Source organism: Mytilus galloprovincialis, chromosome 3, assembly GCF_965363235.1.
Source record: "Mytilus galloprovincialis chromosome 3, xbMytGall1.hap1.1, whole genome shotgun sequence".
NCBI lineage: Eukaryota > Metazoa > Mollusca > Bivalvia > Mytilida > Mytilidae > Mytilus > Mytilus galloprovincialis.
This window is the reverse complement of record NC_134840.1, coordinates 19,139,872-19,205,198: the sequence shown is the minus strand read 5'-3', so window position 1 is coordinate 19,205,198 and position 65,327 is coordinate 19,139,872. Positions and strand designations below refer to the sequence as shown.

The 65,327-nt window shown below is 33.1% G+C and overlaps 4 protein-coding genes across 10 annotated transcripts; all 4 read right to left on the bottom strand.

The window, feature by feature from the left end:
* Nucleotides 1-10,915: 10,915 nt before the first annotated feature.
* LOC143067344 (uncharacterized) lies at nucleotides 10,916-21,691 on the bottom strand. 7 transcript variants are annotated; one of them, XM_076240518.1, is made up of 6 exons: nucleotides 21,001-21,663; nucleotides 18,900-19,013; nucleotides 17,631-17,753; nucleotides 13,883-13,978; nucleotides 13,250-13,345; nucleotides 10,916-12,412 (listed from the first exon to the last, which is right to left on the bottom strand). In XM_076240518.1, the coding sequence occupies exons 3-6, from the start codon at nucleotides 17,742-17,744 to the stop codon at nucleotides 11,852-11,854; spliced, it is 867 nt and encodes a 288-aa protein (XP_076096633.1). In that variant the 5' UTR covers nucleotides 17,745-17,753; nucleotides 18,900-19,013; nucleotides 21,001-21,663; the 3' UTR covers nucleotides 10,916-11,851. The 7 variants fall into 7 exon arrangements, with proteins under 7 accessions (XP_076096633.1, XP_076096632.1, XP_076096635.1 ...); XM_076240517.1 differs by having other exon boundaries at nucleotides 21,007-21,663; XM_076240520.1 differs by lacking the exon at nucleotides 21,001-21,663 and adding an exon at nucleotides 16,663-16,792 and having other exon boundaries at nucleotides 18,900-19,229.
* Nucleotides 21,692-35,850: 14,159 nt separating this feature from the next.
* On the bottom strand, nucleotides 35,851-63,782 carry LOC143067343 (coiled-coil domain-containing protein 39-like). Its single transcript, XM_076240514.1, has 21 exons — nucleotides 63,601-63,782; nucleotides 62,053-62,172; nucleotides 61,178-61,324; nucleotides 55,548-55,706; nucleotides 49,921-50,142; nucleotides 49,038-49,229; nucleotides 47,758-47,861; nucleotides 47,220-47,457; nucleotides 46,648-46,902; nucleotides 46,186-46,323; nucleotides 45,348-45,464; nucleotides 44,247-44,386; nucleotides 42,273-42,348; nucleotides 41,652-41,811; nucleotides 41,117-41,223; nucleotides 40,617-40,688; nucleotides 39,708-39,776; nucleotides 39,266-39,328; nucleotides 38,557-38,673; nucleotides 37,752-37,902; nucleotides 35,851-36,643 (listed from the first exon to the last, which is right to left on the bottom strand). Exons 1-21 carry the CDS (start codon nucleotides 63,697-63,699, stop codon nucleotides 36,561-36,563), a joined length of 2,829 nt encoding a protein of 942 aa, XP_076096629.1. The 5' UTR covers nucleotides 63,700-63,782; the 3' UTR covers nucleotides 35,851-36,560.
* On the bottom strand, nucleotides 51,014-52,349 carry LOC143067342 (integrase/recombinase xerD homolog). Its single transcript, XM_076240513.1, has one exon. The coding sequence runs from the start codon at nucleotides 52,147-52,149 to the stop codon at nucleotides 51,328-51,330; it is 822 nt and encodes a 273-aa protein (XP_076096628.1). The 5' UTR covers nucleotides 52,150-52,349; the 3' UTR covers nucleotides 51,014-51,327.
* Nucleotides 52,349-55,194, bottom strand: LOC143069809 (uncharacterized). The gene has a single exon (XM_076244615.1). It carries the CDS (start codon nucleotides 55,192-55,194, stop codon nucleotides 52,363-52,365), a length of 2,832 nt encoding a protein of 943 aa, XP_076100730.1. The 3' UTR covers nucleotides 52,349-52,362.
* Nucleotides 63,783-65,327: the final 1,545 nt, after the last annotated feature.

The following is a 65,327-nucleotide window of genomic DNA, read 5'->3' as shown; positions in this document are numbered from 1 at the left end:
CTGAGGACGGATTGTACCGGAACCGTTATAATTCAACAGAAAAATACTCATAACCATGATACCAGTGATCGTGACAATGAACGTCACTTGCTGCGGGTACGATCAAAAAGAAAAGCGGATGATGATATTGCTCAACGTCCTTCAAAAATTATCCGTACAGAGTTACAGAACATGGATGAAGCAAATCTAAAGTCTGAAGACATTGGCAGCGTTTCAAAGGCTGTATATAGAAAGAGGCGTAAAGATGTTTTAATCTTTTTGTTGGTAAACTCCTGTTTTATGACTGTGCTTTGTTTTTAGTGCTTTGTTTTTTACAATTAAAATATGTTTTAATCTTTTTGTTGGTAAACTCCTCATTTAATGAACTATATTCGTAAGAAAATGTGGTATGATTGCCAATAAGACAATTCTCTATCCAAGACTTGTTTTCGCTCAAATGTCCTACGCTTATTCTTATTTTCGCTCAAATGTCCTAAAATTTAGGCGCTCAAATGTCCTATACTTTGGCGCTCAAACGTCCTTTTTTTTTCGCTCAAATGTCCTGTCAATGCGCTCAAATGTCCATTGCCGATTTGGGGGAAATTTTACCTTTTCTTACCAGATTTATAAAAAGTGGGAATAGAGGGAATGAACCTTAATATCCTATATTTTCAAATTAATAAAAAAAAAAAGTCTTTCACTTGACAACAATATGAAATAATAAAATGTGATATGATTGCCGATGAGGGAACTATACACCAGAGACCGAATGAAGTAGATGTTAGATATGTAACTGGTTTTAACATCAAATAAATTGAATTCAGTGATATGCCACCATAGAAAAGGCATCAGCAATACTAATCTCGGTAATACGAATTAAATGTAAATTAATATTATAATTAATTTAATTGAACAGAGGATTTTTAAGGAGAAAAATTGGGATTTTATTAAATTTCTGTTTTTCGCAGGTAATTTTCTTCAAAGTACATAATATTTTTTGGATGTTCAAATATTAAGTCAAACCGTTTAAAGTTTTTACTTTGTTTGAAAAGTTGGAACCTTTCTTATCAAATCACAACAAATGAAAATCTATCAAAATCGTTCAAATCAGAATTGAAAGCAAACGATATTTTAAATAAAATTGAGAAAGGAAATGGGGAATGTGTCAAAGCGACAACAACCCGATCATAGAGCAGACAACAGCCGAAGTCCACCAATGGGTCTTCAATGTAGCGAGAAACTCCCGCACCCGGAGGCGTCCTTTAAAGTCCTTATCCGATTTTTAAAAAAATGCTCTTATCTGCAGATACCAAAACAATTCTACAAAAGAACAAAATTCTATCCTTTCTTTTCCCCAATATATTGATTATAATACTGATAATTGAGTTTTGATTAATTTCACTACTTTTTTTTCAAATGTTAATTTTCACTTTTTTTTATAATACTATACAGAATTACAGTAAGTGACTTTTAAGCTGGAAGAGGAGTTAAGCTGACGGTATACATACGGGTATTCAAGTTATTTCATTAAGTGTGTATAAAAAATAAATCACAAAAGTACTGAACTCCGAGGAAAATTCAAAATGGAAAGTCCCTAATCAAATGGCAAAATCAAATGATAAAACACATCAAACGAACGGACAACAGTCATATTCCTGACTTGGTACAGGCATTTTCAAATGTAGAAAATGGTGGATTGAACCTGGTTTCATAGCGCTAAACCTCTCACTTGTAAGACAGTCGCATCAAAGTTCCATTATATTTACAACGATGCGTGAACAAAACAGACATAATAGGTAAAATAGTCCAAATATGGGTACAGCAGTCATCACTGAGTCACAATCTCAAAACAAACAAATATTATAGGGTTATTGCATGAATATTGGGGAATATTGTCCCGAGTAGAATTTTATATTGCACGAGCTTGCGAGTGCAATATATGTTCTACAAGGGACAATATTCCCAAATATTCATGCAATAACCCTTTTATTGTATAGCAATATAATATTTGAGAGTAAAAATTGGTTTAAACTAAGATTTTGTCGTTGATGACGTCATGAATTTTGAAGATTTATTGCACTAGTGCAATATTAGAATTTATTGCACGCTAACTTTTGGTTACGTTCTGTGGGAAATATTATATTGCTATGCAATAATAAACAATATTGTATCAGTATTGGCATGGAGAAAAAATATACAGAGTTTCGTCAGAAAATTATATTATTTATATAATATATTGCTTACATTTTCACGCTCTTTCTTTGATACTGGCAGTCAATACGAATATTGAAATTAATAAAGTAAAATATTTCTGATGGATGGCTGCTTAAGGGGAGTTAATTCATTTTAATAAGTTGTAGTGGCATTTTTGTGATTTTCATGAATGTTTTGGACAAGGTCACAACTTAAATAAAATCATAAAATACAACATATGTTACCATGGTTGTTTCTGTGATAAAAAAAAAATCAACCTTCAAATTGGATATATTTGCTATTCCATTTAATCTTTCAAATCAGCAGCTTTAACATTTTCTAAACATGATTGCGAACATTATAGAGAAAAATGTTCATGCCCAAAACATACTACTAAACTCTATGACTTTACTCCTTAATGTCGCTTGCTTTGCGGAGGAACAGCAAAATTGATGTCAAAGTCTTTGGCTTTTATCCTTGTGGGAATCGATCTGATTCTCTTAGAAGCATCAGAGGCCGCGAGCACTATACAATGAATCGGTAAAAACATAATCGATCGACAAGTATGTTGATGAATTTATCGAAACAAATTGAATAGCAATAACCGACCGTGAGATACCCTTATAGAAAGTCGTTAAAACCCCTCCTCATCGTCACAATGTAAGTACCAGTATTATTACAAGCAATATAATTCCAGTACTTTTCATTTCAAAACTTCGACAGTTTCGGCTATTACAGTAGCCCTTTTCATTTTCTGGAAAATAAACATTAACGGTTTCGAAATGCCTGTTTAGTCATTTTGCATTTCAAGCAAAGATAACCTTATACAGTTTAGACTTCCCTGTTTATATCCTTTTCGTTTCAGGCAAAGATAACCTTAGACAGTTTAGACTTCCCTGTTTATATCCTTTTCGTTTCAGGCAAAGTTAACCTTAGACAGTTTAGACTTCCCTGTTTATATCCTTTTCGTTTCAGGCAAAGTTAACCTTAGACAGTTTAGACTTCCCTGTTTATATCCTTTTCGTTTCAGGCAAAGTTAACCTTAGACAGTTTCAACTATTCTGATTAGACCTTATCATTTTAGACAAAGTTAATTTAACTTGAGACGGTTTCGAATATTCTGTTTAGGCATTTTCATTTCAGGCAAGGATCACCTAAGATGTTTTCAACTATTCTGCTTAGAACCTTATCGTTTCAGACAAAGTTAACCTTCGACGTTTTCGGCTATTAAGCTTTTATTTCAGAAAAAGTTAAACTTAGTGACAATTTAAACTATTCTGTTTATGTCCTTTCCATTTCTGGCAATGAATACCTAGCTTAGAAAGTTTCGGCTATTCTGTTTATGCCATTTTCATTCAAACTCAAGTTCTTTTAAAAGCGTACTTCTCCGTAAATTAAATAATTTGTACTGAATTATTAATAAGACCAACAGTAGTTATTTTTAAAAAGTGAGGATGTAATATGTTGTGTCCATGAACGGTCTATGTACGCTAAATCATGACATCCATCGTCCTACTGATTAATTTACGATCACGTTGAAGATCCATTTAAAGAAGATGGCATATAAAACAATAGGGAAAGTAAAACCCCTTTCATCTGTAAAACGTGATCTGTATATTTGATTTGACATGAACAAAAGTCATCATTTATGCAATCAAGGAAACATAATCTTAATAATAGTTCGGGTTAATCTTTTCATTTGTTACAACCATAATGGGATAAATTGAGAATGATAATTTAAACAAAGTGTCTGTTTTTGTTTGAAAAATTTGTATTTTGTGTGATAAATTGGTCTCTTCCTGTTCATGAAAGAAAATACGAATATTGGACCGATATATTTTTAGAAAGGAAGTACTTAAGTTGATTTCCTAATACGCACGTGCATACCGAGTCATCGGTAAACTTTTTTCGATAAAATGACTCGTCATAGTAATTACAATAAATACCATACAATCTTCTTATGGTAAATGATACCATCAATCTTTAATGGAACAGTTGTCCAGCCTCATCATAGACCATTATAATTCGACATCTTAAGCTTTTGACTGAGAATCCTGACTAAGCATCCTTTTCGTTTTCGTTATGTGTAATGAAAGACAATGACGGTACATTTACACGCTTCACAAACGGAACAAAGGGAGAGCATTTTATGTTCTTATTGCTGATGTACCATTCGAAATTTAAAGTTATTAATGTTTTAAATTGTTGTACTGTTTTTGGATGGTCGAGGTGGCTTGGTGGTTTTCGACGGTGCTGTATTAACATTAAAGATATAGACAATAACTGTTTAGTGTCTTTAAATATCAGCTGTATTTGTACGAGGCTAGGAAACAAGGTGTATGCGAGCTTTTAGCGAGCTACTACACCTGTTTCGAGCCGAGTACAAATACAGCTGATATTAAAGACACTAAACAGTTATTGTCTTTATCCTGCAATTAATTCTGTATATTGTTTGTGTTTTGAAAGACACAAAAACTAACATATTTAGCATTTATTTTCGATTTGTAATCCCCTGAGGCCCGCGTAGTAATATCAAAATCACACATTACGCTGAAGACGGGTTCGCAAAAAAGAATCTCGAATGGTCAACAATAATACATCGCTCAAGGTGAATAATTATATATTTTAACATAACAACTAATTTCAACAGTAAAAACAAATAACAAAACATTGTCAAATTTGAAACAGAAGTGTTCAAGTTGTCCTACGCTTCAGACTTGACATTCACTAAACATGCATGCTGAAATTGACATGGTTGAAGTTCAGTTTTGAAATCGACAATTCAAATTCAAATTCAAATTCAAATATTTTATTGGACAAAGCACATATGATACAATGCGTATTCCAAGATATAAACACATTAAACATGACAATTTATGCAAATACAACATAAAGAAAACATTTGAAGTACCAATTATATATATAATATCACAGTATTACATAGTATTATACTTATGGTAGACCAACTGACATTAGATTATTATTACGAGCTTCAAAAGCTTGACTTAAATAACTACATATTTGTCTGGTGTTAACTAGATTTACTGGGTTAAGTAAATAGATCGTTGATTTAATATCATCATCATTATTAAGGTTTTTGAAAATATCAAACTTCTCTCGAAGGTCTTTATATAGAGGACAATGTAAAAGAAAATGAACTTCATCTTCCACTTTATCTTTACAAAGTTTGCAGTATCTTTCACTTGCTAAAATTTTTGGTTTGCTATACCTCCCAGTTTCAATTGCAAGTGAATGTGCACTTATTCTAATTTTTGTAAGCAGTGATCTATCATATTTTTTAATATCAAATCTTAAGTAAGCTTTCAAATCAAATGATGAGCACATTTTACTATAAAATCTTAGTTTACCTGTGTTATTAGATTTAATATTCTCAAGTTGACCCAAAATCTTGCATTTATAAAAGTTTTTCAGTGAGTCCTCAAACATATTATGTGATATTTGAAGTGAATCAAAGTTGATTAACTTTTTTAGTTTATGTAAGGACTGTACCCAGCAAGCGCTCTTTTGTGTATACAATTTTTTATCTTCAATGAATGCAGATTTTAATAGAACAAATTTTGGGTTGTTTCCAACTTCAATGTCAGTTAATCTAGCATAGTATTTAAACATTAGTTTATATGATATAAAACACACTGGATATAGCTCAAGTTCTGTACGTAAAGCTAAATTGGAAGCCTTACCATGAACACCAAGAACATTTTTCATAATCATATTCTGAACCTTTTCAAATGGTAGTTTATCAGCAGTGTCAAGATTTATATTAAAATCTGAGATCCAAATTTCAGATCCATAAGTCATAATTGGTGAAATTAATGAGTTGAAAAGTCTTACCCATTTTTCCACTGCAATACAATTAGAATATGGTAATTTTGATTTCAAGGCGAAATATGCCTTACGTGCTTTATCAGCAAGATTTTCAGCTGCTATATTAAGTTTACCTCTATTGTTGAAGACTATACCTAAGTATTTATATTCCGTAGCAGATTCTAATGGTTGGGGACCAAAATAAAAATAATGTTTATCTAATAAAGATCTATTTTTACTATTTGATAAAATCATAGTTTGTGTTTTCTTGGTGTTCACATTTAGGCCCCAATCAATACAAAAGGATTGTAAGGCATCCACACAGTGTTGCAAGCCATTAGGTGTTTCTGAAATTAAGATTAAATCATCTGCATAAAGAAGATGACTAAAGTTATTCTGATTTAAATTAACTGGATCAGACAAAACAGGGTTGAAATAGGAATCTATGTCATCGACAAAAATATTAAAAAGGGTGGGGCTAAGACTGTCCCCCTGTTTTACCCCTAAATTAGCATGGAATGATTCACTAATAAATCCATCTGTTTTACAACAATATAATGTATTACTATACATATGTTTTAACAAGTCATAAAATTTCCCACCTATTCCCTTTTTGAGCAATTTATGTAGTAATGCCTTTCTTACAACACTGTCGAACGCCTTTTTAAAGTCCACAAAACAAATGTAAAGATTTTTCTTACACTTATTTAGATATTTATTAATTAAAGTTTTCATTATGAATATATGGTCACTTGTTCTATATCCTTCACGAAAGCCACCCTGATTGGCACTCAACAAGTCTTTAGACTCTATGAACACGGTTAATCTGTTTTGCAGTAATGAAGTAAATAATTTACCTAAACAGCTAGAGACACATATACCTCTATAGTTATTGCAATCACTAGGATCACCTGATTTAAAAATTGAAGAAATATATGACAGATTCCATGATTTTGGAAATTTTCCACATTGAAGTATTTTATTAAGAAGTTTTACTATAACTAGTACCATGGATGATGCACTACATTTAATAAACTCATTCAATATCAAATCAGGACCACCAGACTTACCAGATTTAAGTCTAGTGATACCCTTTTTAACTTCATTACAAGTAAATGGGTAATCCAGAGAGCAATGATTGTCCTTTGATGTCTCAAGATCATCAGGAAAATTAAGTTCTGAATCAGAGTTTAATAAGGATTTGTAATGTTCTACCCATTCCTGCTTTGATAATGGACTGGGTGCCTGTTGGTGGTTATTTTTTAGATCGTTAATAGATTTCCAAAAGGACTTAGAATCTTTGTGTTCTAGGCTATTCAATTTACTAATAAATGTCCTATAAAACTCTGCTTTTAAGCTCTTTTTTTGTTTATTATAATGTTTTACACAATTAGAATATGTTTGGCGAAGGTTAGCATTATTTTTATCCTTTTGGAGTCTTTTACCAAGAGACCTTACTTCTTTCCTCAACAAAAGACAATCATTGGACATCCATGCTTTTTTTGGTTTAGCTCTTTTTCTCTTATTAGATGGACGAGAACTTTTCTTTTTTAATACTAAAGTTTGTGATTGTCATCGTCATTGGAATGCAACTGGAATACACATTCTGAGGTCACACAGGTTCAAACAATACTCAGTCCGGCAGTGGGCGGAGCTTTAAAGCGATATCTGTATAGTATACAGATACAGCATAGCGATATCTGTAGGGTTGTATCTGTATAGTAGGACACCCAATTGCAGGATAAATACTATATACTAGCTGGTATGTTTACGCTTGTATAAAAATAAGGCACAAATATGTCTAACTTAAATCGCCCTTTCATGAAACACTATCAAAGATAGAAAATGATATACATCATCACAAACATGTCTAGATAAAATCGCCGTATACGAAAATACTGTCAAGAGATGAAAATCGCTAAGATAAATCGCATCGACAAGAAAGGCTATAACGTTAAAAACAAAGCGTATCCACAGATATATGTAGGTTTACACTATATATAGTTTCTAGTGTGTAAGGCTGATGGGTTTGGTCTACTGAGTCGAACCAACACAAGAGAAATGTTTAATCATGTTTAAGGCTGCTGTGCTCGTCTATTGCGTCAAACCAACCCGAGAGAAATGTTCTATTGTGTTTAAGGATGATGTGTTCGTCTATTGTGTCAATCCAACCCGAGAGAAATGTTTTTATTTTGTGCATTGCTGACGTGTTCGTCCACTGAATCAAACCAACATTAGCGACATCTTTAAATTCCGATTTTAATCGATTAGTGGATGCTTTTAAAAGATAATCAAGTACTAAATATTTCATACAAAATATATGCAATTATATAAAAAAGAAGATGTGGTATGATTGCCAATGAGACAACTATCCACAAAAGACCAAAATGACACAGACATTAACAACTATAGGTCACCGTACGGCCTTCAACAATGAGCAAAGCCCATACCGCATAGTGAGCTATAAAAGGCCCCGATAAGACAATGTAAAACAATTCAAACGAGAAAACTAAGTTAACAGCCTTATTTATGTAAAAAAATGAACGAAAAACAACTATGTAACACATAAACAAACGACAACCACTGAATTACAGGCTCCTGACTTGGGACAGGCACATACATAAATAATGTGGCAGGGTTAAACATGTTACATTTCAATTAATTTTATATAAATCGTATCAGTTTGGCAGTATAGTTTTAGCGTGCTTTCAAGCTTAGTCAGTAACTCTAAACTAGCACGTTATAATCGTACCAACGTGGCGGTTCTTCCAGATTTTGTTTCTTAGAAATAAGAAGATGTGGTATGAATGTCAATAGGGAATAAACTCTCAATCCAAGTACTTAAAGTTAAATAAAACGCATTTCGAACTACCTATTGTAACTATCCTCATTTTATCATTCTTTTTGACAAAACTGCTTTTTATGAAATTTGTGTTGCTCATGTTAATTAAGTCAGCCGCAATTGATTATGTGTAAATCGGTTTTCGTGTTTTTGGCAGTCGGAACATTATCATTGCTTCTCTTAAAACAGAATTAGAATAGCAAATGTGTATCCAAATAAGAAGTTTAATGATGGGCGGATCCAAGCAAAATACATTATTTTTACGATTAAAGTAACATGCTCTCTTCGCCAACATGTTAATCCGCCACAGATAGTTTTAATTTCTGACCGTGCGTTCCTTGAAATTCTTAAAATGAATAATTTGATGATGTGATAAATTTTAAAATTATTGATATATTATAAATTTATTCATTAACAAATAAAGAAATGAAATAAGCACAAACCTTTTACGTTCATGGTCAACCAGAATTTAATACTTCTAAGCCATGAACAGATTAATCTCTATAAAAGCCAATCATCATTATATATAATCTCTTGTGGTGACATGGGTTTGTTAGCTCTTTCGTATTTTACCGAGAAAATTCCTTGCCATATAGTACAATTAAGATAAACAAATGATAAGTAAAGTGGAAATCAACACACGGATGGATCATAAAAATATGTAAATGCGTTGAGTACGACTTTATGTCAATAAGTCACGAACTATAGTTGAATACTTTAATATATTTGACCTTTATTAAATAATAAGAAATCATCTCTCGTGGAAAAAATAGCTGTATGCATTTGTTTTTCTTTTGAGCTGCTTTCTGAAACATTTTTTTTTCACAATAGAATCAAACAATTTATGTAAGTAATCTCATCATTATCTCATGGACTTTTTAATTATTAATCAAGTCAGTGTATCGTATGGGATATCTACAATAAGTACAAAATAGAAGAGCGTATGGCGCAAACCCAAAGAGTGCCTAGTACATATACATTAGCTGTAAAGGGGCACTAGCTACGAGATGTATAAAACATGTAAAATATGTTTTTTTTTTTTTTTGTTCAATTATTAATGAAAGTGAAACAGTGAAATAATGTATCGCTTTTAGCATCCAGTATGGTTCGATTTTGTCAAAATGAGCTAAGAAACCTTGATGATGATGTATTCACTTGCAAGCAAATAATTCGACCTCGTTCTATCCGTATTCATGTATACTTCAATTTAACCCCTTGGCTAGAGATGGATACCACATGCATTGTGCGTGTTCAATTATTTATAGGAAAAGAATGTTAACATTTAAGAGGCTGTCCAAGGAAAACTCAGGCAATGGTTGGCACATCATGGGACTCAGATTTCAATGAAACTTTACATGAAGTCTATTAAAGACATGAAATGAAAAAAAAAAATGTCGGGGAAAAAAATTGTGCACGGTTGCCATGGCAACACGAGCATCATCATTTTGGCCTTTGAAACAGCCAAGAAAAACTGATTTTTACTACATTTTCAATTCAACATTTCTTCTTAATCACAATTTGAAGAGCTTAACTATATTGATACAAGATAATATCCACCTTAGTGTCTTTATTCCATAAATTACTTGTTATAATCAATATATTGACAAAGGAAAAAAAAACACCTAATAAGGACATCCAAAACGCCAATTGTTCATTTTGCCAAAATCAGCCATTTTTGAAGTCTTCTGGAATTCCATCCATGGTAAATATTGGAAATGTACCATATAGAGCTAACAGATTATCATATTCTTTAATAAAAAGAACAAAAAATTTGGTGGGATCACATTCCTGTAAGGCTAAAAAAAACCGGAACAGCATACCCCTCTCAGCTCAAAAAACAGCTTCAAACTGTATTATTGCCAGATCAAACTTTTACACATTCATGCATATTTTTCTTTTAATAAAGTCAAATCTCATTATTCTTAATGAAAGGGGTATCAGTAACTTCAAAATTAATAACTGCTTTTCATGTTTAATATATTTTAACATGGGTGCAGCCTCAATTTCTACATGGATAAGATCACGATACAAGATGATCATGTATTTAAATTACACACAAACTCACAAATAAGCAAATAGTGATGGCAAAGATTTATTTTTATTCCATAGATCAATCTTATATTTAAACAAGGTTCAAGATAAGTTGAAAAAAACACAATATTGCAAAAATTACAGAATAAAATAGGCAAGGAAAGTATCGGTGAACTTCACATGCATACCCATTTCTAAGACCAATCGCAACAAATTCTATTTTCTTTAGCAATGATTATTGTATGTACATGCACTACAAATCTATAAACTAAGAATTTAACAATGACCTCCTTAAACTTGCAGTCAGGTGCAAGTATTTATTCCATGTTTCTTGTCTCTCAATTTACAGCAATAAAAGTCTAAATGGTACCATAGTGCACAAGCAAACTTCCATTCAAAAACTAATTTCTGAAATATTTTTATCATGTTTAGTAATTGAAACCTTGACCTTTAACAAGCAAAGTAAGTGTAAATTATAACAATTCTTACATACTAGACATTTTAACCATATCATCAAGTTTCTTTTGATAAAATGTAAAGTTTTTGAGATTTATTGTCTGAAACCCACGTGTAATTTCATTTTTTGTGCCTGTGACCTTTTGACGAAATTTACCCTAACTAGCATTGCTTGCTTACTTCATAAGAAACAGAATTTCTTAGGGTTTGACAGGGATATAAACTTTTTGAGTTATTTTCTTGAAAACAATTTTTAACACCTTTAACCCTATCCGCCATCCCCAATAGTCTGGTAGCACCTCAGCTAAAACCCTGATGCATTGCTATGATTCATGCAAATACATAAATATATATATTAGAATTTTGTGTCATGAATATTTACACTTCATCCCTACTTTTTAATCTTGTACTATGATGGCTAGATAAAAATTATGAAGCAGATACAAAATATAAATCTAAAGGAATATCACAATAGGTTGGTCAAAACATTGCAATACATATTTTAGTTCCAGCATAAAAGAAAAATCATTGACAAATGGAATGAATTAGTTCAAGTTCATTTTCCTGACGAGTAATTTCTATAATAGCATCATTTAATTCATCATCAGATTCCTCTTTAGGAATTTTTCCAGATTGATTGACAAATCTGGAAAATAAACCCTGTACTTGTTGTGAGCTCAGCCATTCTTCTGGTGAAAAAAGCCTATTCCCATTTTCATCCCTGACTGCTCTTATTTTTTTGGAAGCCTCTGTTGGAGTATATTTTCGGCCAGTTTGTTCACCTTCCATAAATAAATTAAGTAAATAGTCTTTTACAGCTATGCTAAATCTCTTATTCATTCTTCTTCCTTTCAATGACCATCCTGAATGTAGTGAACATTGTGTTTTAGTCTGTGGTGTCTGATCATCAGTTGCTTTTGAAAAAACACTTGTCATTGACTCTTTTATATTAGTGCATTTACTACTCCAAAAAGTTTTTACTCGATCAGCGTGCCTGATATTATGATTTCCAATGTCCTGGTGAATGTTATATTCATGTAGACTAACAAATGTTAGACCACATTCACCACAAGTATAGTCATCAGTCTGCAAAAGAAAAATTACATTTGTATAAAAGAAGTGAAAAACAGCAGAATTGAATCACTATATCATGCATACATGTATACTGTGAACGAATTTGTGGGTATTAAAACTTAAGTAATTTCAATCATCTCCCTTGAAAAAAATCAGACCAGAAATATCCTCCTTCGTGCATATCTACAGGTTGTGTACAACAACTGGGTAAAGTTTCATCAGTATTAACCTTTTTAGGAGTAGTTACGCTAACAAGACTTGTTGCCATTTATTGCTAGATGTATATTTAACTAAGTACATGTAAATTCAATTATCTCCCTTGAAATAGTTCCATCCAGAAATATTTTCCTTTTTCCACATCCTTTGGTTGTGTACTACAACTGTTTGAAGTTTCATCAATATTAAGGAAGAGTTGCACTTATGAGACATGATGGACAGACGGATGGAGGGACGACAGGGTGATTCCTATATATATACCTAAAAACTTGTTTTTTTTGGGGTATAAAGACACTAACAACACAGGACATTAACAAAACCTAAACAAACATTAGACCTTTGGTTTTCCCGTTTGAATGGTTTTACACTAGTAATTTTGGGGCCCTTTATAACTTGTTGTTCGATGTGAGCCAAGGCTTCATGTTGAAGGCCGTACATTGACCTATAATGGTTTACTTTTTAAATTGTTATTTGGATGGAGAGTTGTCTCATTGGCACTCACATCACATCTTCTTATATCTATGAACAATATTGTCAAAGTCTAGAAAGATTGGTCCATCCTTAATTTCTTTTGCAAGATGAAAGGATAGTGATTTTAACAATAAAAGAATATACATTGTATGTATCTGTTACCTCATTCATCTGGTCATGACTAGCAGCATTTTCCTCTGTGTTCTGCTCATTTATTTCCTCTATATTGTCTTCAGCATCTTCTGTTTCATTTCTTTCCTGTAAAAATATACTAATCATAAACACATATTTCCAATGTTGTTATCTAAAATTAATATAGGTGATAACAGATAAGAAAGTCAATTTTACATAACTCAGTTTTAAACATGTAAAATTTAACTTAGTAAGTTTAAGGATCTTTGAGCAAGCTTTGGACTTTTAAAGCTTATATATTATTACTTAGTTCAACATTCATGTAAAATGTACATTTGAGGAGTCCAAAAGGGAGATGAACTTAAAACATACAAATTTGCTGCATTTTATATAAACCTTTTCTAATTCAGTCTGTTGTTTTCGTGTGTTGGTGTAGTTTTCATTTATATTTTGTATACGTTATAATAAGGTTGTTGTTTTTCTGGCTTGAAAAGTTTTTTACTGGCCATTTTGGGGCCCTTTACAGCTGATTTGGTAAAACTCCTAGCTTACTTCACCTACATTGTGTATTAAATGGAGAGTTGTCTCATTGGCATTCATACCACATCTTCTTATTCATTTATTCATATTGTACATCATAAAATTAAGAAAAAAAATGAAAACCTTTTCATTATTCATTTCACTGTGCTTCCTCTTAAGGCTCTTTCTTGGTCTTATTTTACTCTTTCCTTTTCTAGTAACTTTTGGCATTTCCAGTATCTACAATATAGTCAAGTAAAAAAATATTAATAATACAAACTTAAGTTGTAGTAATTTTAAAGTTATAACATTGTACACTTCTTATCCAATATGAATTCATTAGTGTGTTCTTCGACAAAAAGAAAAAGTTTCTGTGCTTCCTTTTACATCCATTCAAAAATTAGGGTCAGGTTTTTTTTTCTTTAAAATTTTTTTTTTTTTTTGTGAATTTATTTCAAGGGTAAAAAATAACAGGCATGACAGTGTAATACCATGTTAAACTTGAGAATGTTTCTAGAAAAGGAGAAGACAGTGCACCTAGGGCAAAAAATTTGCCTCAAAGTTGTCATAACTATATTTTGTTTTTATACAATTTTTTACTTGGGCCTTTCAATTTACCATCAGCCTTGCCAATTGTATATTTGATATTTTTAAAAAAAACAGTTATTTACATTTGTACTTGGTTTTTATACGACCGCAAAAATTAAAAATTTTTTGGTGGTATATTGGTATCACGTTGGTGTCGTCGTCTGCGTCGTCGTCCGAATACTTTTAGTTTTCGCACTCTAACTTTGGTAAAAGTGAATAGAAATCTATGAAATTTTAACACAAGGTTTATGACTACAAAAGGAAGGTTGGGATTGATTTTGGGAGTTTTGGTCCCAATATTTTAGGAATTAGGGGCCAAAAAAGGGCCCAAATGAGCATTATTCTTGGTTTTCGCACAATAACTTTAGTATAAGTAAATAGAAATCAATGAAATCTAAACACAAGGTTTATGACCACAAAAGGAAGATTGGGATTTTTTTTTTTGGAGCTGAGGTCCCAACAGTTTAGGAATTAGGGGCCAAAAAGGGGCCCAAATAAGCATTATTCTTGGTTTTTGCACCATAACTTTAGTATAAGTAAATAGAAATCTATGAAATTTAAACACAAGGTTTATGACCATAAAAGGAAGGTTGGGTTTGATTTTGGGAGTTTTGGTCCCAACAGTTTAGGAATAAGGGGCTCAAAGGGTCCAAAATTGAACTTTGTTTGATTTCATAAAAAATTGAATAATTGGGGTTCTTTGATATGCCGAATCTAACTGTGTATGTAGATTCTTAAGTTTTGGTCCCATTTTCAAATTCACTCATGTCATGTTTTGTTTCAATCGATAAAGTGGTTTTCTAAAAGAAGACATTTGTATGTATTTCCTATAGGGTCCTAAGTTAAATTAAGTCCCCTGCTGGCAGCCATCTTGGATGATGAATCAAGTTACAAAGTAACAACACTTGGTCATCATCTCATAAGGATCAATCATACCATGTTTGGTTTCATTCCATTTAGTGGTTTTCTAAAAGAAGAAATTTGCATGTATTTCCTATAGGGTCCTATATGTTAAACTAAGTCCCCTGCTGGCAGCCATATTGGATGATGGATCGGATAAAAATAAACAATACTTAGTCAGCACCCCATAAGGAACATTCATGCCATGTTTTGTTTCAATCCATTCAGTGGTTCTCTAAAAGGAGACATTTGTATGTAATTCCTATAGGGTCCTAAGTTAAAATAAGCAGCCATCTTGGATGATGAACTAAGCTACAAAGTTTAAAAATTTGTTTTTAAACATCATTCTTCTGTTATTTTCAAGCATACATGTATAATATTGACAAAAACTGCAGGAACAGTTAACATTGTCAGGTCAGGGGCCATAAATCTAAATAGGGTTGCTATATTAATCTTTTGCATTTTAAATTAATTAATGCCCATTGAAATTGGTAAAAAGATTTGTACCGTTTTATTTTCAATTGAAGATTTCTTGCTGTTGTGCAATACTGTGCTGATGCGAATACTGAGTTTTGTTTTCAGACAATTTTTGACACCTTATTTATACACAGTTGGGACAATAACCCACAAAATCAATCTCAAGCCTAATTTTGTGGTACTGAACCTCTTGGTAAAATTTCATAGAGATTCATTTATAAATACTAAAGTTATTGTCTAGAAACCAAATGTCTACTGACAATGACACTAACATGATAGACTGATAGCAATATAAAATTACAAATACATTTTTGTGCAGTCATGTAAAACCAGATGCTCCGCAGGGCGCAGCTTTATACGACTGCAGAGGGAGAACCCTGAACAGTTGGGGCAAGTATGGACACAACATTTAAGCTTGATACAGCTCTGAATTTGGATTGCGATTAAATAGTTGACCCTTTTGACTCCTAATTCATTGGGACCAAAACTCCCAAAATCAATCCAAACCTTCCTTTTGTGGTCATAAACCTTGTGTTAAAATTTGATAGATTTCTATATACTTACACTAAATTTATTGTGCAAAAAACAAGAAAAATGCTTCTTTGGGAAATGTTTTTGGCCCCTAATTCCTAAACTGTTGGGACTAAAACTCCCAAAATCAATCCCAACCTTCCTTTTGTAGTCATAGACCTTGTATTAAAATTCTATAGATTTCTGTTTACTTATACTAAAGTTATTGTGCGAAAACAAAGAAAACTGCTTATTTGGGCCCTTTTTGGCCCCTAATTTCTAAACTGTTGGGACCAAAACACCCAAAATCAATCCCAACCTTTCTTTTCATAGATTTTTATTTTCTTTTACTCAAGTTAGAATGCGAAAACCAAATGTCTTCAGAAGACAACGACTATGACGACGTGATACCAATGTACGACCAAAAAATTTTCAAAAAATAACATTACCTCAATAGTGGAAAAGAGCCATCAGAAACAAGTTTGATGACAGCATTGACTTTCTCTAAGCAAGACATTTCAGGTTCCCATTCTTCATGGCTGCTCAACGTGGCAGTACTTTGAGTTGGAAAAAAATAAGCTGAAAAATAAATACATGTATATGAATATTAGTTATTTCTGCAATAAATATTAATCAGGGGCGGATCCAGTCATCTTAAAAAGGGGGGTTCCCAACCAAGGACAAAAGGGGGGGGGGGGCAACTATATGTCCCCATTTAAATGCATTGATCGCCCCCAAATAAGGGGGGGGGGGGTTCCAACCCCCAGAACCCTCCCCCTGGATCCACCAATATTAATAGAGGCTCTATAATGCCTGAATTGCGTACCTGGAAAAATTAGAAATCTCATTAACATTTTTTTACCCAAGAGTGAAACAAAAAGTTTTTAATTATCTATTATGATTTACACTGCAAATTATATAATTAGCTAAACATCCAGAGAAAATGTCATTTTTTACTTTTTTAAGGACTCTTATAGCTCTTATATATAGATTAATACATGGTCTTTTCTATATCGGCCATGGTATCATCCAGTGACCCCCATATCACCCTGAGACTTTAGTTGAGTGCCAATATGGGTCAAGGGATGATACCCAGGCTGATATGGAAAAGGTCATGCATTAATCTCTTTATCATATACTTCCGACAAATTGTTTCAATAGTGCTTTTGTTAGTAATTCAGTGAAGAGAGGTAACAATTTAAAATCAGAGAGATATTTAAAAAAAAAAATGCTGACTCAAAATAACAATATCAGTCTTTTTTTTTTAAACAATTTGGTAGCCCTTGAAAGGTTGGAATTTTCATCTCCGGTAAATGTATCATACTGTGCTATTTGGACCATAATCATTTATTCATAGTGTCCCCAAACTTTCTCATAAACAAACTTTTTGGTTTTCTGTATTACTTAATTTACTTACATGCACAATCAGAAGTCTGACTGGCACTTGTGAAATTTTCCTCTTTTTCTGCGGCATATTCATAATCTTTAGTACTTGTATGGTTATTGCATGAATCATCCTTATCATCTTCATGATAAATATCTGTTAAAAAAAATATATATATATTTAGTTTAAATTTAAAATTAAAAATCAAGAAAAAGACTGGCATTAAAATTATTCATGAAGAAAGTGAATTATAAAAAAGTTTCTTAAAAAACACCAAAACAATTCATAAAATAAAAGTATCATGCTGCAGAAATAAAAAAAAATAAGTGAAAGCTGCATTAGCAAAGCGTGGCCAAAATTTAATCTAAATGTTCAAATTTATTGTAGAGTTAATACATATAACTTCTAGTCCGAACTTTAAATTTTGATTAACAAGTGAAACTGCGAGCTACTGCTCACTGATGATACCCCCGCCGCAAGTGGATAATATTAATAGTGTAAAAATATGCAAGTGTTCGGTAAACAGGAAGTTGTCGAGTGATGAATCTGAAAACGCATCACACGGTATAGCTGACTTATATAAATCCTAAAACCAAATTTCAGAAATCCTTGTATTGTAGTTCCTGAGAAAAATGTGACAAAAATTTTCAACTTGGCTATCATGTGTAAAATCAGACAAGTGTTCGGTAAACAGGAAGTTGTCAAGTGATGAATCTGAAAACGCATCACACGGTATGGCTGACATATATAAATGTTGATACCAAAGTACAGAAAGGGTGGATGTGTAGTTCCTGAGAAAAATGTGACGAAAGTTTCATGGGACGGACTGACTGACGGACGGACTGACGGACGGACTGACGGAAGGACGGACAGACAGAGGTAAAACAGTATACCCCCCCTTTTTTAAAGCGGGGGTATAAAAATCTTATCATTAGCTAAACATGCTATAGGGACGTGTGTACTAGCATGACTAGGTTTCAAGTTAGTGTGACTTTTACTTCATAATAAACTTCCTTGACTAAATAATTCAAACTGATCCGGGACAGACGGATGCAAGAACCAGAAAAGATAGATGATAACGCAGCTTTGCTCTTTGTACTTTTAGATTTGAACTTCGAGTTGACTTCAATTTCGAATGTAAGATTTACGTAGGATTGCATAAATTTACAGATACACTGGATAACAGAAATTATGACGTAGACCATAAGCTTTTCTTAAAGCTTTTCATAAATTTACAGATTCACTATGTTCACTGGATAACAGAAATTATATAGAGTAGACAACAACTTATATATATCATACCTAAATTTGCAAGTTCTATTGATTCTGTATCATCCCCACATGAAGTTGTCCGGTACATTTGACTCCTTGTAGAAATCACATGAGGGTGAGAAGTTCTACATGGCTTACATATTCCTGCAAAATGTTTTTAAAAAAGATAAACAAATTTTACAAGGCCAATATAAACAAAGGAAAAATTTCTATCGGAAGTAAATACAATAAAAAAAAAACGCCCTGGTAAAATCCAGATTAAAATATTCGGAATTTTACTTAAGGGAAAGAAAACAGGTCTGACAGATGGGAAATTTCAAGTCAGTCAAGATATTCATGTAATCAGAATATGGAATAATCATAAACAGACAAAAAGATCGAGTTCATTTATCTACAACTTGTTCATTTTTTCTTTGATAAATAAATTTGACCTCCTGTGGCTATTAAGTATTTTTTTTATTTCTTCAAAATATTGACCTAGTCATCGTTTTTGGTTTTTTTGTGTCATTTTAAAACTGCTATGATTTTTTACATATAATAAACTCATCATAGATAATAATATGCAGGGGCGGATCCAGCCCTTTTAAAAAGGGGGGGTTCCTAACCCAGGACAAAGTGGGGGGGGGGGTTCCAACTATATGTCCCCATTCAAATGCATTGATTGTCCAAAAAAAAAAGGGGGGGTTCCGACCCCCAGAACCCCCATCTGGATCCGCGCCTAATATATTATATGTCAATGTGCTAAGTGCCTTCTATCATTTTTGTTTCGTTTTATATGTATTGGTCTTTTGTTAGGAAATATATGACTGTAATTGACAAATACAATGTATGTGTAAGGCCAAATAAAAAATATGTGTGTTTTCTACTTCCCTATATTTAAGCTTAAAAATAGCCTACATGTACCTTAAAGTTTGTTTTGCCATTTTTCAATAAGCACTGTTTTTAAAAGTAAGGATTTCCCTACTAGAATCACTACCTACATGTACCTACCCTATTTCTTTCAAAGATGTAATAGGAAACACACACATTATTTTATTTGGCATCAGCAAACCTGCCCGTAATTAAAAGTTTTGAAATTCATTGAGTGCTTCCAACATTTGTAGCTTCAAAGCTTGTTTTTGGGGTAATTTCTTTTAAAATCACTGCATTTTTTCTTGTATCCCTGGTGCATTTGACTTGAAAAATGCAGTACACACATATCATCCTAGTAGGCACGCCACAGTGGGGAGAGAGCAAGAACCTGAACATGGTTATGTTTATCAATAGTACTGTTTCAGCGGACCCTATTCATTCTAGTGGCCATCTTGTAGGGTACAATGATTCTTTCAATGTTGAAGACCGTGGGGTGAATATCAAGATGGAGAACAGGAATAAAGGCCCTATTGATTGAAAACTTGTATATTTTATATGTATTGTGTGGGATTTTGTCCTTTGCACATTTGCTACAAAAACATTTATAGGTACATGTAGGATAGGAATTCTGGGTAAAAACAGACAGGACAGGAGTTTTGAGTAAAAAAAGGCAAGATGAGCAACTGGGTGGCAAAAAAATTAAGATAAACTTGTAAAAATGCAGGACCAATGCAAATATAGTGAAAAATAAAAAGGCAGGACTGAGATTACAACTAAACAAAAATGCAGGACAAAATTTTTCATCCTAAACCCCCCCCCCCCCCTAAAAACCAAATGGTAGCTCCCTTACTGCATATAATATATACATGTAGGCTATAACTAGTGTCTTTAAAAATCAGCTGTATTTGTACGATGCTAGGAAACTAGGTGTATGCGAGCTTTTAGCAGTTATTGTCTTTATCCTGCAATTATTTCTGTATTTTATTTATATTTCGAAAGACACAAAAAAGCCATAAATAAAGTCATTGGCTGCAAAATGTCATGCAGCAGTTCCTCGAAAATGGACGTCGATTTGAGGAGCCAAAAATCAGACGTTCATTTGGATGCTTGTTTTATATTATGACATATAAAATTAAATTGGGCTTCGATTTGAGTCTACCATATATACTACATGTGTACATGTACCTGTTCTGTAGGCTTGGCAGCCTACCGGTAATGGACACATATTAGGGAAAGGGCACAACCTGAATTAAATGTACATGTACAAAATGTAACTTACATGTACCATGGCCACTTCCAACAGGTATCAAGGATTGATAAAGGAAAAATAGTTCTTTCGATGTTTTAAAATCAATAGCCCTATCTCCTTTACACTTTGTTGTATGGACTGGATAGGCACACTTCAAACTGTTTGTTTTCCAATAAGTCCCAAGTGAATCTCTATGGGCTTTGCAAATAAGTAGTAATTGCCTGCAGGCTGCATCAACATCAAATAATCCGGCGCGATACAGTATTAGATCCTGCTCATTTACGTTTGCACCTGTAGTGCACACTTTGAGATATCTAAGGTGGGCAACAACATCTTTTTGGCAGTCACGAAAATGGATGATATGGCCAGAACAGTCTCCTAACCTGCTGAAACTGCAGAAGTCATTTGTTCCCTCCATTTTTCTTGTATACAAATGCAGTAAATGAATCCGCAGCAAATATATTTTTTTTAATTCATTTTTTCAATAAAAAGAGTTTTATCACAATCTTTGTGTGTTTTCCCCAATATTGTAATTTATTATCATTGATAGAATATTCATTGTAATATTTTATTGACAAAATAACGTATTCATTGAAAATATTCCCACTGGTATTCAAAGGGAGGTAATCCAGATACTAGTTTTATGATATGGTTCAAACAAAGAAATAAGCACTAATAATGTAGATCCCAATATTTTTTTAGCTTAAGAGTATTGATTACACATCTAAGTAAATATTTAAACGATTTTTACATTTCAAATAAATGTGGAACAAAAAAAAAACAATTTTAAAAATTGCACTTTTACAATGGACATAAAGGGGAAAACAAGGTACTAAAACCTCCCAAATTTTTAGACTATATCAAACTTTCATCCAAAAAACAAATACACACTATTTGTTGCATCTAATAACAAGGGCATTTAATGCAAGAAAACTAATTTTAAGAAAATTTAATGTGCCAACATTTATGCATCCCTTGCCTGGTTTTCAAATGGACAGCCTCTTAAAGCTAGTGAAACCAAGGTAAAGCATTCGATTGACTGAATCGATCCACAAAAATCATTCTTATACAGGTAAAAACGATGATTAACATATGTATTTAATCTATAATATGAAATTAAGAAGACCTATGAAAATCCAAAATGCACGAATCTGCTATCTATTTAAAAAGTATTTATATCTTTATTTATATTTATATCGCTTATATGACAATCGGAGGTCTTCGGGGGTCAACTCGACGGTTAATTAGATGGCGTCTAGACTAAAATACACAAGAAACAAAACTACATATCATCGAGCCCATGCCCGGTTTATTGTTTATTTAATACTTTTTTCATAATTTGGATAGATTTTTCCATGGCTAAAATCAAATATGAAAATTTGAGTCAAATCGGTGAACATAAATTTGACAGCTAGTGTCCCTTTAAATAACAATCATATGAAAATCAGAACGTATTGCTCAACGTGCTAAAAAAGTATTAGAGAATACAATGGCATTATATCTACCAAATAATTAAAACAATGAGAAAACCGGACGAAAACACTAAAATATTAATGACAATGGCGGCCTAAGATTGTTTTCAGATTATCTACAACCTTTCGCAGATTATATCTAAATGAAAAAAAGATTTAATATGAAATAAGGCGATTAGAGACCAAATCAATATAAGCTTTATCGTTAATTGTCTACGCTGACCAGTGAGGAAGTAGCAAGACAGGCATCAAGGTCAAAGTTCATTGTGATTATTAGGTCCCTGTGTCCACTTTCCCGTTTATAGACATGTATAGATTTCCGACATGTCAACATTTGACGGATTAACTCTTCAGGAACAATATTGTCTGTAAAGAACCTCATATTAATCTATAAATCAGTAAATGTCGTATTAGAATCACGTGAATTTGAATCCAAATAGGAAAGTGTCGTCTGCCGGTCAACTTGTTGTCATCCTTACACAAATCATGTCATTTATTCATCAGAGTATAATAGTACACGGCTTACGAGCTATAAAAATTTTATATCAAAGAACTGATTCATGCTATTCCATATTCTATTTAATCATAGACCGCATGCTTGAAAGTTGGCTTTATGTAGGAGAACAAAAGGAAATAGCTGGCCGTGGTAAAGGACATGGCATATGCATTGTATGCAAGGCTTGTTCCATTAATGCCATTCATGATTAACACACTTTTAATTATAAATTATCAGGACAGATTCTTAACCATATTCAAGTTCTATTCTCAATACATGATCATTATCAGAAACAAATTTGTGCGAATGCAAAATCGAATAGCGGCAATGTCAGTACCCAAAACCGATCCATTCCATATTGTCGTGCCTCTATGATTGGCAAGACAAACATATGTTGGTAGAAAGCTGAAGATTGTAACATAGGCAGTTTGTTGTCAGGTTCACATATATATATTGACACACGATACTCAGAGCAAGAGGCTCTTGAGCTGTTTATTGACATTAATCGTATCAAAAAATGTCTGTGAACAAAACCATTGCTTCAGAAATAACTTTCATCGAGTATAATCGAGATCAAAAGTTTGGAAAGCCAGAAAGATACAAACTTAAGGAACTATACAGAACAGCTTATTAAAAAATTGTCTAAGGTACAACATCAGTGATTAACCTTTTAACTCATCAGATGTTCTGATAAAGGTAAAAATCATGCTACAACAATAATTTAGGGTTTAATATCGAGTTATGTGTTTTAATAGTTATCAAAGGTACCAGGATTATATTTTAGTACGCTAAACGCGCGTTTCGTCTACATAAGACTCATCAGTGACGCTCATGTCAAAATATTTATAAAGCCAAACAAGTACGAAGTTTAAATTTAAAACAGTACGAAATCTTTCATCTATTTCCTTCTTTGTATATGTATTGACATTTCAAACAAATTTGATCAAGTATTGGACCAGAATATGCTTCTTCTGCAATGTATATGATGTTGTTGTGATGTTCTCTGATATACGATAACCGATAGAAGAATATGGGTACAGCATATTTTATAGGTTGAAGACTGTTTGTTGCTATAATGTACGTAACCTTAAGGCTTCTTGTTGCTGTGGATCTTATGTCGAAACCGGAATGTCTTGTGTTTAAACTGTAAGTTGGCCTTATGATGTCTGTTGTTTTAGACAGTATGTTTGCCTCAAGAATTATGTTGTAGTCCATCTGTTGTCTTCCATATATGTGTTCTTGTGGAGACTATGTTTGTTTATTGATGTCTGGTGTTGTAGACTGTCTATTGACTTCTTGATATAATATGTGAACCGTATGTAGGCGTATTAATGTCTGTTGTTGTAGACCGTATGTTGGCTTCTTGAAGTCTGTTGTTGTAGACAGTATGTTGGCTGTTTGATGTCTGTTGTTGTAGACAGTATGATGGCTGCTTGATATCTGTTTGTTGTAGACAGTATGTTGGCTGTTTGATGTCTGTTTGTTGTAGACAGTATCTTGGCTGCTTGATGTCTGTTTGTTGTAGACCGTATGTTGGCTGATTGATGTCTGTTGTTGTAGACCGTATGTTGGCTGCTTGATGTCTGTTTGTTGTAGACCGTATGTTGGCTGTTTGATGTTTGTTGTTGTAGACCGTATGTTGGCTGCTTGATGTCTGTTGTCGTAGATCGTATGTTGGCTGTTTGATGTCTGTTTGTTGTAGACCGTATGTTGGCTGTTTGATGTTTGTTGTTGTAGACCGTATGTTGGCTGCTTGATGTCTGATTGTTGTAGACAGTATGTTGGCTGTTTGATGTAGACCGTATGTTGGCTGTTTGATGTCTGTTTGTTGTAGACAGTATGTTGGCTGCTTGGTGTCTGTTTGTTGTAGACCGTATGTTGGCTGTTTGGTGTCTGTTGTTGTAGACCGTATATTGGCTGCTTAATGTCTGTTGTTGTAGACAGGATGTTGGCTGTTTGATGTCTGTTTGTTATAGACAGTATGTTGGCTGTTTGATATCTATTTGTTGTAGACAGTATGTTGGCTGCTTGATGTCTGTTTGTTGTAAACCGTATGTTGGCTGCTTGATGTCTATTGTTGTACACCGTATGTTGGCTGCTTAATGTCTGTTGTTGTAAACAGTATGTTGGCTGCTTGATGTCTGTTTGTTATAGACAATATGTTGGCTGTTTGCTGTCTGTGTGTTGTGTTGTAAACAGTATGTTGGCTGCTTGATGTCTGTTTGTTGTAGACCATATGTTGGCTGCTTTATGTCTGTTTGTTGTAGACCGTATGTTGGCTGCTTGATGTCTGTTATTGTAGACTGTATGTTGGCTGTTTTATGTCTGTATGTTGTAGACAGTATGTTGGCTGTTCGGTGTCTGTTGTTGTATACAGTATGTTGACTGCTTGGTGTCTGTTATTGTAGACAGTATGTTGGCTTTTTGATGTCTTGTTGATGTAGACAGTATGTTGGCTGCTTGATGTCCTGTTGTTGTATATCGTATGTTGGCTGCTTGATGTCTGTTGTTGTAGACTATGCTGGCTGCTTGATGTCTGTTTGTTGTAGACAGTATGTTGGCTGCTTGATGTCTGTTTGTTGTAGACCGTATGTTGGCTGTTTGGTGTCTGTTGTTGTAGATCGTATTTTGGTTGTTTGGTGTCTTGTTGTAGTAGAAAGTATGTTGGCTGCTTGATGTCTGTTTGTTGTAGACCGTATGATGTCTGTTTGATGTCTGTTTGTTGTAGACTGTATGTTGGCTGCCTAATGTCTGTTGTTGTAGACAGGATATTGGCTGTTTGATGTCTGTTTGTTATAGACAGTATGTTGCTGGTTTGATATCTGTTTGTTGTAGACAGTATGTTGGCTGCTTGATGTCTGTTGTAAACCTTATGTTGGCTGCTTGATGTCTGTTTGTTGTAGACCGTATGTTGGCTGTTTGGTGTCTGTTGGTGTAGACTGTCTATTGACTTCTTGATACAATATGTGAACCGTATGTAGGCTTATTGATGTCTGTTGTTGTAGACTGTATGATGGCTGCTTAATGTCTGTTGTTGTAGACAGGATGTTGGCTGCTTGATGTCTGTTTGCTGTAAACCGTATGTTGGCTGCTAGATGTCTGTTGTTGTACACCATATGTTGGCTGCTTAATGTCTGTTGTTGTATACAGTATCTTGGCTGCTTGATGTCTGTTGTAAACCGTATGTTAGCTGCTTGATGTCTGTTTGTTGTAGACCGTATGTTGGCTGTTTGGTGTCTGTTTGTTGTAGATCGTATGTTTGCTGCCTAATGTCTGTTGTTGTAGACAGGATATTGGCTGTTTGATGTCTGTTTGTTATAGACAGTATGTTGCTGGTTTGATATCTGTTTGTTGTAGACAGTATGTTAGCTGCCTGATGTCTGTTGTGAACCTTATGTTGGCTGCTTGATGTCTGTTTGTTGTAGACCTTATGTTGGCTGTTTGGTGTCTGTTGGTGTAGACTGTCTATTGACTTCTTGATATAATATGTGAACCGTATGTAGGCTTATTGATGTCTGTTGTTGTAGACTGTATGATGGCTGCTTAATGTCTGTTGTTGTAGACAGGATGTTGGCTGCTTGATGTCTGTTTGCTGTAAACCGTATGTTGGCTGCTAGATGTCTGTTGTTGTACACCATATGTTGGCTGCTTAATGTCTGTTGTTGTATACAGGTATCTTGGCTGCTTGATGTCTGTTGTAAACCGTATGTTAGCTGCTTGATGTCTGTTTGTTGTAGACCGTATGTTGGCTGTTTGGTGTCTGTTTGTTGTAGATCGTATGTTTGCTGCCTAATGTCTGTTGTTGTAGACAGGATATTGGCTGTTTGATGTCTGTTTGTTATAGACAGTATGTTGCTGGTTTGATATCTGTTTGTTGTAGACAGTATGTTGGCTGCCTGATGTCTGTTGTAAACCTTATGTTGGCTGCTTGATGTCTGTTTGTTGTAGACCGTATGTTGGCTGTTTGGTGTCTGTTGGTGTAGACTGTCTATTGACTTCTTGATATAATATGTGAACCGTATGTAGGCTTATTGATGTCTGTTGTTGTAGACTGTATGATGGCTGCTTAATGTCTGTTGTTGTAGACAGGATGTTGGCTGCTTGATGTCTGTTTGTTGTAAACCGTATGTTGGCTGCTAGATGTCTGTTGTTGTACACCATATGTTGGCTGCTTAATGTCTGTTGTTGTATACAGTATGTTGACTGCTTGGTGTGTCTGTTATTGTAGACAGTGTGTTGGCTTTTTGATGTCTTGTTGATGTAGACAGTATGTTGGCTGCTTGAAGTCCTGTTGTTGTATATCGTATGTTGGCTGCTTGATGTCTGTTGTTGTAGACTATGTTGGATGCTTGATGTCTGTTTGTTGTAGACAGTATGTTGGCTGCTTGATGTCTGTTTGTTGTAGACCGTATGTTGGCTGTTTGGTGTCTGTAGTCGTAGATCGTATGTTGGTTGTTTGGTGTCTTGTTGTAGTAGAAAGTATGTTGGCTGCTTGATGTCTGTTTGTTGTAGTAGAAAGTATGTTGGCTGCTTGATGTCTGTTTGTTGTAGACAGTATGATGGCTGTTTGATGTCTGTTTGTTGTAGACCGCATGTTTGCTGCCTAATGTCTGTTGTTGTAGACAGGATATTGGCTGTTTGATGTCTGTTTGTTATAGACAGTATGTTGCTGGTTTGATATCTGTTTGTTGTAGACAGTATGTTGGCTGCTTGATGTCTGTTGTAAACTGTATGTTGGCTGCTTGATGTCTGTTTGTTGTAGACCGTATGTTGGCTGTTTGGTGTCTGTTTGTTGTAGATCGTATGTTGGCTGCCTAATGTTTGTTGTTGTAGACAGGATATTGGCTGTTTGATGTCTGTTTGTTATAGACAGTATGTTGCTGGTTTGATATCTGTTTGTTGTAGACAGTATGTTGGCTGCTTGATGTCTGTTGTAAACCGTATGTTGGATGCTTGATGTCTGTTGGTGTAGACTGTCTATTGACTTCTTGATATAATATGTGAACCGTATGTAGGCTTATTGATGTCTGTTGTTGTTGACTGTATGTTGGCTGCTTAATGTCTGTTCTTGTAGACAGGATGTTGGCTGCTTGATGTCTGTTTGTTCTAAACCGTATGTTGGCTGCTAGATGTCTGTTGTTGTACACCATATGTTGGCTGCTTAATGTCTGTTGTTGTAGACAGTATGTTGGCTGCTTGATGTCTGTTTGTTGTAAAGAGTATGTTGGCTGCTTGATGTCTGTTTGTTGTAGACCGTATGTTGGCTGTTTGATGTCTTTTGTTGTAGACTGGATGTTGGCTGCTTGATGTCTGTTTGTTATAGACAGAATGTCGGCTGTTTGATGTCTGTTTGTTGTAGACCGTATGTCGGCTGTTTGGTGTTTGTTGGTGTAGACCGTATATTGGCTTCTTGATAGGTGTATGTTGTAGACTGTATGTTGGCTGTTTGATGTCTGTTTGTTGTAGACCGTATGTTGGCTGCTTGATGTCTGCTTGATGTCTGTTTAATGTAGACCGTATGTTGACTGTTTGTTGTCTTTTGTTGTAGAGCATATGTTGGCTTCTTGATGTCTGTTGTTGTAGACAGTATGTTGGTTGCTTGATATCTGTTGTTGTAGACCGGATTTTGACTGCTTGATGTCTCTCCTTGTAGACCGTATGTTGGTTGCTTAAAGTCTGTTGTTGTAGACAGTATGTTGGCTGCTTTATGTTTGTTTGTTGTAGACCGTATGTTGGCTGTTTGGTGTCTCTTGTTGAAGACTGTATGTTGGCTGTTTGATGTCTGTATGTTGGCTGTTTGGTGTCTGCTGTTGTATACAGTATGTTGACTGATTGGTGTCTGTTGTTGTAGACAGTATGTTATCTGCTTGATGTCTGTTGTAGACAGTATGATGGCTTCTGCATGTCTGTGTGTTGTAGATTGTATGTTGGCTGCTTGATGTCTGTTGTTGTAGACAGTAAGTTGGCTGTTTGATGTCTGTTGTTGAAAACCGTATGTTGGCTTCTTGATGTCTGTTGTTGTAGACAGTATGTTGGCTTTTTAATGTCTGTTGTTGTAGACCGTATGTTGGCTGTTTGATGTCTGTTGTTGTAGACATTTTGTTGGCTGCTTGATGTCTGTTGTTGTAGACAGTATGTTGGCTTCTTGATGTCTGTTGTTGTAGACCGTATGTTGGCTGTTTGATGTCTGTTGTTGTAGACATTTTGTTGGCTGCTTGATGTCTTGTTGTATTAGACAGTATGTTGGCTGTTTGATGTCTGTTGTTGTAGACCGTATGTTGGCTGTTTGATGTCTGTTGTTGTAGACAGTATGTTGGCTGTTTGGTGTCTGTTGGTGTAGACAGTATGTTGGCTTCTTGATGTCTGTTGTTGTAGACCGTATGTTGGCTGTTTGATGTCTGTTGTTGTAGACATTTTGTTGGCTGCTTGATGTCCTGCTGTTGTAGACAGTATGTTGGCTGTTTGATGTCTGTTGTTGTAGACCATATGTTGGCTGTTTCATGTCTGTTGTTGTAGACAGTATGTTGGCTGTTTGGTGTCTGTTGGTGTAGACTGTCTATTGACTTCTTGATATAATATGTAAACCGTATGTAGGCTTATTGATGTCTGTTGCTGTAGACTGTATGTTGGCTGCTTAATGTCTGTTGTTGTAGACAGTATGTTGGCTGCTTGATGTCTGTTTTTTGTAGACCGTATGTTGGCTGTTTGGTGTCTGTTGTTGTAGACTAGATGTTGGCTGCTTGATGTCTGTTTGTTATAGACAGTATGTTGGCTGCTTGAAGTCAGTTTGTTGTAGACCGTATGTCGGCTGTTTGGTGTCTGTTGGTGTAGACCGTATATTGGCGTCTTGATAGGTGTATGTTGTAGACTGTATGTTGGCTGTTTGATGTCTGTTTGTTGTAGACCGTATGTTGGCTGCTTGATGTCTGCTTGATGTCTGTTTAATGTAAACCGTATGTTGACTGTTTGTTGTCTTTTGTTGTAGAGCATATGTTGGCTTCTTGATGTATGTTGTTGAAGACAGTATGTTGGCTGCTTGATATCTGTTGTTGTAGACCGTATTTTGACTGCTTGATGTATCTCTTTGTAGACCGTATGTTGGCTGCTTAATGTCTGTTGTTGTAGACAGTATGTTGGCTGCTTTATGTTTGTTTGTTGTAGACCGTATGTTGGCTGTTTGATGTCTGTTGTTGTAGACTGTATGTTGGCTGTTTGATGTCTGTATGTTGGCTGTTCGGTGTCTGTTGTTGTATACAGTATGTTGACTGATTGGTGTCTGTTGTTGTTGACAGTATGTTGGCTGTTTGTTGTCTGTTGTTGAAAACCGTATGTTGGCTTTTTGATGTCTGTTGTTGTAGACAGTATGTTGGCTCCATGATGTCTGTTGTTGTAGACAGTATATTGGCTGTTTAGTGTCTGTTGTTGTAGACCGTATATTGGCTGCTTGATGTCTGTTGTTGTAGACAGTATGTTTGCTGCTTGATGTCTGTTGTTGTGGAAAGTGTGTTGGTTGCTTGATGTCTCTTGTAGACAGTATGTTGGCTTCTGCATGTCTGTGTGTTGTAGATTGTATGTTGGCTGCTTGATGTCTGTTGTTGTAGACAGTATGTTGGCTGTTTGATGTCTGTTGTTGAAAACCGTATGTTGGCTTCTTGATGTCTGTTGTTGTAGACAGTATGTTGGCTTCTTGATGTCTGTTGTTGTAGACCGTATGTTGGCTGTTTGATGTCTGTTGTTGTAGACTTTGTTGGCTGCTTGATGTCTTGTTGTTGTAGACAGTATGTTGGCTGTTTGATGTCTGTTGTTGTAGACCGTATGTTGGCTGTTTGATGTCTGTTGTTGTAGACAGTATGTTGGCTGTTTGGTGTCTGTTTGTGTAGACAGTATGTTTGCTTCTTGATGTCTGTTGTTGTAGACCGTATGTTGGCTGTTTGATGTCTGTTGTTGTAGACATTTTGTTGGTTGCTTGATGTCTTGTTGTTGTAAACAGTATGTTTGCTGTTTGATGTCTGTTGTTGTAGACCTATGTTGGCTGTTTGATGTCTGTTGTTGTAGACAGTATGTTTGCTGTTTGGTGTTTGTTGGTGTAGACTGTCTATTGACTTCTTGATATAATATGTGAACCGTATGTAGGCTTATTGATATCTGTTGCTGTAGACTGTATGTTGGCTGCTTAATGTCTGTTGTTGTAGACAGGATGTTGGCTGCTTGATGTCTGTTTGTTATAAACCGTATGTTGGCTGCTAGATGTCTGTTGTTGTACACCATATGTTGGCTGCTTAATGTATGTTGTTGAAGACAGTATGTTGGCTGCTTGATGTCTGTTTGTTGTAAACAGTATGTTGGCTGCTTGATGTCTGTTTTTTGTAGACCGTATGTTGGCTGTTTGGTGTCTGTTGTTGTAGACTGGATGTTGGCTGCTTGATGTCTGTTTGTTATAGACAGTTTGTTGGCTGCTTGATGTCTGTTTGTTGTAGACCGTATGTCGGCTGTTTGGTGTCTGTTGGTGTAGACCGTATATTGGCTTCTTGATAGGTGTATGTTGTAGACTGTATGTTGGCTGTTTGATGTCTGTTTGTTGTAGACCGTATGTTGGCTGCTTGATGTCTGTTTAATGTAGACCGTATGTTGACTGTTTGTTGTCTTTTGTTGTAGAGCATATGTTGGCTTCTTGATGTCTGTTGTTGAAGACAGTATGTTGGCTACTTGATATCTGTTGTTGTAGGCCGTATTTTGACTGCTTGATGTCTCTCTTTGTAAACCGTATGTTGGCTGCTTAATGTCTGTTGTTGTAGACAGTATGTTGGCTGCTTTATGTTTGTTTTTTGTAGACCGTATGTTGGCTGTTTGATGTCTGTTGTTGTAAACTGTATGTTGGCTGTTCGGTATCTGTTGTTGTATACAGTATGTTGACTGATTGGTGTCTGTTGTTGTTGACAGTATGTTGGCTGTTTGGTGTCTGTTGTTGAAAACCGTATGTTGGCTTCTTGATGTCTGTTGTTGTAGACAGTATGTTGGCTCCTTGATGTCTGTTGTTGTAGACAGTATATTGGCTGTTTAGTGTCTGTTGTTGTAGACCGTATATTGGCTGCTTGATGTCTGTTTTTGTAGACAGTATGTTGGCTGCTTGATGTCTGTTGTTGTAGAAAGTGTGTTGGTTGCTTGATGTCTGTTGTAGACAGTATGTTGGCTTCTGCATGTCTGTGTGTTGTAGATTGTATGTTGGCTGCTTGATGTTTGTTGTTGTAGACAGTATGTTGGCTGTTTGATGTCTGTTGTTGAAAACCGTATGTTGGCTTCTTGATGTCTGTTGTTGTAGACAGTATGCTGGCTTCTTGATGTCTGTTGTTGTAGACCGTATGTTGGCTGTTTGATGTCTGTTGTTGTAGACAGTATGTTGGCTGTTTGGTGTCTGTTGGTGTAGACAGTATGTTGGCTTCTTGATGTCTGTTGTTGTAGACCGTATGTTGGCTGTTTGATGTCTGTTGTTGTAGATTTTGTTGGTTGCTTGATGTCTTGTTGTTGTAGACAGTATGTTGGCTGTTTGATGTCTGTTGTTGTAGACCGTGTGTTGGCTGTGTCTGTTTGTTGTAGACCGTATGTCGGCTGTTTGTTGTCTGTTGGTGTAGACCGCATATTGGCTTCTTGATAGGTGTATGTTGTAGACTGTATGTTGGCTGTTTGATATCTGTTTGTTGTAGACCGTATGTTGGCTGTTTGATGTCTGCTTGATGTCTGTTTAATGTAGACCGTATGTTGACTGTTTGTTGTCTTTTGTAGTAGAGCATATGTTGGCTTCTTGATGTCTGTTGTTGTAGACAGTATGTTGGCTGCTTGATATCTGTTGTTGTAGACCGTATTTTGACTGCTTGATGTCTCTCTTTGTAGACCGTATGTTGTCTGCTTAATGTCTGTTGTTGTAGACAGTATGTTGGCTGTTTTATGTTTGTTTGTTGTAGACCGTATGTTGGCTGTTTGATGTCTGTTGTTGTAGACAGTATGTTGGCTCCTTGATGTCTGTTGTTGTAGACAGTATATTGGCTGTTTAGTGTCTGTTGTTGTAGACCGTATATTGGCTGCTTGATGTCTGTTGTTGTAGACAGTATGTTGGCTGCTTGATGTCTGTTGTTGTAGACAGTGTGTTGGCTGCTTGATGTCTGTTGTAGACAGTATGTTGGCTTCTGCATGTCTGTGTGTTGTAGATTGTATGTTGGCTGCTTGATGTCTGTTGTTGTAGATAGTATGTTGGCTGTTTGATGTCTGTTGTTGAAAACCGTATGTTGGCTTCTTGATGTCTGTTGTTGTAGACAGTATGTTGGCTTCTTGATGTCTGTTGTTGTAGACCGTATGTTGGCTGTTTGATGTCTGTTGTTGTAGACAGTATGTTGGCTGCTTGATGTCTTGTTTTTATGCTTTATGTGTGTAGGTGGTCACCGTGACTTCAACAAACCCATACCGCGATAAAAGGTCCCGAAATGATAAATGTAAACAATTCAAACGAGAAAACTCATCAGATGGATACAATTAGAAAGAAATACGACACAGTTGACGTGGAAGGGTATATCCCAACAACAATAAGACCCTGATTGTAGATCTGAGAGTACTCGCAGATACTGACAGCTAGTTCGAAGCCACTAACAACTAATAAAAAAAATCATGCATCTAAGACTAAATTATCAATCAGTACACATTCATGATCTAACATCCAATAGCTTTAGTGTAAATACGTCATAAACAGTCAGAGAAATACATAACCGTGTACGATGCCAAGATACATATGTTGGCTTTTTGATTCTGTTTATTGTAGACCGCATGTTAGCTTCTGGATGTCTGATGTTGTAGTCAGTATTTTGGCTTCTGTATGTCTGTTTGTTGGATATCGTATGTTTGTTGGAGATCGTATGTTGGCTTCTTTTCAATTATATATTTAGAAATCCATACAGAAGACATTGTTAAATATAATAAACAACTTTCATAACAATGGACTGTCAACACTGAATGTCAATAATGTGGTCGTTTTTATAAATTTTCTGATTACAAAACTTTGAATTTTTCGAAAAACTAAGGATTTTGTTATCCCTGGCATAGATTACATTAGCTGTATTCCACTGTTATCATTTTTAAATTTGTACGATTGATGACCAGTAACTGCTCAGTTTTGATATGTTTACTTGATTTTAATCCAATTTTGATAATACAAAAAAGAGATAAGCATGATTAAGTAGCTATATATCATAATTAGTTATCAAAGGTACCAGGATTATCAGTTAGTACGTCAGACGCGCGTTTCGTCTACATAAGACTCATCAGTGACGCTCATATCAAAATATTAATAAAGCCAAACAAATACAAAGTTGAAGAGCATTGAGAATAAAAAATTCGATGTCAATCGTACCAATTTAAAAATGATAACAGTGGAATAAACAGAATAATTAAACTATATTGGTAAAACCTGGGGGACACTAGATATAAATATTTACAAATGTACCATCAGAAAGCAAGAATGTGTCCATAGAACATGGATGCCCCACTCACACTATCATATTCTATGTTCAGTTAATCGTGAAATTATGGTCAACAAGAATGTGTCCCCAGTACACGGATGCCCCATCCGCACTATCATTTTCTATGTTCAGTGGACCATAAAAATGGGGGAAAATCTCCAACTTGGCATTAAAATTAGAAAGGCCATATCATAGGGAACATGTGTACTAAGTTTCAAGTTGATAGGACTTCAACTTCATCAAAAACTACCTGGACTAAAAAACTTTAACCTGAAACTTCCACTAGCATTTGCTATGTTCAGTCGACTGTGAGATTGGGATCAAAAATCTAATTTGGTATTTGAATTAGAAAGATCCTATCATAGGGAACATGTGTACTAAATTTCAAGTTGATTGGACTTCATCAAAAAATACCTCGACCAAAGTTTTAACCTGAAAACTTTAACCTGAAGCGAGACAGACGGATGAACAGATGCACAGACCAGAAAACATAATGCCCATAAATGGAGCATAAAAAAGGACTGATCAACAGGACAACCACCAAAAATTCGGGTGATCTAACGTGTTTTGGAAGGTTAATCAGATTCTGCTCCAAATGTGGCACCTGTTGTGTTGCACATATTACTACAAACCAAATATAGTTCTAATTCAGAAGGTCACATTCTGTGAAAAGGGGAAGGGATTGTAGTTAGGACATTTAGAACATATTCTCTATAATCCAAGCAACTCATAATGGTGTCTGTAAAATTTATGAAGGGATGATTTAATAGCTGACCAATGATGACCAATGGTATAATACCTCTGTTGTTGTCTCCTTTTTTGACTTCAACAATAACTTTTCACTGAACTTTTATAAGAACTGCTCAACACAATATATGCCACTCATGGTATATGAACTGCTTAACATCTTGAAACTCCCAAATTATATCCAGAGTTTAGCAGTTTGTTTTTTTTTGGCTTAGTCTTCAGTTTTTGTTAGCATTTTGTGAACTGTTAATGCTGAATATTTTTATGGGTGGAAGATTCCCTTATAGTTCATTAGAAAATATAAAAAAGAAGTATGATAAAAATGCTCAGGGCAACCCTACAATAACTGTTGGTGGACTTGGCTCACGAAGGTAACAATAATTGCATATGAGAAACAAGAATGTGTCCCCAGTACACAGATGCTCCATCCGCACTATCATTTTCTATGTTCAGTTGACCATAATAATGGGGGGAAATCTCTAATTTGGCATTAAAATTAGAAAGATCATAACAAAGGGAACATGTGTACTAAGTTTCAAGCTGATTGGACTTCAACTTCATCAAAAACTACCTCGACCAAAAACTTTAACCTGAAGCGGGACAGACGAACGAACGGACGATAAAGTATAAAGCCCATAAATGGGGCATAAAACAACAGGAATATATTTTCATGTTCATTTTAATCAATTTTACTTTAAATATTTCATGTAAAGTATTTGTATATATATATAATTATAGAGTATGTACAATAAAGTAATTGTGAAAGTATAAATAAATTAAAAAAACATGGAATGTTAAGTTCCTGCAGAGAAAAAAAGTGATACATTCACTACAGAAACTGACAAAAATAATAAGATAATTGATACAGTTGAATTAGTCATAACTGATCAATGTATTCATGTATTCCCTATGTAAAGTTGAACGTTATCACAGTTTTGATCTTAATTCATATCCATAAATAAACTCTGATTATAACACTAGAAGATATAACATGAATACTTCCATTATAATTTGTATCGAGGTTGAAATTCAAAAGATCATGCTTCTATTGAGAGTTAAAATTTCATACATAAATCCTATGTCCCTGGAAAAATCATCTTATAGTTAGAAAGATCAAAACATAATAATAGCTTATAACCAGCATTCTATTTTTACCTGATAAATACTGTAATGTTTAGTGCAGTATCTTAAAAACACATAGAAAACATTCTCAAGTTCTATGCAATTTAGTAACCAATTTCTACTTAATGTTTCAATATGTTCAATTTTATTGTGAAGTTTTATAATAAAACTATCAAAATTCATAAATGTTTTATCACAGTTGAAAGACACACTCGAGGACGGAAACAGACCAGTCACAACTGGACATGACTAGCGTCCAGATCTTCCTTGACCACTTCTTACACTGCTCATAGAGCTAGAGCTACGAGAACTAGCTGGGGATCGAACTCCGCCTAGAAAAAAATGAAAAGATAAATATGTAAATATATCTGATGGCATGAGATACAGTGGTTAAATCTGTTTCTGATCATTTTTAGGTTATGCAAACTTTATATCTTTATTCAGTGACCTGCAAAAATGGCTGTTCTTTCTATCCTGTGTCATCAGGTTCAGTCACATTTTCTATGATGTTACAATAGGTAAATCAGAACAAAAGCAAAACAATTTGTTGTTTTAATTGAATTTTTACCTATGCAGAACTCAGATTACAAACTAGTAATCAACTCGTCAGGATAAGTATTAAATGGGGCAAGAATGAGAGGAAAGTATTTAATTTCTATTGGTCACCTAAGAATTACTGAAAGAGTTGTCACAATGGCTCATTGGCATGAAGCGAGCTAAGGGTAATATAGATCAACTAATCTAATGTTTCCTGTTTAACTGCTAACATATTTCAGTACCAAAATCCCTTTGTTTTTTACAGTATCAAGGAGCATATGGAGAGGTATAAGTAGTTATTAAAATCACCATTTTTGTGTCTATCAAATACAATGATTCAGGTTCAGAAGTAATTGTAAATTTGTGTATAAGATTTATGATGCATATAAAAGCAAGTACAGCGTTTTGTTGAATTAAGGGACAAGGCTTTTGGTTGAAAATTTTAGAAATTGAAGTTTTCCTTTATCTTGATATATCAAAGACATTTACAGAATTTTAAACAGCATTTATGCACAGAATAGTATAATTTCCTCAATTTAAGACAAGACTTAAATTTTCATGGGACAAAAACGGGTTTATTACACATGAAAGATTCCGAGGTACAACATCAAACCTTCTAATTTTAACTTGAACCTTAATCTAGCAATAATAATCTTTTTTTTTTTAATATATGGGGTTTAATAAACAGTTAAATTTAAACAATAAATTTTTACAAAAGATATCAATTATTGCCAGAAAAAAGTGTACAATTAGCTATAGCCAGATATCATTTTGTATATTTTTTTTGGGTAAGTATGGCCAAGAACTAATCATATTTCACTTTTATGACTGTTTGGTGGGTTGTTTTTTGGAATCTTTAAATAGAACACACTGTTTGTACTTAATAATTAAATATTGACTTACCAAAGTCAGCACCAATCTGGACAGGTGTTGGTCTGCCACTGACACTTGGTGGTGTCTTAATACTTCCTACACTGCTACGACCAGATCCCAAGCTGCTTCGTGAACTACCAAGGGCTCGTCCACCACTTGGTGTAGGGGGAGGTAAGTTAGCCTAAAATGATACAATATTCTTTTAACACAAAATGAAAAACATAGGATCTACGTTTTCCTTACATCCTCATCCATCGTGGCTGTCATATAAGATAGGTAAGAGACGGAGGGAACTATCATGATAAGATTTACTGTCATTAAAAAACAACCTTATAAAATAACTAAAATATCTTTTTTCAATTATTTGTGCGTTAAATTTTTTTTATTGTAATAATTTCATGTTAACCAATGTAAACATTCAAACAAGAGTTTTGAATAACAAGCAATATGTTTAACTCTCCAAATCTTCAATGTGTCTTTCCCAAGTCAAAAGCCTGAAATTCAATGGTTGCTGTTCATTCATGTCTGTCATATTTGTTTTTTGGTAAAATGCATTGCCATCAATCAGGCTGTTACTTTTCATGTTTCGGATTGTTTCATATTTTCCATGTTTGGGTCTTTAATAGCGGATTACACGGTATGGGCTTTTCTCATTGTTGAAGGCTACACCTTGCCAGGGATCAAAACCCCATACACTCAAGCTCAGACTATACCAAAATTGACATGCCATTGATAATATTTTGTTGTTATTTAAAAGTGTTACCTTCCATCATGCTTGTATAAATAGGATGATTAAATCTCTCATATGAAGTCATTCATCACTTTTTAAATTTACCTGTGAAAAATACATGTTGACAGCCTCAGCAATATCTGGATGTTGTGACACCACTGAACCAACTTGGGACATTATGTTTTTGTTGAATTCTCTCATCTCTCGTACATTGAAATCTTTCTGTAATATAAATTCCAGCTATTAGAATTCATTTTATTTAGTTTCATATTTCAATTTATTTTATGCTTAAACAGTCATTTTTTCGCCTTCAATCCATAAACACTAAAATATCAAACATTATGACAAATTTGTGTATAATCATTTTCTTTTGATTACCTTTTTTAAGATATGTGTCCCTTTCTTTAGAGGATTTGATTTCTATAGTTGTTATCTTTAACAAATAAGTATTTTTTTTTCAAATGTGTGATATTTTGCAGTATTTAGCAGAGTTCTTGTTATATGATGAATTCTGTCATTTCATCTTGTGGTCCATCTTGCATAAAAGTAAATCTGTTTTTAAACATTATATTTGGAGCAATAATCTAGAATGGGTATATTTCCCTTGTTTGCTTCTGGATTTTGCCCTTAAACAATCTTTGATACAGACTTTGGTAATTTTCTGCTCTTTGGTTGGGTTGCTGTCTCTTTGACACAATCCCCATTTCCATTTTGAATTTTATTTGTTACAAAATAATGTGCATGCTTGAGTGCAAAATATACTTGTATGTCTATTTTGATTATGCTCTGGTCACAAGTTGTTGATTATACAAACCTCTTCAGGTGTTTCTCCTTTTGATTTCTTTGCAGATCTCAGTTCTCTAGCATATCTGGAGTTCTAATAATAGAAGAAAAAAACAAAAATTCAATGTCTGCATTAATCACTGTTATTCATGACATACAACAATTATGTAACATGTCAAAACAGTTCATGTGATTTTGCACATAAGTTGTATCAGGAAATAATAAGTACAAGCATGTAATAGAATTTAAATTTTGAATTACTGAGGTAGCTGGGAAAAATTCAGAAATAATTATCCTTAAGAAGAGGATAAACAAAATTTAAAGGAATTTTCATGAGAAATGTTATTTGTAGTTTAAATAGTTTTTAAAGTCCTGTAACAGTAAAGAGGAAGTCAAAATGTTTTATTGCAGGCACTTAACATTTAATATACAAAGTACTCAGGCACTTAACATTATACATACATAGTACTTACAGATTTTGCTACTCTTTCCAGTTTACCTCTTTGGTCTTCCATTTCTTTCTCAAGCTGTGCAACTTTGTTCTAAAAAAATCATTTCAATTCAGTATTATTTTCAGACAAAGATTTTCTTTCAGTTTCTATTACTATAAACAATACAGTAAAGCTAAAACTAAAAATGAAGACAAAATGTCCCTTCATAAAAAATTTATTCTTTTTTGATTTTCATAAAACAATATAAATGTATAAATTCTTATCAATGTTGAACGAAATACACAAGTAACTTCCATATAAATGTTAATTTGATTTCTATTTAAGTGAGGGGGGATAGGACCTGTATCGGGACTCTGGGATCTGGTGTTTTTAAGCATGGGATTTCGGGATTGACCCTTTCGGGATCCGGGAATTCTTTTTTTCGAATTCCAGGATTTAAATTTATCTAAATTCAGGTCCTCAGGATTTCTAGCTTTTAAGCCCGGGATATCTGGATTAGGATCCCTCCTGCCCCCTCCCCTCTTAAGTGGATTAACTTATTTACGTGGGTACCATTTATCATGTTTTGAGGAAAACATGCATATTAATGGATATTTGAATTTGTGATTTTCTAAAAGTCTGCATAAAATCATATAGCAAATTTGCAATTCGTTGAAAATTCTAATTCATGGTTTTCCTGTACCAACAAAATCCACATAAACTGGTATCCTAGAGAATGAACTCACAGTACATTTCACAGAAACACAAAAACAAATTATGAAGAACGCTTTTTTTTTCATCCCCAACAAATATATTCTTCAAAACTCGTATACACATTAATGAATAAACTTTAGCTGAATTGCTGTTCTTATGGCAACACAGAAAATACAATTCCAATTTTTAAGAATATTACACCAATTAAGACCTATTAGATGTTCTGATAAAACTTACTCTCTTTTCATCAATCATATCTTCATAAGCATCCTGGTCTCTGCATAGATTGTCTAAAGTGTTACTCATTGTCTGAAATATATTATCCAAGTTAACGTTTTACATACACTGTACATAAAGAAAACAACAAACAAGGCTTAATTGTTCAACTATTCTCAGAGATGAATTTAAGAAATGGAAAGTTAAATGCATCCCCTGGGTTGAATGGCAAAATGTTTCAAATTGACAACACTGATGTAGAATATGAGCAGCAACCTGTAGGTCAATTTTTGGTGAAAATCTTCTTTGATCATAAAATTGTTGATTTTTTTTTTTAATACAACTGATATATTCACATATATATGAATCCTTCATTGGAACAAAGAATTTTGAAGATTGCATTAGACAGGCTAACCAATCAAAGGATTTACTTAATTATATTTTCAATCTTTAATATCCAGTTCTTAAATTAATGATCATAAACAAGATTAAGATTGATACAAATTTATACATGTAATTACCTTAAGATCTTCCTGGAGTTCTCTGATTTGTCGTCGTTTATATTTGTATTTGTCCATAACAGCCCTCATCTGTTCTTCTAATTGTTGTTTCTCCTCCATTTCATCACCTTTAAATATGCATCTCTATTATTATAGATAAGTTTTTAATGAAAATCTGTTTCATATTAATTCAGAAAAATCAATCTTGCTTCCATGGGTGACTGTTCATAATGAGCTGTCATGTATAGCCAGAACGTATTTCTTTTTTAACCTTCCTCAGTGATGTCATGTAATTTTATGTAACAATATATCTGTACATCATCAAAATGCTGCATGTCAATATAGGAACAAAGGTAAACCAGTCTGCATCAATAGAAAATACTGATTTTAAAGTCTTTGGTTCACCTGGCCAAGGATCCAACCCACTACCTCCTGCACCCAAGGCTAAAAACTAACCCCGAGACCACTGAGGCCATAAAATAGATATGAAGACAAGTAAATAGTAAACAACAAAATTCATTTAGTTGGTGAATAACATAACGATAAAAGTACTTACTTGTTTCTGTAACTTTGTTAAAGCTTTTTCTGTATGTTTCATTTCTTTTATTCATCAATTTGAGTGTATTCTCCAGTGCTCTGATCTCCTGCTCAGCCTTCCTGATTCTAGCATCTAAATCATCACCTTCTCTCTGTAATTCTTCCTTTTCTTGGGCAGCCTGATAATAATACAAAGTTTACAATAAATCAATCTAAGTATACTCTGGCAATATGCAACAAAATTGTCTTAAATGTGAAAGTTGAAGTCAGTGTTCTCTGGAATTAGTTTAATTTAAATAAATTGCATATTCCATATAATGTGTAAGACATGGAAAATTTACTTATATAGCTTGGTTAAAGTCCCACAACTTTAAACAGACAAATCAGAAAAATCACAAAGGAGTTTCCTTACTATAACATAATGTTTAATGAAAAGTTTCCTCCATTCAAGCATACATCAATAAGAAGCCCAATGTAAAAATATTGCCATAAATTTGATTGTTCAAGTACCATAACTCTGGAACAATTAATCAGAAAATTTTCCAAACGGTTAGTTACTATAACATAATGTTTATAAGTCCATCTGAGTTTTAATCTGATGTTAAATGTCTGATTCTGTAGATTATAAGAAAATGTGTACCTTTATGACATAATAAGCCTGAGATCTTTCCTCTTCTCCCTCTGGTGGAGCCATAGATATCATCAATATTTCATATCTGTAAAAGTAAAGTTACATCCATCGTAGTTTTATATACTAACCCTAAATATCATAACGAATTAAAAAATTATTGTCTTATTCATCATTATATCCAGCTAAAAGATTATCTCCAGACCAAAATGTCAGTCTCTATGAAACGAGTGAATTAAGGAGGAAGCAGTTATAGATGTAAAATATATTTGCTCTATGAACAACGGTTCTCGCTATGAACTTAGATACCCAAATTTGCCAAGATCACTGAAGCAGGATATGTACTCGCACAGTAACACAATATGGAACTTTAATATAAGGGAACTTGAAAGGGAGTATTATTACTTATCTAAGATCATTTCATGGTTTCTGATCAAAAATACTAAAACATAAATCACTTAACCACAACAATTTGATAACCAGATGCTCCCTCAGGGTGCAGCTTTATACAACTGCAGTGGTCGAACCCTGAACAGTTGGGGCTATTATGGACACAACATTTAAGCTGGATACAGCTCTGAATTTGGATTGTGATTAAAAAAATAGTTGACACAGCATAGGTTTCTGACACAGAATGAATGTGGTCTAATAAACTTAAATTTTTTTTTGCTTTTGAGCAATTCACTATGCTGTTGAACATTAATCCTCTCAAAAAAAAAAAATATTTGAAGAAATTCAGATTTAATTTCTGAAATCTGAAATGACAAAAATTGAACCCCCCCCTTTCCCCTATTCAATGATCTCAATTCAAATTTCTAATGGAGTTTGCAACAATTACTACTCATTTAAATACATCATAAAATATAACATGTCATACAGTCATGGTTAAAATTAAAATTAATTAATAGTAACTTCTAAAAAAATAAATGGGAAATGGACACAGATGATGCCCCGCAAGCATATAATGTTATAAAAGGACATAACTCAAGAATTGTAAAAGTGAAGCTGCCAAAAATTGAACTTAAACTGAGTTTAGAGGTAACAAGCATTATATACACATTTCATAAAATTTATTTGAGACAAACTAATCTTCAATTTTTCCATTTGTAAAGGGGCATAACCCTAGAATGGTAATCAAAGTGCTTGTAATCACTGAATGGTAAAGACTGCTTTAATTCATCAGTTGATAGTAAAGTGAATATTGCATTGTATATTGTATATAGCATTGATTTAAACTGATACAACTACTATTCTGGAAAAAGAAAGACAACTCCAATTTTCAAAGATTTTATAAGCATTGGTTTAAGGTTATTCAAAAACCATTCTGGACAAAGAAAGAACTCCAATTTATTGTCTTGAAACTACAAAAATGCTTGTGTTTGGCCCCATTGTGGCTTTTTTGGCCCTTTATTCAGACTGTTTGTCCCATAACCCAAAAAATATATCCCAACCTTCTACTTATGGTATTAAACATTGTGGAACAATTTCAGAACAACTGAAATACTTATACACAACTTTTTGTACTGACACTAGATAAATGCTTGTTTTGGGCCCCTTTGGGCCCCTAATTCCTAAACCTTAAGGACCATAACCCCCAAAACCAATCTCAAGCTTCCTTTAGTTATAAATATTGTGTTATAATTTTATTGATTTCTATTTACTAATACTAAAGTTATTATCGGGAAACCATCCGTCTTCAGACGACACTGACAACGACGTGATACCAATATATGACCGCAAAATATTTTGAACGCTCAAAGCAAAACATTTGAAATCTGAAGATGTATAAGTACCCAACCTTTTGAAGAGCTATATGACAAAAAATACCTAAAATAAATAGCCAAATTCATCTCAAGTCATCTTTCCTGAGGGAATTGAAACCTTAGTTTCTTAATAATTTCTGCATGGAAAAATCAAAAACAGTAACAGTATTTGAAATCCATCACCCATTAAACAGAAATATTTCTTCTGCTTGATGATTTTTACCTTTTCCTAAGCTTATCAATTTTGGAGATCCTCTCATGTAACTCAGCACTGATTTGTTGTCTTTCTTCATTAGCAGCTTTGTACTGAGCTTGTAACATTTCTTTGTGAATTGTTATTTCTTGTCTTCTCTCTTTCATGGCCTGTAAAAAATAAATGTGTTTTATCCAATGAATTATAATACCACTTCCTGTAATATTTCTAAAACAAGAATTTGTCCACAGTACACGAAGCCCCACTCGCACATTCATTTTCTATGTTTAGTGGACCGTGAAATTGGGGTCAAAAATTTGGTATTAAAATTAGAAAGATCATATCATATAGGGAACATGTACACTAAGTTTCAAGTTGATTGGACTTCAACTTCATCAAAAACTACCTTGACCAGAAACTTTAACCAAAAACTTTAACCTGAAACATTGCACTATCATTTTCTATGATCAGTGGACCGTGCAATTTGGGTCAAAACTCTAATTTGCCATTAAAATTAGAAAGATTATTTCATAGGGAACATGCGTACTAAGTTTCAAGTTGATTGGACTTTAACTTCATCAAAAACTACCTTGACCAAAAACTTTAACCTGAAGCAGAACAGACGGACGGACGGATGAAGGAACGAACAGATGACATACCAGAAAACATAATGCCCCTCTACTATCGTAGGTGTGGCATAAAAATGTATTTTCAAAACTCTAACATTACTAAGTAACTTTAAAACTTTTGAATTTTTAAAGCATTTAATGAATGTAGTTATAGAATTTATATTTGATATCTATAGCATGTCAATCTTATATTATAAATCAAAAGAGCTAATAGACCCTTTACAAAATGGCCCTTACAAGTTTAAAGTTCATCCAAACAAAAAAGAAAAGAACAATCATATTGTCTGATACAAGTGAGAGGTTTAGCTAGCTATAAAACCAGGTTTATCCACCATTTTCTTCATAAGGAAATGTCTGTTCCAAGTCAGGAGTATGACAGTTGTTTTCCATTGGTTTGATCTTTTTGAGCTTTTGGTTTTGCCATTTGATTATTGACTTTCCGTTTTTGGATTTTCCTTTGAGTTCGGTATTTTTGTTATTTTACTTTTTGTTAAGTACTTACAGTTCCAAGCTGGAGTCTACGTTTCTCTTGACTAAGGACATCATCAGATCTATCATTGAGATTTTCCCTGATCCTTTTCAATTCAAGTTTAAGAATGTTTTGGTCAACCATTAAATCCTGAAAAAAGAGAGATAATACACAATCAGATAAACAATTTGTTTTACATTCTGTGTCATAAGCAATTATCTTTGTACATGTATATTTCTTATATAGATTAGACCCTTGGTTTCCTGTTTGAATGGTTTTACACTAGTATTTTGAGGCCCTTTATAGCTTGTTGTTCGGTGTGAGCCAAGGCTCTATGTTGAAGGCCGTACATTGACCTATAATGGTTTACTTTTATAAATTGTTATTTGGATGGATAGTTGTCTGATTGGCACTCACACCACATCTTCCTATATCTATATTATTACAAAGTTGTTTTGATAGTTATAAAATTGTGTGTAGTTGACTTTGACTTCACAAATAATGTATTATTTGATTTAAGTTTGGCAGGGGAGACATTACTGCATGTCAATTCTATTCAAATGAATTGATTAGAGTAAACAGTATGTTTAATAATACAGAATATAGTCAATGTATTCAAGTTTCAGTTATGGATTCAATATAAATCTGGATATCACCATTCTTGGAGATAATTTGGTTCAAAGACTTGTAGTTCTTCTTAAAAAAACTAATACAAACAAAATTTAAACAGGATCAGTTTCAAATGATTTTTCACAATACTCAAGAAATTGATTTTATATTTAAAATGTTCAAGTATAAAAGTTTCAGTGATGAAATGTAAACATGAAAAAGTCCTTTGCATAACTGTTTTTGTTATTAAAGGTAGATTTACCTGTTTATCATGAATTATAGTCTTTAGTTCCCTCTCTGAGCTATCATTGTACAAGTTTAATTCTTCAATCTTACTGGTCAGGTCTCCCTTTTCTGCTCCACTTTTCTCAAGTTCCCTTCTTACTCTTCTAATGTCATCCTGAAATATGTAAAACATTCATCCATTATAAGCATTGAATTAAGCACTGTTTTTCTATGTTATTGTTCGAATAAGGAATACATATGTTGTAATTATATAGTATTGTTGTTCTTATATTCACCATAAGGTTAAAATGGGTTAAAAAGATAAACACATTTTTGATTCAATTGAAACTGGGTTTTATATTCTATTGATAACTGACCTTAAGATGAGAAAAATCTTCATTTCAAAATATTGTCTGATTTTTTTTAATATATTTTCTAAAAGAAAATACTGAGACCAACTTAGGAAAATGCTGTCCTATCTGAAGGCATATTTCCTCACCTGTAGTCTTTTGAGCTGCAGAGTTAAGAGCGTGTGAGTATTTTGTTTTTGTTCTAGGTCTTCTGTAAATTCTTTAATTTTCTGTTCTAATGCCACTTTTTCTTCATTGCTTCTCTCCCCTTTCAACCTATTAATTCGTCTTTCTAATTGCTGTATGGCAAAATCTTGATTGTAAATGATTTCTTGTTGTTTCAATGAATCTGTGTCTAGTTTGCCAACTTTACTGTTGAGGTTTTTGACAGCTGCTTGACTTCCCTGCAAATAAACAGAACAAAATTGAAGTAATGCATACACATATTTATTTTTTTTTAGATGTATATAACAATTATTGTCCATTAGAACTAACTGAAAATTCAACTTGGAATGTTACGAGTTTGCATATAAGTGAATAATGTAATTATATAGATTACGTAAAATTAATGACCTTTAGAATATTAAATTTCATATTCATCATGTCCATACTTATCATTAACATAAATGCCTGCATTTGGTTTTATTTTCAAAACAAAAAAAATGAGAACAACAACCTATTGTTTAAAACTGTCCCTTTTCTGTCGTTTTCAATTTCATACCTGAATTTCAGCTTCTGTGTTTCTTTCTTTAACTTTACAAGAATGTAGTTCTTCTGTCTTTCTAAACTGAAGATCACGTAAATGTTTTAATTCAGCATCAATAGCATGCTGTCTTTTCTCTTCCTCTTGTAACATCTCGTCCATACGAGCAGCTCTTTCTTCAGCACTCAGGGTTGATTCAGTAGCTATTTTTAATTTTTCTATAAGTGTTTCTCTTAATTCTTTTGCTTGTTGTAGCCTAAAAAATATCAAGTAATCATGAAAAAATGTAAAACACATTTAAATACTTCCAGGACAACAAAATCCTTTTATTTTGATTTTCCTTTTAGTGTAATTTACACAAAATTCTGATATTAACACACAAATTACTATTTTAAAATCTCAATTTCAATTTGTCAATTTTTTGTAATCATTTCAAAAATTTTGTATTGTTTTCAATGAGTCTTGCATCTCTGACCATGTAAATTTTGTTTTTACATGTAGACATAGATAGAACTATGGTTTTAAGGTGTATTAAAAAAAAGTTAAAAGTACTTACTTGACAGTTTTGTCTCCTACATCTTTCTTTAACTGAGATACCTGTGACCTTGTAACCTCAAGATCAGTGGCAGTACGATCAACTGTTCTCTTCAATGCATCTAACTGCAAACACATAATAAAACTTTTATCATTTAGTGTTCAATTCTGTTTTAACTCTAATATTACAGAAAACTTATAATAATAACTGAAAACCTGATTAATTTGACTTCCCTTATTATAAAGTAATTTTATCCTATAAGAAGAAATAAGGTAGAAATCTAAAGGAGTTGGTCTGGTAAGGGTCAAATTTGGCCTCAAATTTCAGGTTTATCTGACGAAAGGTTTTGAACACTTTTTAAACACTTAAGTGTCTATTTCAGTTGATTCAATTAGTTTATGTGAAAGATTTTAACTGATTTAGTCATTAAAATACTCCAATTCAAGCTGAAACATGAAAAATCTATCAAATATGCCAAAAAACACTACTTTTTAGATGGTTTTTGTCAAAAATGAAAGTGGCCGCATCCGTGTTCATTTTCAACCTTTATATATGTTATGTATAATCATCAAATACAACTTATATTTCAATATTATGAATGAACATGAATGCGGCCACTTTCATTTAAGACTGAAACCATCTTAAATTTAACTAAAATGCTAAAACTGTGAAGATTTCAGTAATTTAGCACGACTTAATGATGCTAGTACCCTATACATGTACGTTGTATTGTCGAAAACAGCCCATATTTATGTAGCAGAAGCATTCTACTTTCCAATAAATAGATAAAAGATTACATTTTCACAAATTTGTAAAACTGCTATATTTTGGGGCCAAAAAGGGGTCTTACTGAACCTACTCCTTTGTAAGTCATTTTTGAGAATGAGCAAAATTAAAATTACAGACTTTTTTTATATAATTTTGGACCTGTATATAGAGAGAGCCGTGGTGTAGTGGTTAGGGCATCGGACTACTAACACAAAGGTTCCTGGTTCAATTCCCGTTCTGGGATGAAAATTTTAGGGACTGAATTTTCGGCTCTCCCTTGACACCATTTGGGAGTATGGTCTTGAGGAAACGATGATAGTCCGTCGGAAGGGGATGATAAATGGCTGACCCGTGTTAAGAGAGAGCCATCTTTTGCACGTTAATGACATCCTTGTAGATTTAAAAAAAGAGCAGGCTAATGCTGCTACAAGGCAGCACTCACACCTGCAAATTGGAAAGGGATTAATATAAGTTGCAAAACTTGTTTCCCAATCCACTATAAATAAATATGTTTAAACTAAAAACCTATATACCTCATCACTAAACTGTATTCTCTGTGTCTCAGCCTCCTGTAGATCTATCCTGGTCTTAGCTGCTATTCTCTCAGCTATGGAGATCTTCTTCTCTTGTTCTCTGTTATTCTCCAATTCATTCTCAAGAAATTGTTGTTTTTCTTTTATGGCTTCCTCCCTCTTCCTAACTTCACCTTTAACTCTGGCTAGTTGCTGAAAGAATATTTTTAACTTTTCAAACCAAATGTGAATAACTTTGACCAAAAGTTCTTGTAGATATTTCGACTATCTAAAATGAGACAAATGTTTGCTTTTCAGTTAAAATTTAATAAATGATATTGCTAAAATAACTTTTTAAGGATGTTCGCTACTCTGTTTCAAAATAACAAGCTTTCTAAAAGACTTTTATAAATTGATATCATGTAAAAAAAGAAACTAAAAAAGCAGAAAAAATGAAGGGTCCGTGTGCTTGTTTTCGAGATATAAGCCGTTGAAAATTTGGCGGGAAATGATTCTCTCTAGATTTTTCATACATTTAACATTGGCACCTTTTTCCTTTCAAAAACATTGAAAAAATAACAAGGATTTTATATGATTTTAAATATGGCTTTTTAAATTATATCTAATAAAATTATGAAAAGAAAAGTAGGGGTTAGCGAGCAAAAAATTTTAATGGGAATATATAGATAAAACCAGAGGATTCCAAATATCTGGCAAAAAATCAAAAACAAGAGGAGCAAACATCCTTAATAATGTAAAGCTTGTCTACCCTGTAACAATCAAAAATGATTTATAAAAAAAATATAAACGGTCATTCATTTTTAAGTCTGTCTTAACCAGTGTCCTTGCTAAGAAAAATATAACTGCTATAAATCAGAATGCGGTCATTTAAGCTAATATTTACAGCTGCTAACAAATCCATTTCTTTGTCACGTCTTTGCATCTGTTCTAAGGTATTTTCCCATTGCTGAATAATTTCTTGTCTTTCCTGATGAGCTGTCCTAAAGTCTTCAGCTGTTTTATCTAGTTCTATCTGGGCAGTAAGGGTTTGTGTTGTCTCATGGTCTAGAACTTTTCTTTTGCTGTGATTTTCATCTGTTAATCTTTCCATTCTTAAAGACAGCTCCTACAAAAATCAATCATTCTCAATATAAAAAATCATGCAATTTTCTATTTCCTTGAAAATTATCATTTTTATCATTTACACAAGAAAGATATTAATCAAATGTATATCCTGTTTGGCTGTTTTGGTCATTTCAATAGTGTTTTCATTTTATTTCATGATTTAATTTATAAGAATTTAAACATTTCAGGAAAGCATTTGAAGAGTTTCTGATCTCTCCTATAATTCATTTATTTCTGGAATAGCATTTCAAAATAAATATAAAGTGTGAATAAAAAATTAAGATGGTAACACATAAACTGGACACAAAAACGTTTAATTTTAAAGATTTATAAAGACTCATTTATTTCAAAGAAGTTATAAACTAAACACGTCTTCTTTCCACTTAATACATCTAAACTATTTAAAGAAAAACACAACACAAACTTATGTTGTTGACTAGCTCGAGTACTGCATATTGTGAGCTGCCGATTTAATAAGACAAATGATCAATATAAACATATTATACACTATACAATGTGAAAACAATAACATCATTGTTCAACAAAAATATATACTCATCAATGTGGACCTTTTGTATTAGAATAACTGAATAAATGAATGTTTCGTGGCCGCCCAGGAAAAACCCTTTTAGGAAACCTGTGTCCTTTTGTCCATGCCAACGAAACTCTAAGTGTTGGACCTCACTTATCAAATGAGAAAAAGAAAAACATAATTTTGTTTGTAAATATCGAAATAAAAAAGAAAGCGAGTCATTAGGACTCAAGGGCTATGAAACTTTTTGGTACAAAAGTCTAAATACGATTACGTTTGTATAGCCAATCAACCTACATAAAAATCAATATATTTATCAAATTCAAAATTATACAAATCTTTTTTCCTTAAAAAACCCTTAAAAATACGATGTTCACAGTACGAAGTACAGGCTAGAATTAACTATATAAAACAGTCACTTTACAACCTAATTTTTTGGCGCCAAAAATTCCTACGCCTACACGTACATGTATTACACATGCGCAAGAAGACAATCAATTCCCGTTATACTTATGTGCCTCGGGAATTTTTTAGTCTTCTTTCCACTTAATACATCTAAACTATTTAAAGAAAAACACAACACAAACTTATGTTGTTGACTAGCTCGAGTACTGCATAGAGCAACAAAGATAGAAAAATAAGAAAATAAATATACTACAAGCCTAAAGTTTTAGATACGGCTAACCTACTTTCTACAGAGTCGGCTACGTAGCCGTCTTTGCTTGAATCACTTTTCCACCTACCATGGCGCTTCCAGCACCTTTCATTGACACCTGAGTTTGCCGCCATAGTGGCACCACCAGACCTAAGCGAATGCAACCCAAGATTCAATTCAGGTGCAACTAGTCTTAATCTCTTAATAACACACTCCCTAGCAGTAGTGTAACTAATAGGTTTGTTAATACTAATTAATGCACATTTTTTCTTACTTCTGTACAAAGGTCGAAATAAAAACATATCACTATCCAAAACTAATTCGGCTAAACTGACATATCTAAAAAACATAGCATAAGGACAAGCCAAAGTATGACCTTTACAAATTAAAATTTCATCACCTGATCTGTACTGATCAGTCTTACTTCGCCTAATCTTAATAACTAAATGCTCTTCTTTTACGAAAAAATCGTTACATCTAAGCTGACTTAACTCATTAAAACGTAAAAAACCACTGAAACCTAACAAAATCATCAAAAGATCCCTAACTACCAGTAAATCTGTAGAAAAATGAAACATAGAACATAACCGAATTAAGATATCAGTAGTGACTGGGTCTTTCTTATTAACAACAGGTTTAGCAGTTCTTTTAGCTGATTCAACTAAACTTTCAACAAAAGAGTTATTTGTAGGGTCAATTTGACCACACATTTCATGTGCCCATTTAATTGAATAAACAGCAGATGATACTGTACTGTACGTTGATCCGGAATCTAACAAATTAGACAAATATAAAGCAATATGTATAGGCGAGGCAGGCATTGAAATTAAACAATGTTTACTAACAAATTTTTCCCACTTTAAAAAACCATAGTAATATTTTTTCACAGTACTGTCACTTCTTGATCCCAATAAATGTGTAGATAAGCTGGCAACCGAACTGTACAAAGGGTGAGTTTCATCAATTCCACTATGTACCACGGCGTCACGTACAAACTGTTCTTGCTTTATTCCTGTGCAAAAGAAATACTACAATCAAAATCTGATTTTAAAAGCAATCATTGCAAAATTCAAAGGATTTACTCCAAAAATACCATTATTACCTCTACCTCTTACAATTAAATTTTTATTTGTAAGCCGCATTTTACTCTCAACAAAAGTGCAATTCGAATTGTGTAATAATGCCCAGAATGGAGCTGATTTCCAAAATGGAACAACAAGAGTACTGTCTGCGCTATCGTTGCATACTTTTCTAATGACCTTGGCTATCAAATTTGGCGGTGGCGCCAACCAGTTATTTTCTCCTTGCCAATTTTGCGTGAAAGCGTCAATAGCTTCAGTACCTTTGCACCAACATTTTGAATTAAACCTAAAACATTTACTGTTATAATCAGTAGCAAATCTATCTATAGAATGTTTTCCCCAAATCTCATCAAGCATGTCAAACACCTCAAAATGAATTCCCCAATCATCACAATCTGAATATCTACTTAAATTATCAGCTATTGTGTTCTGTTCCCGAGGAACCCATTGTGTCTTAATACTTATATTATTTTCTGTGCACAATTCATTTAAATCACAAGCAATCTCTTGAAGATCTAACTTTCTACTACCGTTCTTAATTATGCTTGTAACGTTTTTATTATCAGTATTCAGTTGAACTGTATGATTTTTCAGCATTGTAACAGAACTTTTAACTACTCTACTTACTGCTTCAAGCTCTCTCCATGTAGAGCTTTTAACACTTTCAGATACCGACCAGTTACTAGTTACAGTTATCAAACTGTTATAAGGAACTTCTAGACCACAATCAGTCATTTTCATAATACAATCAGAGTCACAGACAGACTCTGTATCAGCTGGGACTACATATCCCCCAAAGCCGACATCTGATGCGTCAGTATACGCCACAAAATCACAAAAATCTGACTCATGCAGATTAAAACCCTTTCTATTGAACTTTCTTAAGTTCTCAAACCAAAAATATAGCTCTTCAATAGCTACAGAATTCAATACTACAAGCGAGTTCCAACTTGCTCTCATTATAAGACAATTGTACAATTCTCGAGTTCTAAGTCTACAAACGTTCCCCATTACAGACATCATTGATATTATCTGTCCAACAATACCAGCCACAAATCTAGCATTATACAAAAGCTTGCCTTTACCTACACTTTTCAATGTTTTGTCAATAACCGAAAGAAGTCTTTCGACTCTCTCCTCAGTAATACTCAATTTTCCAAATTGCATTTCCCAAAATAACCCTATCCAAGTAATATTCTGTACAGGCAACCATATACATTTCTCTTCTGCTATTAAGAAACCAAACTCTGTCAAACTTTCTCTTACAAAAGTGCTAACACGGTGTGCGCAATCGAAATTACTGTCTCCGCCCAAACCATCATCTAAGTACATTATGATTCTCAAACCTTGACTCCTCCAGTACTTAACAACTTCTTTTGTAAGTTTGGTAAATATATGACCAGCGCTAGCAATTCCAAAAGGAAGAACATTAAATACATAATATCTGGTTGTCCCTTCAAATTGCCAACTAAAACCTAAATACTTTCTGTGGTCTGGTAATATTTCTATGTGATGATAAGCACTTTTTAAATCAAAGCGAAACAGATAATTTCCTTTATTAAATAGTTGCTTGGCAACTGACCCATCTTCAAACTTAAATTTAAACTGATGTATGCACTCATTGATATGTCTGCAATCTAGAACCAATCTAGGTTTTGCTGATCTGTTATATGCTACCGTTAGTGGATTTACTACATACGGTATTTCGTGTACTTCTGAAATACACTTCTTATCTAATAATTTAGAAATTTCACCATTTACAAAAACAGAATTATCTAAAGATGATTTATTATTTCTGAGAACACAACTGTCTGGAAGAGTTTTAAATGGTATACCATAGCCTTGCTCTATTACTTTTAAAATGTACTCACTTGTACCAGTCTCCTTCCATTTGTGTATTGCCTTATTTAATTTACCTACTGGTGTCAAAACATTCACCTGTAAATTTAAATGACCAGACGTCTGGTCATTACTCTCGTCATACCTGACTGAACCGTTAACACAATTGACCATTGTTTTGTTTACCTCTTTGTGAGCAGAATTCAATAAACGACTCCCCCCTTCTAACTCAAAATTTGATTTGTAACTCAAATCCCAAGCTAAATTACAACATTTATCAAAAATTTTACTTAACTTTGGTCGTTTCTTTTCAGGACACTCATTCTGCCAATGACCAGGCTTGTAACAATTATAACAAACACCAGGCTTCCTTGATACTGGCTGTCTATCTCTGCTTCCACTGGAACTGGCTGGTTTTACATAAGGCTCAGCGCGGGATCTCCTCTTTACTCTGTCTGCTTTGATCTTCCTTTCCGCTCTGTTTTGTGCTCTAAATATCTTTCTGTCATCTTCTGAATCGTCCGCCAAAGGATTTGCGGTATACTCCTGAACCAATTTCCATCCACATTCTGAAGAGTCTGCCATCTTTACTAATTTTTGGCGATAATTTAAAAGTTCAATACCTTCAGATATCTTCTGTTTAGCCCTCGCGGCAGATGGGTCTTTTGGCTCTATAACAGCTTCTGCTTCTTTCAACGCGACAGACACTTTCTGGTTGAACTTAAATTGATCTTCACAACTTTTCCTCTGAAATTTGTAACTGTCTGTTGATAACAGGTCATTGTGAATACGGTTGAACTGTGCGTCCGAACGTTCCTTTTGTTGTTGGTCATAAACTTGAAATTTAGTAGTAAATAAACTGTCCAACTTAGATAAAAATTCATTCTGTGATCTATTTACTTCTTCACTAACGATACGCTTCACATTATTTTCTAAGTCATCCATAGCGTGACGGTGAACGGCACTCACAAAATACGATGTTCACAGTACGAAGTACAGGCTAGAATTAACTATATAAAACAGTCACTTTACAACCTAATTTTTTGGCGCCAAAAATTCCTACGCCTACACGTACATGTATTACACATGCGCAAGAAGACAATCAATTCCCGTTATACTTATGTGCCTCGGGAATTTTTTATATTCAAGGAAGTTATACATGTAAACTTAACTCTATTCAAAGATCATTGAAATCTTTTCAAACTAAAATCAAAATATTTAGTCATTGTTATTTGTAAAACATTTACCAGTAATGATATCAAATATGAAATTAAACAAAACAGGGTCCTGTTAGTTACCTTAATCTTACTCTCATCATGTCTGGTATATTTCTGTATGGCCATGGAATCCTCATCTTTACGAGCAGATTCTTCTAGCCATGCCTCCAAAGCTTGTTGGTCCCAGTTCATTTGGGATTTCATCTCTTCTAACTTCTGTGTTTGTTTGAAGATGTTGTTCTAGAAGAAAAGAAAAACAAACACATTAAATATAAATCACTTTTTATTTACAGTACTGACATAAGAGGTTTCTAAACACATTAGCTAAATGGAGCTTTTATAAGATGAATCCATATGAACTATGTGTATCAGCAGGGGGAAAACGTGAAAGCATGAAAATATAGTATATATGCCAATGCACATAATTAACATCGCCATGTGATGTGTCATAGTACAGCTTTGACAATTTTGTTCTGTTACTCTAAAATGTTTAATGGAATTAGTAAAATAACATTACTTGACCTTCTATTAATTGTCATGTTTCTTTTTTTTTTTTTTTTTTTTTTTTTTTTTTATCTTTTATTTGTTTTTCAATAGTCAGGATTTTACACACCCCATTACACTACCACCTGACAATGGTATCAAGGGGTAAATACAGAATATATAAGAAAAAAATATAGCAATATATACAAAAAGAATCTCTGACTAATTAATTTTTAACAATAAGAATATTTTAGGTTACATATTAATTGTATTTGATTTATCTCTCCTCTCTCTCTCTCTCTCTGACTTACTCACATACAACACTAATACTTTCACTCATCTGTTTTGTTACAATATGTATCATGACTTACTTTTTAATACAATTTTTTTAAAGAAATAAATTTGCTCATAATTTATAAATTATTTCTTTTCTCTAAACTAAACATAGATAATATGAAAACAACACTTAGTTAAATATTACATGTAAAGGAGACCAAAATTTTTCACAAACTTGGACTTTATCATTTTTCTTTGCAATATGATTTTCAAGAAATTGGTATTTCTTTATTTTATTTTTTAACTCGATCATATTTGGTTTTGTTTCATTTAATTTACATTTGTATATATAATTTTTTGTAATTATGATTAGCAGATTCAATAATAAACTTTCATGTTTGCAACCAAGAAACACATTCTCTTTGTTGAGATCAAAATTTACAAAAAAAAGTTTCACAATATTGAAAAAAGACTGCCACAATTGAAAAGTTATTGGGCATTCAAAAAACAGGTGTTCAATGGTTTCTTCTCCAAGTTTACAAAAAGTACATAACTTGGTATCTTTTAATTTGATTTTGTACAAAAAGGTATTCGTTGCTATAATTCTATGCAAAAATTTATATTGAAAGGTTCTTAAATAAGCATCTCTACAAGACTTATTTGTTATCATGAAATACTCTGACCATTCTGTAGTATCAATAACTAACAGCTCTGCCCATTTCAAAAATTTAATTGTTGGTAGTTGAATAACTTCATCTACTAAGTTTTTATATACAAATTTGGCTTTCACATTACACCTGATTTTTTTTAAGAAAGTATCACCAGTGTTAGACTTCTCTAAATCTTGATTTAGACAGTTATCTTTAAGGCATTTTTTCATAGCGTTAGGGATTTTTGATATCAAACCATAATATTTAATAAAATTGTTGGTTTGTACTTTTTCTTGAAATTGCTCAAATTTATAAAAAATCATATTTTCACGATTAATAAGGTCACTTACTGACTGCACACCCCCCTTTTCCCATTGAATGTAATATGGGAAATCATCCATAGAAGAAAAGTTCAAAATATCTAAGGATAAAATGTCACTGACAGAAATCTCAGTAATAGGTTTTGCAGCGGAAAAGCATAGTAAAACATCCTTCCAGAAAGAATTTTTACATCTTTTAGCAATCTCAATCAGCTTTTCTTTCTGAAGATTTAAAACCCTTTCACCCCCGTACTGCATAAGGTCTGCCAGTAACAACTGCTGCCAGCCACCGCTAGGGTTTGCCAGCAGTCTTTTTATCCAACTAATTTTCAAATAGATATTAAATGAATGAAGATGTACCATATTAAGTCCACCTTGTGAAATATTACCAACAAGTGTGTTTCGCTTAATTCTGTCTGGTTTTCCATTCCATATGAAATCATAAAATAATGAAGTGAGCTCTGTTAACCTGGAGTGTGATAGGTTTGGTAATGCAGTCAATAAATGGACCAACTTTGAAAGAGCAAGTGATTTAATTACTGTAATTTTTCCTAATAATGTGAGTTTTCGATGTTGCCAGCTCTTCAGAATTGCAGAGACCTCTTTAATTTTCTTAGCAAAATTAATTTCTGTGATACAGCTTAAATCTAAAGAAAATTCAATCCCCAAAAGTTTAAAATTTGAATGTGACCAATGAAGTTTTAAGTCTGGACATAAAATAAGATCAGAATATTTTTTACTTCCAACCCATAGTGCTTTTGTCTTTGAAGCATTTATTTTCAAACCTGAAATTTTATAAAAAGATTCAAAACATGAAAGTGTTTCCCTCAACGATATTTCCCTTCCATCTAACATAAGGAATGTGTCATCTGCGTACATGCTTAAAAGTGATTCATCATCATTGATAGTAATTCCCCTTATGTCAGGATTACCTTTTAATTTCAAAGATAATAATTCAACCCCAATTATAAATAAATAGGGAGAAAGAGGATCTCCTTGTCTGCAACCTCTTTCTAAATGAAAAAACTTAGACATGTGTCCATTATTTATAACACAACTTGATGCCCCTGAGTATAAAGTTTCAAACCATCTACATAAAGAAGGCCCAAAATTAAAGCTTTTCAAAGTATTTTTTAAAAATAACCATTCCAAGGAATCAAATGCCTTTTCAAAATCAACAAGTAATAAAAGACCTGTCTTATTATTTTCCTCAAGATAGTGCATCAAATCATATAAAAGGCGTGTGTTCTCACCCATAAATCTGTCTTTAATGAAACCTTTTTGTGTGTCACTTATGATAAATGGTAAAACGGGTTTAAGTCTATTAGCTATAACAGCAGAAGCTATTTTCATATCAGTATTCAAAAGACTAATAGGACGCCAGTTACTAATATACTGTCTGTCTTTTCCCTCTTTAGGAATGCAAGTTATTATACTTTGATACTGAAAATCAGAAAATTTACCCCCCGCATATCCAAAGTGAAGAGATCGAAAGACAAAAGGGCCAATATCTTTCCAAAAAAATTTATAAAAATCTACAGAATACCCATCAGAACCAGGACTTTTACCATTTGTCATAAATTTTAAAGATTCAGCACATTCTTTAAAAGTTAAATTTCCTTCACAAAGATCACTTTGTTCTTCTGTAAGCTTAATGTTATGATTAAAAAATGATGTATCATTGCAATCTAATTTTTTGCTTGAGTACAAATTTTTATAAAAATTTTGTTGTTCCATCAGAATTTTTGATTGCTCTGAAATATGCTGACCTTTATCATCAATAAGTTCTGTTATGGTTTTCTTAATAAAATTTTTCTTTTCTAATTTACAAAAATAATTTGTACACTTTTCACCATTCTCATGCCAGTTAGCTCGGGATCTAAGCAGCAAGCCTTCAACTTTCTTTTGTCTACAATTTTCTAGTTCAAGTTTTTTTTCAAATAAAGATTTTTGAACCTCATCATTTGGAGAATGATTCATAATACTTTCAAAATTTAAAATATCATTTTCAAGTTTGAGAGTGACATTTTTTTCCTCTCTGGATTTATTAATGCTGTAATTTATTGACAAGGATCTAATCTTCATTTTTAATATTTCAAAAAATGTTTGATCATTACATGACAACTCAACAGAAAGAAGATTTTCCATATCACCTGACAGATGGTATTCCAAAATAGTATCATTAATACATGATTTAACCATTTTTATATAATCTGCATCTCTAAGTAACTGAGAGTTAAATTTCCAATAACTTTTGCCCCGTTTCTCTAAACAAGCTGAGAAGGTGAAAAGAATTGCCGAATGGTCTGTTCTATAACCAGGAATGATAATGGTATTCTTAATAAGTGAAAAAAGGTCTTCTGAAATTAAAAAATAATCAAGGCGACTTTGTTTTATTGGTGAGGACTGACGCCAGGTATATTTCCTATCTTCTGGATAGCATGTACGCCAAGGATCAAGTAGTTCAAAAACATCAATGATTTCATTAATTTTTTTACGGGAGTTAGGGTTTCTATTATGTTTGATATTATATGTATCCATAAATTTATCTAATACAACATTCCAGTCACCACATAGTAAAACACTGGTGTTTTTAAAGATTAAAATATTCTGCATTATTGTGTCAAAGAATGAAGGTTCATCTGTATTATAACCATACAAACATGCAAAACTTAATCTTTGTGAAAAAATTGTTATATCTAAAATAATGTAACGACCATTATCATCAATAATAGAATTATGCACAACAAAATCCAGACCCTTTTTAAACATAACAGAGACACCTGCACTTTTACTGTCTTTATGACTGAAAAAGCACTTATTTCCCCATTCATCCTCCCAGTATTTTTCAATGTCTTTATTGCTTTGAGTTTCCTGAAAACACACTATGGAAGTATTTTTACTCCTAGCCCAATCAAAAACATCTGCCCTCTTTTTGGAGTTTGAAAAAAGACCCCTCACATTCATTGATAATATCGTTACATTATTATCCATGATTATATCTGAAGTGATGATTTATAAAACATATAAGCAAGTTCATAAGTACAAATATACAATTGTAACACATAAGACATACACAAACATACACACATACAAACATAAGATGTCGCATATTATTTTCTTTATACAACATTGAATGTATAAACTAATTTACAGTATGGCATTATATAGTTATGAATAAATCTAGCAAAGGAATAGATGTTTTAAGGGGAGATAAGATTATATTAATTTCATAATAAATGTTAGAGTTATTTCCCCTATACTCTATAGTGACAGTATAATTTATATTAATAAAAAAAATAGTAAAAAAATCTCTTATACTATTTTCTATATATGTATCCAGGATTTTGTAATTTGGAGTTGACATGACACACTTCAGTATTTATCTTTCACATTTATATCTATCTATTTATACTGATAAAAACTGTACATTTTCCAAAAAATATTAACAAGTGTAACAGACTAATATGAAAACTAATTAATTTCCATCTTTCAATTTCTTTTTCATTTTTTCTTCTACATTGTCAAATAGATCAAATCTTATTCTGCTACTAGTTTCAGTTTTGGCATACACATTACAGTTATAAAACCATACATTTTCAAATTTTTCAGTGTTTTTAAGTCTTGCCATTAGTCCAAGATTGCGTTGTGATATGTCATCATGCAATTTCACTTCATTTTTCAGGGATCTTTTTTGTCGCATTATCCGTATTTTAGTTTCAGTATTCTTTACCTTAACTATGACAGGCTTCTGATAACCATCTTTCCCAGGTATTCTGTGGATGGCTAGTACATCACTGGGCTCAATGTCTACTTTACAGTCACTCTTTAAAGTTTCAATAAATGCTTTTCTCAAATTCTCACCCCTTTTTTCAGGAAAGTTTAGCATTCTTATATTATGTTTTCGACTGTATTGTTCATTATAATTGTCATGTTTCTTAGGTTAATGTGCAATTTTGATGCAAAATATTATGTAAATCACCTCAAACATATTTTTCTTTTCCTTCAATTCTTCCACTTCTTTACTAAGTTTCTGTATCTCCTGTTTCAGTCTACCTTCTTCACGCTCAGCAATTTTCAGGAGATGATCTTCAGTTTCAATCTCTTTCTTTCTGGCACCAACGAGACCCTTAAATATACAATAAACAGTATAATTACATTATCTTCTTATTTTGATGCCATTCCTGTTGTAGAATACATTTTTTTAATTTCATAAATCAGGTTTAAAATTTTATTCTGATAATTAAACAATGTTAAACAGGAATTAAAACATTTCAAAGAATATATACAAAATATGCATTATTGACTAGAGAAAAAAAGTATTGGGGTTTTGATATGGTCTCCAGTCAGTGGCATACACAAAACAATTGGATTTTTCATTCTTTTGTTATTAGATAATTCTATGTTTAATCTAATGTTATACTATTATACATTATATATTCTCTAGTTGTTTTGAATTACTATTTCTTTGATATGAATATGCCATTCTGTATACCTTTGATTAAGCATGTTGTGCCAGCCTATTTGTTATGTACAATAAAGTAAATTTGTAAGAAAAAAAGAAAAGAGAAATATATTTCACAGAAAAAAAAACTATAGTAGTTATGAATGAATTCAGTCCTGCTGTTTGAGTTAGTGCAAATCAATAAATTTGATCTTGATCATGAACAAAATTGAGAGAGACAACAAACAAATGAAATTATTGGCTTGAATGTTCACCTTAAATTAATTCACATGTTTTGTACATGATTATTACATTTATATAAGGTGGCAAATATAACATGTATCAAATGTCAAATTGAGCACAATTTCTTTTAACGAACACATTATGAAGCAAGTTTACACAGTATTACAAACCTGTGTATGTGTAAGCTCTTGTCTAACATTTTTGAGATGTTCAGACATAGCATGCACACGATCCTCAATTTCTTCAAGTTCATTTGTGAAGGCTACAATATTTCTCTGCTTGACTTGTACCTAAAATAAAGTTATGGATCGATGTAGTATAAATATTAATTTTTCCTTTTTTAGGCAAAACAACTAGTGCCATTTCCGGTTATAAATCTTTTATTTCATAGAGCAGACTTCTTAAATTGACAAACAATAAATACAATTCGCCAAGGCTCTTTCACCTTTGAAATAGGGTTGAATTGAACTGAAATTGAAAAAAAGGATTTTCCTGCATTAGAATATACAAATACATGAACCTTATTCTCTTTTAAAGATAATTCAATGGGGAATAAACATATTTAATTTTTATTGAATAATTTTCATCATTTAAAAAAAAAATTACAGAAAATTTTTATGCAATCATGTTTATGCATATGAAAAGTAATCCGTCAGTTATTTAATAAAAATTGTCCATTTTTTAGTCATGTATTGAACTATTGGAAAATTGATGCAAAAGTTTGAAACATCTATGATAAGACTCAGTTATAAGTTTGAAGGGGTACAAGTTTACTTTCTGTGGCACATTTTACAATGTATCAGTTTACAAGTGTACAATGTTTACTAAAATTCATGCCATCTGTCTTACCAGGGTATCTGCAAGGCGATGACAAAATAAAAAATAGGGTCAATATTTTTGAAAGATTTTACTCTTATCAACAAGATATTTCAATCCTTTTTATATTGAAACAATCATCCCTGATCTCCTGTATTGTCATGTAGTTTAACTAGAAGTTTCACACAAGAAGACAAAAAAGCATATGAAAACGCCAATTGCCAATGAGACAACTATCTGCCAAAGTTCAAATAAAGTGGATGTAAGCAATTATAGGCAATCATAGAGCCTTAAAAAAAATCAATATACAATACATTGTACGATCGAACCATGTTTTGTTTTTTCAAGGTTGACTTTAAGAAACTTATCGACTGACATAAAATGAAGATCAACTATCAACTTCATTTTCACAAATGAGACTTTGCTTCTTTCATATCTTAATGTTTTGGTTTTATTCAATTTAATATATAAAAAAGAAGATGTGGTATGATTGCCAATGAGACAACTCTCCATAAGGGCATAAGAGACCAAATCACACAGAAATTAACAACTATAGGTCACTGTATGGCCTTCAACAATGAACAAAGCCCCTTCCGCATAGTCAGCTATGAAAGGCCATGAAATAAAAATGTAAAACAATTCAAACACGAGAACTAACAGCCTACTGTAATTTATATGTATAGTATTAGTACAGTGTTGTTGACATAAATTATGACAGGTCGTAACTGTGAAGTTAATTCACTACCTTTATAGTTTGTGCTTATAAGACACAGAAATGCATTTAAAGGTACTGTATTTAATTTGAAAATTACTTGCTGGTCTTAATTGGAAGGATAAACGAACAAGAAGAACGAAAATACCTCCCCCTTTTTTTCGAAAACGTAGTGAACACAAGCAATTACCTTGTCTTCTAATGCCTTATTGTCGGCATTAGCGACTGGCATACTAAGCCCTTCATCCCATTCTATTTCACTTAAAATACTGTTCGTCCCTCGACTCATTTTGATGCAAGAGGCAGAAAAAATCCGCCGAAATGCTGGAATGTTTCAGATTGCTTGGAGACAAGTTTCCCGGATGTAAATAAAAGGGGAGATAACTGACTTCATTCATAAAAAAATATTAAAATTAAATAGATGAATTATCAGAATATATTCAGTTTTCATAAAATTGTTAAATAAAACAACAAAGATATGTAGTGCCTCGCAAAATAAACGTGTGTACGCTCTATATCTTCCTCCTTTATTGGAGCACCACCATGAGTCATGAATGGTGGAATGGAGCACATTTAGCCGTGACACTTTTCAACAAAGATTTAACGTAAGCGTTTATCTAACAAGATCCATAAGTTTTTGTGGACAGGAATTTTTTTAGCACACCCATTGTTCCCAAATGATATTTGATATATATCAGAGACCACTATCCTGTGGATAGTAAACTTCGGATTAGCAAATAAAAACTACCCTCTATATCTGTATAATTATGTCCTGTGTGTCTTCTTTATACAAAAAATCATCAACGGATTGACGATTAAATTCTGATGCATGCATGTTTAACAGTATTGTTAATAATTCAAAACTGAGTCAAATTTAATTTTTTCGTAATAAGGGACTGTGCAATATTTATCTGAGGGTGGGACCGGTGCAAACATGGACGGGGCACATACTTTTTTCATGCAATTAATGAGCGGGGCGCAAAGTTTTTTGTAACAAACCTTTGGCGGGGCGCAGACTTTTTTAAAAACCCTTCGTGTGTGCATAAAAAAATTAAATCAGAGTATAACAGATTAAAACTATTTGTGATTTCTGTGGAAAAAAGTAACTTGATAGAAAAAGAACAATTGAATCTAAAACAAAATAACCTAATACAGGGCTTCAATATATTTTTGTGTGTTTATGCTTTTAATAATCATTTATAAAAAAAAAATGAAATTCTGATCAAAATTCTGGAAAACTATAAACAATGTTTTGAAAATTAAACATATGACATAACATATGGTAATAAATGCTTAAACATAAAACAACTTCAATTGTATTTTAAATAAATCTTTAACATGACAAAATTAAATTCTTAAACATTAAAAGAATTACAACTTAATCTATGAAAAAGCTGAATTATGTCCCTTGGGAGTATTAATTTCCAACAAAAGTCCTTGCAAACAGTAGAAAATGAAAAATTATGTATGCCTGATATAATTAAAGATATAAACTACAAAATCAAGCACTATTGAAATATTTTCTGCATGAATTGCCAAGAATGTGAACAAATTCTTTACACAGGAGAATATAAATTCTATCTAAATTTGGCCTCAAGTGGGCCTCTTTTTTTCTTAGATGGACAATTTTAATGCTGAAAATGCTTCTAGTATGATTAAATATTGCCTTACTCCATAAACAGTACAAACTTAACCAGAACATTTCCAATTTTAATAGCTAGAGAAATACCCAAGTGATACATTAGGGAATTACACAGCAAAGAAGGCAAATATCTCAGTTAAAAACATTTGTCGCGTCTTGAATTCTGGTGTTTCCAATTGAACTATTTATTGCGAAAGGTGAAAAGAAATACAAAAGAACTATAGTTTGGTGCATTTTATACAATATAGTTAATATTGAACTCCCAGAATAAAGTT

Coding starts and splice junctions, on each gene's coding strand:
- LOC143067344 (XM_076240518.1), bottom strand. CDS start 17,744: ATGAAGATGATAAGGATGATTCATGCAATAACCATACAAGTACTAAAG. Junction 13,346..13,882: donor GTGAAATGAATAATGAAAAG/GTTTTCATTTTT, acceptor ATATTTTTACAG/GAAAGAAATGAAACAGAAGA. Junction 12,413..13,249: donor GTCATGACCAGATGAATGAG/GTAACAGATACA, acceptor TTTCTTTTGCAG/ACTGATGACTATACTTGTGG.
- LOC143067342 (XM_076240513.1), bottom strand. CDS start 52,149: ATGCCTGCCTCGCCTATACATATTGCTTTATATTTGTCTAATTTGTTA.
- LOC143069809 (XM_076244615.1), bottom strand. CDS start 55,194: ATGGATGACTTAGAAAATAATGTGAAGCGTATCGTTAGTGAAGAAGTA.
- LOC143067343 (XM_076240514.1), bottom strand. CDS start 63,699: ATGAGTCGAGGGACGAACAGTATTTTAAGTGAAATAGAATGGGATGAA. Junction 49,230..49,920: donor AAATGGATTTGTTAGCAGCT/GTAAATATTAGC, acceptor ATATTCTTTCAG/CAACTAGCCAGAGTTAAAGG. Junction 45,465..46,185: donor CTATAATTCATGATAAACAG/GTAAATCTACCT, acceptor CTCTTTTTTCAG/GATTTAATGGTTGACCAAAA.